Source organism: Populus alba, chromosome 12 (genome assembly GCF_005239225.2).
Source record: "Populus alba chromosome 12, ASM523922v2, whole genome shotgun sequence".
Taxonomy (NCBI): Eukaryota; Viridiplantae; Streptophyta; class Magnoliopsida; order Malpighiales; family Salicaceae; genus Populus; species Populus alba.
This window is the reverse complement of record NC_133295.1, coordinates 13,295,900-13,356,847: the sequence shown is the minus strand read 5'-3', so window position 1 is coordinate 13,356,847 and position 60,948 is coordinate 13,295,900. Positions and strand designations below refer to the sequence as shown.

The 60,948-nt window shown below is 34.6% G+C and overlaps 7 protein-coding genes across 13 annotated transcripts; 5 read left to right on the top strand and 2 right to left on the bottom strand.

Annotated features, from left to right (window-relative positions):
- Positions 1-201: 201 nt before the first annotated feature.
- LOC118031185 (probable aspartyl protease At4g16563) lies at positions 202-2,182 on the top strand. The gene has a single exon (XM_035035528.2). The coding sequence runs from the start codon at positions 395-397 to the stop codon at positions 1,640-1,642; it is 1,248 nt and encodes a 415-aa protein (XP_034891419.2). The 5' UTR covers positions 202-394; the 3' UTR covers positions 1,643-2,182.
- Positions 2,183-2,579: 397 nt separating this feature from the next.
- LOC118031186 (ras-related protein RABF2b) lies at positions 2,580-6,982 on the bottom strand. The gene is made up of 7 exons (XM_073412838.1): positions 6,723-6,982; positions 5,854-5,931; positions 5,587-5,754; positions 4,197-4,245; positions 3,921-3,998; positions 3,183-3,272; positions 2,580-2,918 (listed from the first exon to the last, which is right to left on the bottom strand). The coding sequence occupies exons 1-7, from the start codon at positions 6,759-6,761 to the stop codon at positions 2,818-2,820; spliced, it is 603 nt and encodes a 200-aa protein (XP_073268939.1). The 5' UTR covers positions 6,762-6,982; the 3' UTR covers positions 2,580-2,817.
- Positions 6,983-11,690: 4,708 nt separating this feature from the next.
- On the top strand, positions 11,691-14,144 carry LOC118031187 (small ribosomal subunit protein uS2y). 2 transcript variants are annotated; one of them, XM_035035532.2, is made up of 5 exons: positions 11,691-11,952; positions 12,648-12,910; positions 13,044-13,241; positions 13,461-13,671; positions 13,847-14,144. In XM_035035532.2, exons 1-5 carry the CDS (start codon positions 11,802-11,804, stop codon positions 13,933-13,935), a joined length of 912 nt encoding a protein of 303 aa, XP_034891423.1. In that variant the 5' UTR covers positions 11,691-11,801; the 3' UTR covers positions 13,936-14,144. The 2 variants fall into 2 exon arrangements, with proteins under 2 accessions (XP_034891423.1, XP_034891422.1); XM_035035531.2 differs by having other exon boundaries at positions 11,692-11,952; positions 13,844-14,144.
- A 5,164-nt stretch (positions 14,145-19,308) lies between these two features.
- LOC118031188 (uncharacterized) lies at positions 19,309-21,409 on the top strand. 4 transcript variants are annotated; one of them, XM_073403560.1, is made up of 2 exons: positions 19,309-20,352; positions 20,849-21,409. In XM_073403560.1, exons 1-2 carry the CDS (start codon positions 19,696-19,698, stop codon positions 21,215-21,217), a joined length of 1,026 nt encoding a protein of 341 aa, XP_073259661.1. In that variant the 5' UTR covers positions 19,309-19,695; the 3' UTR covers positions 21,218-21,409. The 4 variants fall into 4 exon arrangements, with proteins under 4 accessions (XP_073259661.1, XP_034891426.1, XP_034891425.1 ...); XM_035035535.2 differs by having other exon boundaries at positions 20,865-21,209; XM_035035534.2 differs by having other exon boundaries at positions 19,312-20,356; positions 20,860-21,209.
- Positions 21,410-28,346: 6,937 nt separating this feature from the next.
- LOC118031193 (protein ROOT HAIR DEFECTIVE 3 homolog 2) lies at positions 28,347-33,270 on the top strand. Of its 3 annotated transcripts, none has more exons than XM_035035542.2 (9): positions 28,347-28,424; positions 28,562-28,627; positions 29,751-29,901; positions 31,373-31,464; positions 31,568-31,836; positions 31,908-32,007; positions 32,107-32,277; positions 32,403-32,510; positions 33,001-33,270. In XM_035035542.2, the coding sequence occupies exons 2-9, from the start codon at positions 28,565-28,567 to the stop codon at positions 33,166-33,168; spliced, it is 1,122 nt and encodes a 373-aa protein (XP_034891433.1). In that variant the 5' UTR covers positions 28,347-28,424; positions 28,562-28,564; the 3' UTR covers positions 33,169-33,270. The 3 variants fall into 3 exon arrangements, with proteins under 3 accessions (XP_034891433.1, XP_034891435.1, XP_034891434.1); XM_035035544.2 differs by having other exon boundaries at positions 28,350-28,424; positions 29,190-29,901; XM_035035543.2 differs by lacking the exon at positions 28,347-28,424 and having other exon boundaries at positions 28,563-28,627; positions 28,849-29,901.
- Positions 33,271-36,456: 3,186 nt separating this feature from the next.
- LOC140954326 (uncharacterized) lies at positions 36,457-40,682 on the bottom strand. Its single transcript, XM_073403525.1, has 7 exons — positions 40,538-40,682; positions 40,302-40,457; positions 39,220-39,312; positions 37,752-37,946; positions 37,270-37,586; positions 36,885-37,017; positions 36,457-36,587 (listed from the first exon to the last, which is right to left on the bottom strand). The coding sequence occupies exons 1-7, from the start codon at positions 40,680-40,682 to the stop codon at positions 36,457-36,459; spliced, it is 1,170 nt and encodes a 389-aa protein (XP_073259626.1).
- An 8,876-nt stretch (positions 40,683-49,558) lies between these two features.
- On the top strand, positions 49,559-55,810 carry LOC118031171 (protein ROOT HAIR DEFECTIVE 3 homolog 2). Its single transcript, XM_073412831.1, has 15 exons — positions 49,559-49,760; positions 49,945-50,011; positions 50,136-50,238; positions 50,714-50,787; positions 51,025-51,088; positions 51,174-51,239; positions 51,645-51,692; positions 51,807-51,869; positions 52,178-52,234; positions 53,297-53,455; positions 53,546-53,614; positions 53,700-53,791; positions 54,630-54,736; positions 55,065-55,177; positions 55,377-55,810. Exons 1-15 carry the CDS (start codon positions 49,613-49,615, stop codon positions 55,608-55,610), a joined length of 1,464 nt encoding a protein of 487 aa, XP_073268932.1. The 5' UTR covers positions 49,559-49,612; the 3' UTR covers positions 55,611-55,810.
- The last annotated feature ends 5,138 nt before the right edge of the window (positions 55,811-60,948 follow it).

The following is a 60,948-nucleotide window of genomic DNA, read 5'->3' as shown; positions in this document are numbered from 1 at the left end:
AATCCTCCCTCTCTCTCAAGTGGCGCGCACACACATCTATACCGAAAACCCTAGCTGGTTTTCTCGTCCATGCAACATCTGTTGGTTTGCTCTAGAGCTGAAGAAAAACCCTTGACCTTGCTTGGGCTTATAAATAGATCACCCCCGTAAACCTATAGCTCCATCTCAAAACACAACCAAAGAGGTAACAATGGCCATTATGCTCAACAACATCACCACCTTTCTTTTCTTTCTCCTAGTCAATAGTCTGCTCTTCTATTCAATTCAGTCCCTAGCAAGACCAAGAAACCCTAATTCACTCATTCTTGGTCTTACCCCAGCTTCTAGGGCTTCCCTTCCAACTCATCCAAAAGCTTCCACTTCTTCAAGAAAGAAACTAACTGATGTTTTGGACATGATGGAGCCATTGAGGGAAGTTAGAGATGGGTATTTGATATCTCTAAGTATAGGCACACCCCCACAAGTCATTCAAGTGTATATGGACACTGGGAGTGACCTTACTTGGGCTCCTTGTGGAAACCTTTCTTTTGATTGCATAGAATGTGATGATTATAGAAACAACAGGATGATGACAAGTTTTTCTCCTTCTCATTCTTCTTCATTACATAGGGACTCCTGTGCTAGTCCCTTCTGCATTGATGTTCATAGTTCTGGCAACCCCTTGGATCCATGCACTATGGCTGGATGCTCATTGAGTACCCTTGTTAAAGCCACATGTTCTTGGCCATGCCCTCCATTTGCTTACACTTACGGTGCAGGAGGGGTTGTCACTGGGATACTAACTAGGGATACGCTTAGGGTTCATGGAAGAAACCTTGGTGTCACTCAAGAAATCCCAAGATTCTGTTTTGGTTGCGCTGGGTCTACGTATAGGGAACCTATTGGGATTGCAGGGTTTGGTAGAGGTGCACTTTCTTTGCCTTCACAGCTAGGTTTTCTTCGAAAGGGCTTCTCACATTGCTTCTTGGCCTTCAAATATGCAAACAACCCTAATATTTCAAGCCCATTAATTATAGGAGATATTGCCCTTACTTCTAAAGATGATATGCAATTCACCCCAATGTTGAAGAGTCCCATGTACCCTAATTACTACTACGTTGGTCTAGAGGCCATAACTGTAGGTAATGTTAGGGCAACTGAAGTGCCATCAAGCTTGAGGGAGTTTGATTCACTTGGTAATGGGGGGATGTTGGTTGACTCAGGAACCACTTACACTCACCTGCCTGAGCCATTCTATTCTCAGGTTCTCTCTGTTCTTCGATCAATAATAAATTACCCTAGAGCCACTGATATGGAGATGAGAACCGGGTTCGATCTCTGTTACAAGGTACCATGTCAAAACAACAGCATTCTCACGGGTGATCTCCTCCCTTCAATAACTTTCCATTTTTTGAACAATGCGAGTCTAGTTTTGTCCCAGGGAAATCACTTCTATGCTATGAGTGCCCCAAGTAACTCTACTGTGGTCAAATGCCTACTGTTTCAATCCATGGATGATGGTGATTATGGACCAGCTGGGGTTTTGGGGAGCTTCCAGCAACAAGACGTGGAGGTTGTCTATGACATGGAGAAAGAGAGAATTGGTTTTCGACCAATGGACTGTGCTTCAGCTGCATCTTTTCAAGGATTTAACAAGACCTAATTAAGCGGCAGTTAATGGTAGTTCTTGCAGTTGCCAATGGTGCATGTAGGTGGTTGATTGATTTTTTAAAGTGTACTTTTGCAACTTCCTTTTGTTTAATGTTGAGTTTGTACTTTGTCAAGTCTTTGAACAGGCTTGATTATTATGCTTTTAAGGCTTTGAACTGATTAAGAAATGAGTTGTTATATTCTCTTTGCCTGGTAGAAGAGGAACAGATTCAAGTGGAGAAGCTTCATGGAGCTGTATTTTTCTTTTATATGATGGGGTCAGATCAGAAAGTGACAAAGCATTTGCAAACAAATTAAGTAATCTTCAAGTAATGTTATAAGTTGACCGATTATCCTTACTGGCCGCTAGTAAGCTACAAGTTCTATGTAGCGCAGCCAATCACACCAGCACAAATCTGAAAAATACCGTATCGCATCTACTTTGAGACTAAAATTTAGGGTGTTTTTGTGAACAGGATTTTATCAAACGTTGATATATGTCATCTCTCCAGAAGCTAGCGGAGAAGCTTCCTTCACGGTCATTTTATCTAGACACCCATTTTTAACACAGGAGAATTGGGCAACAAGTGCACGAATGCCGATTCCTCGTATACTAACCTTGAATCTTTAGGTTTCCCCTTCAGAAACCCAAAGACATTTATCAAGGATGATTGAGATGTTTCAACCATCCGGTTCAACATCCCGGTCCATAGAAATTTCCAACGTTCTCTTGACTGCTTGGGGTCAATTAGAGGCCATTTTATTTTCACCTTGTGTGTGACCTAACAACCAAAGAATGAAGACAAGGCAAATTCAGAATGCTGACGCTGAAATTGGTGTAAAGGTTTTACATTGTGCTTCGCAGCTTAATTAATTACACCATGAGTCATCATCTTACGAGAAAACAAACCTTCTGCAATTTTTTACATAAAAAGAATGGTTCTGTAAAGTTAAAAAATAAATATATATTTATGTGCGGGAGTGCTCCACGCAAATTTTAAAATGTGAAAGAAAAAGGACGCCATTTCATTACACGAGAAGCCACTACAGTTCCATTTCACTGGTTGAAAAGGAAATTCTTAATACACAAACGAACCAGAGAATATCAAACATAGACTTCTAGGGAGAGCACCACAAGAACTACAAAGAAGATACAGATACGCAGCAATACCGCTGTCACTCAGGTATTTAAGAGCAGCAAGATGCACTTGCTGTCCTTTCAGTAGGTCTATCCATAAGAACCATACCAGAAGGGTTTGGTGCTGGCTGTACTAGAGGTAGTCTTTTTGCTGCACATAGAATGACCACAAAACCAAAATAATCACCATCAAATTCTAGAAAAGAGATAGTAAATGTGCATTAACAAAAGAGCAATTAAATAGTCCAACATGATCAAGTTTTTGTTGAGTTTTGAGCAAAATATTCTCATCCTTCATTTGTACCCAAGATTAACTTCATATACACATATTGGAAAAATATTGAACTCACTTTAGAAACAATTTAGGTCTTTGTTTTCTATTTTCGACCAACAAATATTTAAACCTATCCCATACCTATTTCATAGAAAATGTCATTGACATTGGTTGCAGTTTTTGCTGATGTTTCAATAAAGAAAAGGCCATATTCCTGGGCATAAACTTGTGCTTCCTGCAAAGCATTAATGAATGTCCTGGTTAGAGTATCTATAAGATGTTCCTTTAGAACACAGAGAGAAAGCAGCAAAACATTCACGGACAGTCTTAAGTCTAAACATAGAGATCGCCATTAGATCATCAATAATTTGAGGGTTGCAGATCAGTATAAGTCTTTACAAGAAAGAATTATAAGAAATTATTTTAATGGAAAATACACAAATAAGGTAAAGGCTTGCATATGTGCCATTGCATAACATTTCTTCCTGCATGAAAATTATTTCTCCAAATGAAGATTCCTAGCAGATCTCTAAATGAACTTGCCAAGTTATTCAATAAATGCTAAGGTATGATTTCTGTAAAAGGTAAAAATTATGTAACAAATTATTAGAACTCAAAAAGAAAAAAGAAAAAAGAAAAAGGAAAAAGCGAGAACTTCTTGCTGCTAACTTTTCCCATGTAATCTATGCCAAAAAGGATCTTTAAGGACATGTTTACTTTGTCCAAGTCACCTCATATAAACCAATAAAAAATCATTCCAGTTTCTTTTCAATATCCTATATCCTTGACAATAAGCTGCTATACCTTTCATGATTTAAAGGACCTACTGAAGATAAAAAATCAACTAGTACGAAGTCACTATCACATAGAAAGAGCTACTTGCCTCAGCAGTAACCTTCCTTGCATCCAGCAAATCAGCTTTGTTCCCTGCAAGTGCCATAACCATATTTGGGTTGCCTATGTGGAAGCAAACAGAATATAATGATTAAAGCTTCCGGTAACAAAAGAAAGGAAAAGATACAGATAGAATACAGTTCAAGGAAAATAAGGGTAATTTAACAGTAATATCAGCAACAGGACGCAAGAATGCCACATGAAGAAGGCTATCAAGAACAGCCATATACACATTTATACAAGCAAACATGTAAAAACTACCTTGTGCCTGAAGTTCTTGAACCCATTTTTTCGCCCGCTCAAATGAGGCCTACAAGAGAATCAAGATTTGGAATTTTAGTGACTACATGAAATCAACCAACTTAGTAAAACAATTTAAATAAAGTGGTGGCAGTCATCTTTTTCAGCCAATAATCTTGCATGAAGGAACCATTTCTAAGAGCCATTAGATTTGAAAGACAGCTCTGAAAACTTTTTAAACCAGGCAAGCCAAAGCACTTTCATGCAATATTGCCTTCATTTCTTGATGAAGGTGAGTGACTCAGTTTTTTGAGCTATAGAACGAAGCTGATATTGACTCTTTATTTTCTGAAAACAAACACAATTTTGAGAAGGAACAAGACAAAATGGAAGGGTCACATATCCTTGCAAGAGGAGGGAGAAACAAGAGGAAAATGTGGAAGAGAAAGATCTTCCAGCAAGTTGGAGAGCAGGGTAGGCTCTGCCACTCAGGGAAGAGGGACATAAACCACAGGACATGAAAACAGCAAAGAAATAGTTAGACTGTCTGACAAGTAAACACCTAAAACCACCTTTAGTTGTATGCATTAACTGAGATCTGTTATTGTCATATATAATCTTAAAGGAAAAACTGAAGAGAGACTTTTTCTATAACTGGGATTTTTAATGAGAGAGAACCGAATGGGGCAAGAGGGTATGTTAGCATGGTGCAACTACAAAGGAAAATGCATCATCACACATGTCACCTATCTAGTTAAAATTAGTTCACAGTGAATGACGTTAGAACCTGGATATCTTTCATCTATTCCCCAAAAACAGAAAATATGAATTATAGATGAAATTAACTTTTTCAAAAGAGGGAAAAATTTAAAGGTGCCATTAGCAATGACATCTTTATCTAAGGCATGCAAACATACTACAAACTTGTCACTCCAGAGCACGCGCACCCACATCACAAAGAAAATCAGCAGCCTTGATATAATAACAGGAAAGCATACAACTAACTTTAAAAAATGAAACATGGTAGTTTTGATACTATTAAAGGCAGCAGAAGCACACTGAGCAAATCAATTCAACAATGAAGGCTCTTGATGCAAAGATTTGCAAAATGAAAATTTGTCGCCTTGACATGAAATTCTTTCTAAATGAGGAGGACGAAATTCAAATTGCCAAACACTTCCCACTTCTTCCATATCCTTCAAGCAAATAAATATTGGAGCAAGAGGACTGAACTATAAACCCTTAGACCTGCAGACTGACACTACAGACTACTAAAGCCAAAAAGTCAAATGGTTCCTTATATAACACAGTATATAATAAAAACCTAGACATAATAACTATTTTCTTAAAGTAAATGCTGCTCAGAGGGGAATGGCATGCATCAGGTTTGGGAATTAGCAACCTTTCTTACCTGATTAGATATATCATACACAATGATTGCTGCAGCAGCTCCCCTGTAGTACATTGGAGCCAGGCTGTGGTATCTCTCCTGGCCTGCTGTGTCCCAAATCTCAAATTTTACAGTTGCATCATTGACAGCCAATGTTTGCGAGAAAAAGGCAGCACCTATGGTTGATTCCTACAATAACATACCGACAGCAAAAGTCATCCTCCAAAATCAAACAGGACAATTTCTGCTACCAATGTTATAACCCCCTAATGTCCAGTACACACGAACCTGAAACTCAACAAACTGTCCTTTGACAAAACGCAATACGAGACTGGACTTCCCAGCACCAACATCCCCGAGAAGCACCTGCAGCACAAAGCAACCATAAACCAAATATTAAATTTCAAAAAAATCCATGATGTATTTCAAAAAACAGCCAAAAAAACAGTCAAACCAAGGCATGGAGAAACACAGCCACCTTAAATTTAGTTATGCAAAAAGAAATGAAGGACATGCTACAAATTCTCTACAAGCAAAAACAGACACAAATGACAAACAATGCGTCTGGGATTCAAAGATAAATGAACCCCTAACAAGTCTCAATCTCGGACTCATAAAGCAAGGGCTAAAGCATATAATATTTGCACATGAACAATGCTACAAAGGCAATTCATAAAACCACTAACCTAATGTATAAATCTCACTTGATTCCTTGTACAAAAGAAAAAATATCACCAGAATACAAAAGCTGTTCACATGTAGTAGATAACATCAAGACTTAGCTTACTTAAGTCGTACATTTAATTTTATAACCCAAAACAGTGCTAAGCGATCAGAATTAAACAAATTCATATAAGATCCTTAAAATTTATCGGAAACCCACAACAGAACGCACAAAACATTCACAATTACGACGAGCTAACTCAGTTCTCAGTTGCGATCACAAAAACAAAACAAAAAAGTCCAGAAAAAATAACATCAGATTTTGCTGAAATTATAAACATTTCCAAAACTAAACAAAAACCACATCAGGAATTGCATAAAAAATACTAAATAAATACCTACAAATTAATAATGGAACCAAAATTCTTCAAAATTAAATCACACCCAGATAACGATTATCCATATAAAATAAAGAAAGAAGCTTAAAAACTCACCAATTTAGCATTGATATTCTTGTTTCCAGTGGTGGCCATAATTACTGGTAATCGACGTTTGTAAAAATAAAAAATCAGATCAAAAAAATCAAAGATGATTTTCTAGTCTTTGATTTTGATCGCGAGAGAGAGAGAGTATTAGGCGAAGAAAACAAGAGAAAGGAAAGGGTCAAGGTAGAGAAAAAACAAAGCGAAGGCGAAGGGACGAAGGGAGGGAGGTTCCTTCTTGGTAAGTAGAAAGACCCTCGGGTTCACACGTGAAAGCGATGGATATTTGACTTCTATTCTACCCATTTTTTCTTAAATGTTTTCTACCAATAGGATGTTTCGGATTGTACTGATGAGTGATTTTTAAAATAATTTATTGTTTAAAAATATATTAAAATACTTTATATATATATATATATTATATATATATATATATACTACTCTATCAAAATTATAAAAACACTAATAAAATTTAATTTTATATTTTTCTAAATACAAATTATTTTTAAAAAATATATAAAAACAAAACTAAATCACTCTCAAACATCCTTATTAATTAAATAACATTACTTTTAACCTGTAGCAATTATTAAATTAGTAAATTCACTAATTTATCGATTCAAAATTTAAGTTGGGTTTTATATAAAATTGGTTAGGAATTCTATTTCCAATCTCATGAATTAATTTGGTCAAACTTGTTAACTTAGAAGGTTCAATATGCACCCTCATTGAAATTGAAATCTAATATAGTTTGACTTGTTATCTTAACATGTCAATTATCAAAATTCATATGAGACTTAATTTTACCTTTTTTTAAAATAAAAAGTTTTAAAACAATGTTTTTATTTTTTAAAATGATATTATTTTAAATTAACTAAATCCTAACCTAAATCTTAAACAATATCATAGGCCAAGCCAATTCTTATATCTATGGGATTTGGCATTTTTTTTTTTTTTAACATCCCTTATACTTAGGTACAAATTCCATGTAATAAGTATGAAAACAGTGTAAATTTGTTTTTTTTATTATCATGATTTAAGAATCTATTAAAATTTTGACAAAGTCTATTACTATATTAAAAGATCTTAAATTATCAACTAAATTTGTTATATTTCAATAAATAATCAATTTACATTTTAATCATTATTTAATTTTTTTGGACTCATCACATTACAATTCATCTCATCACATTAGTTATATTACGCATTTAACTACCATATGAATTAAACTAAGATTTATCCATAAAATATTCGGAATATTACAATATATAATTTAAACAAAGTATCATTTAAGTACTATGTTTAAAATTAATACGAACATTATTAAAGAAAAATTCTACATTAGGTAATTATGAATTTAAATAATATTTAAGTCCAACATCTCATAAAATTCCTAACATAATAATAATTACATTAAAATAATTAACATACATGTTATCATCCAAAAAATACACAAAATATGTAACATCAGCTATGCTCTTATAAAAAAACAAAACATAAAAGGTTCCATAATCTATTAATCCTGACAAAACTACGAAGATCCAGAAATCATTTTATACCTCCATCAATTAATTAATATAATATAACATTCTTTCAATACAACTCAATGAATTTACTAAGTAACTAAAATATACTATTCCTTTATCTTTGGTTATCAATACCAAAAAGAAAAGGATATATTTTCTAATCAAAATCATCAAAACCCAGTTAATAATTAACCATCCCATGATTGATCCGTTACAAGTTTTACCCTTTTCAAATATCAATTTATTCAAATAATCCACCTTTTTAAATTTTTTCAATTGACCGACTGTTTTCTCTTAGATAGGTGGTATATTTTCTTTTCAATTAACCATAATTTTTTTATCAGATCAACAACCAACCCCTCACCACATCACTACAAGTATTATGCAAGTAGAAATCATTCTAATTTCAAAAATTTCTCAAAAGAATTAAATTTCTACAACATTAAAATTCTCATTTATCATATAGAAATATGATTAATCATCTAAACCAGCACCCATCTCTCAAAATTTTAGGGTAATTGTGTTTTTCTCTCTCAAAATACTTTTTTTTTTACTCCCGATTACCACTTTCTAGTTATTCAAGGCGAAAAAAAGAGGGGGAAATGATTTTTTTTTTTCTCTTGCGGCATATCATTAGATAAATAAAGATAATAATCAAAATAGTTTGACTATTTCATGTAAACTGGTCTAGTTGTTTTTCAAAACAGCTAGAATGATTTTACTATAAGAAAAATATATATTTTTAGCCAGGTTTTTTTTTTTAATAGTAAAAAAACTTTTACAACACCTTGCCTTCAAAGAAAAAAAAAGTACTCCGCCCCGTAACACGGTTATTCAAACTAGTTAACAAGATACGACAATACGTGATCAGTGTGGATGACAAATGACGTGCACATTCTTGTTAGTGTCTGTTTCTCATTTGCCGACCACTTCTTCACAGGCAACAGGGAGGTGTTCACTTGATCGGCGAGCTGGGCATTTATAATAATAGCTGCATTGAGCCCACATTGGTTGACTTTGCTCCAAAAAACAAGAATCTAAAATACGTAAGGTTTTTCAATGTTCAACAATCCATTATTCAGAGCAGGGAACTTCACTATGCTTAAGCTGTTACTCCTTGGCAATATATAATACTATGTCAGGTACATTTGTTACAGAATTTGTTATTTTACTGAAAGTGTCACAGTAAATCAAAACGCAAAAAACCAAGTTAAAATTCACTCCAAAAGGTTTTTGACCAGAAAATGTGTTCACGTTGGATCAAAAGGTTAGCTATTTCGTTGAGAGGCCTCAAGGACGAGAAATTAGCAACAACATAACTGGTTCGATTCCTTCAACAGTTGGAAGACAACATAATCTCCAAAGATTTAATGTTATGAACACTTGGATTTATCCTGCGACAGCTCGTCTGGTATGATCCCGACATCTATGAAAGGATCTCTGCATCTCGAGTACTTAATTTATCTTCCCATCAACTACAAGGAAGAATCCCTAATGGAAGAACTTCACAGAACATGGAAGGACTAAGTAAATATTTTTTTTATTTTTAAAAAAATTATTTTTGATATTAATATATAAAAAAATAAAAAAAAATTAAATTTTTTAAAATATAAAAACAAACAAGCCGAATATCTGGGTTCATACTGCCATTGGGTGCTAAATAACACTACTCGAACAAATTTATTTATTGAAATTTCATCCTTTAGAACATAAATTGACTAAATTATTCTAAAAGCTCATATTGCAAGTTGAATACAAGTCAGTTGTTGATTGGATGAGTCTGCAGAGGGTTTTAATGAAATGCTATTATTTTGAATAAGAAAATCTTGAAAAAAAAAATTAAAAACGTTGGTTTGGATATAAATTAAAAAACAATCTCTTATCGAGTCTTATCCAAGATACTAGTCGACTTATTTGGATCATTCAAGCCACTTTCTGAATGATTTAATAATGCATCACCTGAACAAAAATCTGAATCGGTAAATTATCAAGTCAACTTTTCATGTTTCAAAATATTTTTACATGTGCATACTTAATTGTTTATAGATCATTTTTTTTAAATATAAAAAATTCTAAAATCTCATAGAATTATTTAACATTATTATTAAAACCAACTTGACAATTCAAATTTAAAATCTTTATACATGATTTATTGTCTAGCTCGAGTTTATAACTAAATTATATGAGAGTTGTTTTGATGTAACTTGATTAACTTTATTAGTTCAAATATAACCTGTCATATCAATAAAAAAAGCTTGAAAACAAAATTAAGAAAGAAAGCATGAAATTGACATAATAAAAATACTTCCTGAACCAATACCTTGCCTAGCTTGTTCAAAATACATATTGGGTGACTATTAAAAAAAACTAAGGATGAAATTAAGGCTTCATTTGTTTTATGAAAAGTGGTTTCTTGAAAATTATTTTTCAAATTTTTTCATATTTGTTTATTATTAAAAAAGTGAATTAACAAAAAATAATTTACAGTCAACGAAAAATTTAACTTGACTTTATAGAAAGTATTTTCATTTTATTTTAGATGAAATATACTTTCCAGAAGTTGTAAAAAATTAAAAAATATCTTATTATTTGCTTATTATATCAAATTTGTTCCTCAATCTTTTAATTACTATTTATTTTATTTTGAATTCTTCTTTGATATTTTTTTTCAATTTTATCCCTAATAATTTGATTTTTATATCAAGTTTGGTCCTCGTTCTTCTTTCATCCTTTTCTTAATGGAATTTTTCTAGTTATTAGATTTGATTTTTTATTTTTTTAATTATTATTTATTTTATCTCAAGTAATTTATGAAATTGATTTTTTTTATTTTATCAACTTTTAAAATTTTTATTTGTTTAAATTGATCTCTATTCTTTTGAATGATATTTACTTTATTTGAATAATTTATGTAATTTGTTTTTAATTTTATCATCTTTTAATTTTTTTATCTGTCAAATCTGATCTTCATTCTTGTAATTATTATTTATTTTATTTTAAATAATTTATGAAGTTTTATTTCTTTTATTTTAAATAATTTATAATTTTTTTTTCAATTTCATCCATTTTAAGTTTTTCATCTGTTAAATTTGATCATCATTTTTTTAATAAACTTGATAAAAAATGTTAATAAGTTATTTTTCAACTTATTTTTTAAAATATATCCAAACACCAAAAAATATTTTTTACCTTATTTTTTATAATACTAATAAATATAAACAAATAATTTACTTTTCAAACAATCAGTTTTTATATAAATAGTTTTTTTAATAAAATTAACTTCATGTAGAGTAGCTAAAAAAAAGAAATTGAATGGAAAAAAAAAAAAAAAGCGCACCTCAGTGAAGCAGGTAATCGCTCTGGACCAATCTTCAAAAGGGTAACCCAGTAATTAACCAATAAAAATATTGCATCTAGGGTTTCTTCTTTTACTCTTCTTTATCATCGTCTTCTTTATAAGCTAAGTCTAACACCCTCTCTCTAACAACGACAACGCCTTCATTTTTTCTCTCTTGCTGCACAAAACCCAAGCTTCTGCGGGTTGGTTTCTCCAGAGGACGAAATCATGGCGACGAACACAGCATCACCAGCTCCACCACGGGAGCTGTCGCAGAAAGAAGCCGACATTCAAATGATGTTGGCTGCTGAAGTCCACCTCGGCACCAAGAACTGTAATTTCCAAATGGAACGTTACGTTTTCAAGCGCCGCAACGACGGTTAGTTACTTAGAACGACAAAACACGAAGTTAAACACTGTTTCCTTGTTAGTGAAATGGTTAGTTTTGAGTTTTGTGTGCAGTTAGTGTCTGAAAGAACAAGATTTTTTGGGCTCTCTTTTAGTTTTTTCTAGATGGAATTTCATCAAGTGATGAAGTGGCTCCCTTTTCCATGTTTGGTTTCTGTTTTTTTAAGGTTTTATTTTTTCTGCTTTTGTTTTGTAGTATTTGTTAGAAGAATGCTATTTCTTGTTGGTGTTTTTGGATGAGAAATGTGGGAATATGTTTTTTGAACAATGTATGTAATCTTGCGGAAAATCTTTTCCGGAATCAGATTGTAGAGGAATTTCAGCCATTGAATTTCTTGGACTCGATCCAAACTTCCAGCTAATGAGTGTTTTTGGAAAGTGATTTTGTGCAGTATGTTTGATTAGGTTTACTCATTGAATTTTGGTTAGTTGTTAATCAGGATTACTTAGATTATTGAATTTAGCTTATTGAATATTAATCTTAATTAAGATAATTTAGCTTAAAAAGAGTGTTTTATATTAAGTATTTCTTTTTGCTTTTAAACCATATTTGTGCTTGTAGAAATGCTGTTCTTGGTTGCTTTTGAAATATTATTCTGTTAAATTAGATATGTTAGGATGTGCTTTGATTCTGTGTTTTGAGTTGCTTTGTAATTATTGCTACAGGAATTTACATCATCAACCTTGGTAAGACATGGGATAAACTTCTATTGGCTGCCAGGGTTATTGTTGCCATTGAAAACCCACAAGACATTATTGTTCAGTCAGCTAGGCCCTATGGTCAGAGAGCTGTTTTGAAGTTTGCTCAATGCACTGGTGCTAATGCTATTGCTGGAAGGCATACTCCTGGTACATTTACAAATCAGCTCCAAACTTCCTTCAGTGAGCCTCGTCTTCTTGTCCTTACCGACCCAAGGACTGACCACCAGGTGAATTGTTGCTGGCAATTATTGATGTCTCTCATTGACGAGGGCAGCTTGCTTTAGCATTTTCTGATTTTCTCGTGGTTTGTTTTCCTTGTCTTGCTTCTAACCATGGTTTTATTTTTTTTTAATATTGCAGCCAATCAAAGAAGCAGCCTTGGGAAATATCCCAACTATTGCTTTCTGCGACACTGACTCACCAATGCGGTTTGTGGATATTGGTATTCCAGCCAATAACAAGGGGAAGCACAGCATTGGGTGTCTATTTTGGCTTTTGGCAAGGATGGTTCTCCAAATGCGTGGCACCATTCGTCCAGGGCACAAGTGGGACATGATGGTGAGTTCTGCATGACATTTTCTTGTTTGAAATTCCAATAAGACATAAATTCTCCTCTCCAATATGCACACTCATGTTCTCTTTGCTAAAAAGAGAAACCTTGACTGACTTCTTGTTCTTAATCTTATACATCAGGTCCTTGTCAACATAAATCATCATGCGATTTGATATCTTAGCTTCTAGTTTTTCTAATGTCCATCTATTTTTCCTATTTTGCAGGTTGATTTATTTTTCTACAGGGAGCCTGAGGAAACAAAACCACAGGAGGAGGAAGATGTGGTTGCTCCAGTTGACTATGCACTTACTGGAGCTGACTATATGGGTGGTGCCACTGATGGCTGGTCTAATCCTGTTGCTGATGTTGGATGGACCAATGAAGCGATACCTATTCCTGCTGCACCCGGTACAACAAGCTTGACACCAGACCAAGGTATGAGATGTGTGTTTTGTTGATTAATTTGCTTGTCAGTGATTCAGGTGAAAGCATTTTGTGTTAGTCTGCTGACTGTACCACTTGCTCTCTCACATCCTACGTTTATTATTTCAACATTGTTTTCTTGAGCTGTTCTGTTCCATGCTTGAATTGTTTATTTCCTCTGCAGCAGGTGGATTGGATGATTGGGGTGCTGCTGCTGCTCCTGCTCCTGCTCCCCCACCTCAACCTGTAGTTGATGATGGTGTTAGTTGGTCGTGAGGCCTGCTACAGTTTTTACTTTGACCATGTATTGCATATTTGGCATAATCTTCAGTGAGTCTTAGAAAGAATACCATCACTTGTTGGGAACTGAGCTTGTTTTTTAGTTTTGTTTTTCCATCCTTTCTGGGAATAGCTTAGATCAAGACAACAGTTTAAATACTTTGATGATGTTGGTATCTCAAATGATTGCTACATTTGTTATTTTTGATTGGCACTTGAGCAACTTCCAAATGCTTTTCTTGTTACTGCTTAATCATTATGCCTGCATGCGAACTAGGAGGAAATGCTTAATGAAAATAATTGAAGCTAAGGAAGTTTGCTTATAAACGATACAAGTTTGGAAGAATTTTGTATGCCTTCCAAAAGCAACAACCAAATCTGCCGCTAACGGAGATGGCCTTGTGTTTGAGAGCTAAAAAAAGAATCGTCAAGTTTCTTATGACCCCTTCTGATTTCTTATTCGCACAGCTCTACTGCTTCAGCCTCTGATGCTGCCTCCATTTGAGGAAACTATAAAAGCAAGATTCAAAGTATCAAGGTTCCTGACTTGGTGCATTGAAGTTTCAACCAGTCTGACCACCATCTAGCTGGGATTGAACTCGGATTGGCTGTCTATATCTTGTGAAATAGCGTCATGGTAGAAACCGGTGGTCCGGCTGGAGAAGCCTTGAGCCCTTCGCTACAGAAGATGTAAAGAACAAGAAAAAACTACATGCGATGCCATTGTTAGACCAGTAAGAATGACGAGGTACTTCGAAAGAAAGGATTGAAGCTCAGCAGAAGGTTCAAGAACAGGTAGGTGTCGGTCTCAGGAATCGGATAAAGAAAGAGAGGAAACACAAGCTTCTTCCACAAGAGGGAAGCAGGATGCAAAAGTGACTGAACGATCTGCCCTTTTAGAAGAAAGATAATCTGGATACAGAGTAGGGTTTTCAAGCCAAAAATTTAATGTTGATATACTAATTTCTTGGTCCTTGTGAAAAAGAAAAAGGTCACACTTTCAGTATCTTAAATGTTCTTTCCGTGGAGGGAACTGAAACATCATTAAGACAAGATGACGGATGACTTGCTCGATAATTGGATGAGATCCAGAACCTCGCAGCAGCTACGGGATCAAAGCTGCCGACGTCGAGTAGATCTTTGAGGGGTTACATTTAAATTTTGATTAGAAGCTGAACCTTACCTTTGATACTAATGAAGTTGTAAAAATTCTCAGACTAGTCTTCACTTCTAGCTATACGTGTTGTTGGATTGTGTTTTTAAATATTTTTTATTTAAAAATATGTTTTAATAATGTTTTTTTTAAAAAAATATTTTTGGTATTAACATATTAAAATTATATACAAACAAAAAAAATATTAATTTAAAATAAATAAATTATTTTTATACAAACAAAATATTATAAATTATTATAAATTTTATATACAAACAAAAAAAATATTAATAATGTATTTTTTAATATTTTTAAATTATTTTAATATATTAATATTAAAAATAATTTTTAAAAAACAATAATTATACTTTCAAACACATCTTTAAATAGCAAGTATAATTCATTATAACTTTTTACATGTTTATGAATTCCTCTTATTAGGATTTTTTTTTATGGTCCCAAGTGTGTCTCGAAGCTCCGATGCGGCTCCGTCATCCCTGTTTTTTTTTTTTCTCTATATTTTTTCCTTTATGCTCTATTGTTTTTGTGTGACACATTTTTCTTCCATCTACGCTACTGTTCGATCTTCTATTCTTTTCTCCTGACCGCTAGATTTGCACACAAAAATTAAGTTGACCATTAAAAATATAAATTTTTGTGGGTGAAGTGCACAACTTTCTGGTCGTTAATGGCCGAGATTCCTAGCGGGTAGGATGCCTGGGCCAAATGGCTAGGGAAGGAAGGACATCGTAGCCATTAACGGTCAAACTATTTTTGTTCCATGAGATTGGAAGTTTCTTTCAGCTCAAGAACTTAAGCCTTGAGCTGAAAGGAACTTCCAATCTCATGGAACAAAAATAGTTTTGATATTTGACCTTGTTTTTATAACAAAAGGGGCCTGAAGCCTCCCTATAAAATGCTACAAAATAGAGCTTTCGTTATGAACTAAAAAATCTCCTATTGGATGGGTTTTATTTACTGGTTTGGTCGGACAAACTGAAGAGAGAACTCAGAGAGAGAAATGAGAAAGAGGGGAGAGGAGACGGAGAAAAAGGGTGAAAAAAAAATAAGTTAATGAATATCTTTATTTTTTCTTGCAGATACATCCTTTAATATTTTATTAATTTTAAATTGATAATACATATATTTTTAAATAAATATCTTGATATTTAGTTAATTTTTAATTTCTACAGATATTTTTTTTATTATATCATTAAATAAAAAATAATTTTAAAAATCTGAAGCATAGTGAAATTCATGATCTAGATTGTTGATTTTACAAGTTAAGCTATGAAGCCCAAGTTAATTCAATGTGTTTTTGTTTTAATATTAAAAAAAAAATTTTGAATTTTTTTAAAGCCAAATTATATTTTTACTAGTTAATCGAGTTACATTTAATTTGTCAAATTAATTAGGTCTGCTTGGAGTCAAATCACATGTGGGTTAAGTTTAAACCTAGGCTAGGCAAGGAATCAGGTCGAAAAGTTTCAAAGTTAACTCAATGGGTTGAGTTTAATACCAATGCCAAATATATATATATCTTCCAATTTTTCTTCTTTCAATTGATTTTTTTTTTATGTAATTATCCTCTTTTAAAAAAATATTTGGTTAATTTTGAATTAATATTTATAATTTCTTTTAGTTTTATCTCTATAAAGTTATTATAGTTTCAAATAAATATCCTGATATTTAGTTGATGTTTAATTAATGGATGTTTATTTTTATTATTGTATCATTAAGTAATTTTAAAAAAAAACAAATTATTAAACTTAGCAGAATCCATGATCTAGGTCACATGTTTAACATGTTAAGTTATGAAGCACATGTCAATTTAATGTCTTCGTTTCAATATTAAAAAAAAATATCATTCTAAATTCTTTTTAAAGTCAAATAATGTTTTTTACTTGTAATCTAGATTAGTTTTGGACCCATTAAATCAACTGAGTTATATTAATATAACTCTTATATAATTTAACTTGAAATTCAAGTTAGATAAAAAGTCTTATTAAAAATTTGTTTTTAAAGTTATTCCGTTGTGTTGGGTGTAATAACAATATTAAAGAAAATAATTCACTACAGCCAAGATATTTTTTCTAGATTCAAGGAAATTTTAATCTAAGGCATATCAACAATAATTTAGCATGATTACCTCTCCTTTATTTTTATTTTTTGTTTGATTGTTTTCGATTTTCATTGCCATGCTCGGATTTTGCAATCACTCAACTGATAAAAGGTTACAAACTCTAACTAAAAATGCAAACTATATTCTACGAGCCACCATATACCATAGCTATCCAAAATCTCAAACAGCTATTTCTAAAGAAAAGGCTGGGTTTAATGAAATGACGAGGATACCCTCGGCATCTTGTACCCCCATAATGGAGCAGGCTAGAGTCCAAAAACTTGGAACGGAAAAGACCAGTCAAGGGTTTCAGTTCAGGACCCCATTGAACCGTCCTCTGCGGTCAAAGCCCTGGTCAAAGTTAACCCTGCAATTTTTGTACCCTCTTCTTTCAGGTCCTATATAGCTGGCAAGATGGAAAAAAGAGAAAAATAAATATAATATATATGGCTACTGACATGGCTCCCACCCAGGCTTTTAATGTCCTGCCTCAAAAAACGAAATTGACATCTGTGTAACCTCCTGAAAGGACAAAACTGTCAACTTCTTCGAAAAGATCCAAATCTTGGCACTCTTGGTAAAATCAATGGAGGTTTAGGGTTTGATGTGTATTTGCACACCTTTTCATCATTCTTGAACGGTAACGGGATTGTTGTGAGGCAGGCAAGGCCTCACCAAATCATAATTGTCATGCTATTTTAGTCTCTCAATGTTGATTCTTCTGCTTGATCTTCTTCAATGATTATACTATATGGTGCATATCCTAAACTAATCATAAACATTGTTGCATGATCTAATTCATGCGAGAATTTAAGAATCTTTGCACATAAGTTAGCTACTTCCCCCTCAATTTATTTTCACATGCATGTTATATGTTATGATTCAAATCAAAATTTATTTGAACGTAACAAAAATTGTGCAAGTTAGAGCATGTTTAAAATTAAATAATATAAAATTAGCATGACATGATCCGATCGACTTAACCAATCTATTGATAATATGGTTGAAAAGTAAAAAAGTATTAAGGATAAAATAAAAAAATGATGAAATTAATAATAAAAAAATCTTATAACCCAATTTTTTACTTAATTTGGGTTTAAAATTAAAAGCAAAAAATTATAATTTTACCACATTAACAAAGTTTATAATTATATAATTTATTCCTGAAAAAACCGTTTACTTTTTTCTTAGTATATTTACATGTCATAATGGAAGATTAACTACTTTGTGTCTCTCATTGGGAGCAGTCATAAGTAGCCCAATGTTTTGGATAGAAAAAGTGACCCTACGCAGCAAGATTCATGGCTATAGAAACAAAGAAAAGGAAAGCTAGCTCGTCTAACTAGTTAAAGAAATTGAAAGCAACCTTTGTAGGATCATACACACATACATATAGTTGCATCTTAGGATTCCATAGGGTTCGAACTTTCATAAGCACCCTGAAAGCTATAATCCCATGTGAAATACTGGAAAAAGTTGAAGAACGACATGTCCACAATCATTTGGTCAATTAACCTTTGAACTTTTATACGTTTCTCATGCAAATAAACTTGATGGATATCTTGCAACTCACAATCCAAGTGTTACCCTCCCATTGTTTATCTCATAAAGGTAATGTTATCGGGGGAAATCAAGTCAATTGAAGAAGAATCTCACTTGTCAAAGTATGCTAGAGACCCAAGAATGCTCCTAAAGCTGAGAAAATCCCATGGCATTGATTACTAATCAACTCTTGACGAAGGTGTCACACGGTGAGATGATTAGTAACTAGAGACCGCGTGTGTGGGCAGCGGCTGTCGTTGCTAATGGATTTACGTAAAAAATACTTTAAAAAATAATTCGTTATCACATTACTCAACACCCTAAATTTTTTGGATTTGCAGATATGTCAGGGTTCGCAGATATGTCAGTTTGAATGGAGCTGATTGGTCCTTTCTCCTCCTTTCTTAGTCACCCCTCTGTGTCTCTCTCATGGTTTTCCCTCGATGTGTAGGGTCTCTCTCATGGTTTTCCCTCGATGCGCAGGGAGCAGTGGCCTGCATAAGTAGTTTTAGATTTGAACCTTCATCTATCAAGATTTTTGAAGATTTTAAAGGGAGTGCAATCTAACTAAAGCTAAAAAGGGTTGAGAATTTTGAGGCAAAGACAGTGAAAGCGGGCTGGTTATTAATGTCATGTTATAGAACCACTTATACTTGTTAAGGTAGCCCACATTAATGTGATTATTATTTGCCTAAATTAGCAATCTTAGTAAAGATTTGACTGCTTTGAACACCCGCATCAAATCAAGTCTCTAAAAAGGGAGCAAAGGACAAAGACCAATTGGACCCATTCTCTTTGCTTCTTGGCTCCCTCCTCCTCTTCTCAACACTTCATTCCTTCCTTCTTTAAGCACTTCACTTGTCTCCCTCCTTTTATGTCTTACTAGCTGCAAAGGTTAAGAGCTTTGCATGCATTTAACCTAAGTAGTTGTGTCGTGATCATGATGGCTGATCAAGGTGGGAAGAGTTTGATAAGGGAATATAAGAAAGGTAACTGGACAGTTAGCGAGACTATGGTGTTGATTGAAGCAAAAAGAATGGATGATGAGAGGAGAATGAAAAGAAGTGACAGTGCAGAAGGGAGAAGCAAGCCAACGGAGCTTAGATGGAAATGGGTTGAAGATTATTGCTGGAAACAAGAGTGTTTGAGGAGCCAAAACCAGTGCAATGACAAATGGGATAATTTAATGAGAGATTACAAGAAAGTTAGAGATTATGAGAGGAAAATTGCCGAGACAGGAGAAAGAAATGGAGGGTCTTATTGGAAGCTTGAAAAGAATGAACGAAAAGAGAGAAACTTGCCTAGTAACATGTTGCCTCAGATATATGAGGAATTAGTGGAGGTTGTGGAGAGGAGAGGTGGTCAACAGAGGATGCTTACAGCTGCTGGTGGGTCAGGTTCTAATCCTAACACAAGCTATGTGGTAGAGAGACCAACAACTGATGTTCAGCCTTCAGTACTGCCTCCTCTTTTGCAGCATCAAGTCTCAGCTGCTCCAACTCCAGCATTACCCCTACCTCCTCCCCGCCCACCACCATCACAACAACCACAAGCTCAACCACCTCCTCCAATCCAATTTCATGAGCCATTTCCCACAGTAGGTACACACTCTCTTTCTCTCCCTCTCTTTGAATCTCCATCTATGAAATCCTCCAGCTTGATTCTTTCCTTTTCTTCTTCTTTCTGATATCATGTGTACTTTCATGCACAAAAGAAGGCATCTTGCTCCTGTCATATCGAATTGCATTTTCCTTCATAACAGCTCTCTCTTGGCTAAAACACAGCAAGAGTTTGAGTGATCATTGCAGTTCTAAAACATTGAGATTTTGAGATGTAAATATTTGTCTTCTTATGCATTAATGAACTTGAACACCAAAAAATGTTGGCATATATATACTTTGATTAGCGTAAACTGCCTTTTCTGCAAGAACCCATTACAGTTTTTGGTTTGATTGTGTGGACAGACATGACTGTTGAATGATCTCATCAACATTGATGGGATAGTATTTATTTATAGCATAGCATATATAATTATAACTATACGTATTCAGTTAGTATTGATTGGTTTGGTTCCACATTTTCATGTTTTGGAGATGTGTGATAGCTCAGATTCTGATACAAGTGAGTATTCAAACTCACCAGCAAAGAGAAGGAGAAGAGGCGGTGGAGGTGGGGAAGGAACCAGTGGTGGCACTGCCAGTGCAAGCACCTCACATGAAGTGGGCACTGCCATTTCCAAAAGTGCTTCTATCATTGCAGAAGCAATTCAGGCCTGTGATGAGAGAGAAGAAAGAAGACACAGAGATCTCTTGAGTTTGCATGAGAGAAGACTCAAGATCGAGGAATCCAAGACAGAAATCAACAGGCAAGGCATTAGTGGTTTAGTTGATGCCATTAACAAGCTTGCTAATTCAATCCTCGCTCTGGCTTCTCATAAGAACCAGTCATCAGGTCCAAAATAATAATACTCCTCCTATTATTGTTATGATCACTTTAATCAGTGAGTAAAAACTTTCATCTACTCGCTTTAATCATCATCATTATTATTATTATCATTAATCCCATTTTCATTGTACATAATTCATAATCTTATGTGATCTATGTCATTTTTAGACCCATTTCCATCAATTATCACTCTACTTATCCCCTATAAAGTTTATAACATATTATGTGTTTACACTCAACTAGGGTTGATTTTTATTTTTGTCAAAATTCAAAAATAAGTTAAATTGATGGAGATCATGTAGTCGTCTTTGTGGTATAAACAATCATTTTTAGATCACTAGAGTAAACTCGAACTCGAGATCCCCAATGGATATCAAATGTTTTACAAATTCGTCAAGAAGATAATTATTGCTGTTTTGTTTCACCTTGTTTATAAGTTAAATTGTTGTGCTCAAAGTTGTAAGCATAAATGCTGAAGATTTATTGATTTTGCGTTTGTAATTATATTTGAGTGTGTTTAAAATTATATATGATTTTAAAAATATTAAATTAATATTTTATTTAGCATTTTTTTTAATTATTTTGATGGATAAATGTTGAAAATAATTTAAATAATAAAAAAATTATTTTAATATATTTTCAAACAAAAAATATACTGCGCCATAATAACAATAAGATTTAATTAATTTTTATATTAGAAATATTGTTGAAAAATTAAATATTATTATTATTTTTTATACAATATAGTGGATAGAGTGCATGTCAAAAAATATATAAAAAAATCGATCAAAATAAAAAAAACTTAGAACTAGGTCATTATTTTTTATTTTATTAGCTTTTATTATTCTTGAATAGTGTATATAAGGTAGGTCCAATTGTGCTTCAAATCTATATGATTCATATAAGTATTTCAACATGTCCATCAGTTGCATTAAATCCCTTGTATCATTATTTCTTGAAAAATATATGGATTTTTCGTAAAAGTAGAATCTCTCGTGAAATATTGAGCTCACGCGCCCTAGATAAGTAGAAACGGGTCATGTACAAAGAGGGCCGATGAGTCTTGTGGGGTCCCCAATTGGCTAACCTCTATGATTGGAGCGTGTATACACTCTCTACAAAAGGAAAAGAGGTATAGAACGCATCCATCCATCATTTATTCTGTCCAGTACTTCTCAGACTGGTGGACTAGTCAATGATCTCTGAAGGATACCTTGGCTGAGATTTACGATACTGCCATTGTGTTTTTTGATGCTATTATTGGTGCCTGTCCGTGTTTTCTTCCCGTGGAAGAAGGCTGTGACGGACAAAAGTGGTGTCCTTTTTTTTTTTCTTTTCTTTTCTTTTCTTTTTCTTCTTCTTCTTTATGAGAATTCAGAGGAGGGGAGAAGGAGAGAGAAATGGAGAGGACGGCCCTATTGGCTAGTTTGGTAGCCTTGCTGTATTTTTCTGACAAAAGGGTGTTCTAAAGTTACAACCTTTTTTCCCTCCTCTAGCGAGAGTACATATGATAGAGAACCTGGAAGATATAATGGCCATTTCAGCCTTTTTTTTTTTTTTTTTTTCCCTTCTAAGTTCTACGTGCAAAGAGTCAAATTACTCTTCTTTGTAGGTTGATGTTCATGATTGTTAAAAAATTCAAGATTAAGGACTAAATGTCAGCTGGGTTTTATATTGAATTGGTTTTGACAATGATTTAACAAAATCTATTGGACTCGGTTAGGACGAATGACTTATAAATTTGGTTGATATAGTAGAAAGCTGTCTAGATTTGATTTGTTTAAAACCCTATTTCTTTTTACATTTTAAAAATGTTTTTTAAAAAAATTTTAAATTTAATTTTTTTTACTTTAAATTAATATTTTTTAATATTTTTAGATTATTTTTATATGTTGATGTTAAAAATAATTTTTAAAAAATAAAAAAAATCAGAAATATACTATAAAACATGCTTAATAGGTTTCAGATTTCCCGTTCATCCAATTTTTTTTTAAAAAAAGAATTATACGCCGGTTGTACCGGCATGAAAGATGAAGATGTGACCCCAGTCTTGAAAAAGAGGAGTTGAAATTCCTAGGGTTTTGTTGTCGTCAAGTTTCCTCTGTGTTACTTCCATGATCTATCCTCCTCTCCTCCACCACAGCACATGCTATATCCTGGCTATGGGTTCTGCCTCCAAAAAGATATTCTTCCTTTCTTTTGTTTGATGAAAGTTCCGGGGAAAAAAGTGAGGCTACTTTTATTTTTATATGATAGGCGCATTTGATGCAAGCTTGTTACAAATGAATGTGCTTTTTTTTTTTTTTTTTTTTTTTAAATGTGTACTTAAAAAAAATTAAATTGATTTTTTTTTAGTGTTTCTCAATAATTTTAATATATTGATATCAAAATAAAAAAAAATATAAAATAATATTTTAATATATTTTAGAGTAAAAAATATTTTTAAAAAACATATCCTACCACAATACAAAATACATTATAAATAAACTAAAAGAGCTGAATAATTTACTGTGTATATACTTACATTTCATTATAGATTCATATAATAAAATTATTAAATTTTTTTTGAGAGCAAATTCATTGAACTTGGATTTAGAAATAAAAATATTTTTTTTATGTACCTATTAGTCATTAGAGGAGATTAATCAATATATATATATATATATATATATATATATATATATATATATATATAACACAAAGTAAGAAAAATCTATCTCTTAGTAATTAAAACATAATAAATGCACATTAAGACACAAGTAAGATCCCAGATTTAAGTCCTAGATACTCGTCAAGACACGAACCTTAACATCACGTCACTACCTCTCATTTTCCACTGCAACCCATCACACATAAACTTCACCATTTCATCCACTGAAAACATCCCACGTAACTATACAGAACTCTACCTCCCATCAACTCATGTGTTCCACCCGTAGACAATCATCCCTCTGTCCCCTTCTCTTTCCCACCATAAAAATATTTCCATTTCTGCTCTCCATAACGCTCTCTGCCTGGCTGAAAACGGTGCCGTATTAAAATTAATGAATCTCCAGCTCCTGAACTTGGTTTAATTGACGTAATTAATTAATTTTTTTTATTACAATTTCATTTCCTTCTTTGCTTCGACTTGGTTTCTTGAATTTTTTTTTGAATGTCATGTCATTAACGAAATGGTATGTTAATGACAATCATTAGATTAATTAATGGTCAACTCTTTATTATTATATTTTACAATGTTATTATAAAATATATTTTAGAAACTGTAAACTCTTTTTATCCTTTTCTTTTAATTTGAAATTGTGAATTTTTTTTACCCCATTTGGTTAATTTCTTGCTTTTCTTCTTCTACTTGTTTTTTTTTAATCAATTCATCTTTAATGTTAAAATGATTTTAATTCTGTTATTTTGATGCTTGGTTAATTATCTTGAATATTTAGATGCATTATTTTCTCTATATATGTATTTGGTTTGTAGGGATGACAAGAAATATGGCTTTAATTTGTTATAACTATCAAATCGTTTTTTACAAAGATAGTCGTAAATTCTGATGTGAAATCCAAGCTAAATGGCTAGTTGCTACTAGGTTTGCTTTGCCAACTCTACTTCTGCATGTTTCTTCATGATATAGTCTAAGCTTATGGAGAGGTATTTAAAATAACGGAGAGATATTTAAAATTACAATAAATATTAATTTTTTTTAAAAAAATTATTTTAAAATACATTAAAATATTTTTTTTAGTTTTTATTTATAATTTTAATATATCAAAATAATCTAAAATTACTAAAACATATTAATTTAAAAATATATATTTTTTGAAAAGCATAGTTGAACTGCACTTCTAAACATGTCATTTTCATATGCTTGTTTTATAAAAAATTCAATTAAAATTTTATTTATTTATATATTTATTTGGTGATGAATGAGAAGAGTGTTGGAAACATATTGAATTGACATTCAATACAAATCCCTACAACCTTAATTGACATTAAAGAGGATGATAAGTTATTATAAGTTAAATTTGTAATCAATCAAAATTATATAAATTAACTTATTGATAAGTTTTTTTTTTATTGTTATTTACTTTTCTTATTTAATATAGAAGTTAGGATTCGATATTAACTATATAATTTTTAATAAGGATTTCTTTTAGGGTAAGAATTAGGATTTAAGTCTATGACTAAGTATAAATGATATTGTCTGGCTTATTTTTTTAAATAATTATTTTTTTTTTACATTCAGAATTTATCAAATAAATTTTTTTTCTATAACTAATTGTAATTTTAAAAATTATGAAATTCTAGTTTCTTTCTTTCTCGTCAAAATAAATATATAACAACTTAACGACCATTTATTTAAATGTAAGAGTGTGTGATTAGTAAATTGGTGTGAAGTAATCAATGATCATTTCTCAATTCAGAAACCCAATTATAACATGATTTCAGAATATTTAATTACTAACAATTTGCTTTTGATAATTGAAGATCTTATTTAACAATAAACTTATACAAGACATTGAGTTGTTTAGAGAAGTGAGGAAATTATGGTAAAAAATTCTGAAAAAAAAAGAAGAAGCTACTGAACTCTTACGTACCTGTCAAATCGGAGGCCTGCAAAACTTCATCTTTAACCTACCCTTGGACGGCAGGACCTTTTTTTTTTTTGGCTCACTTCACTTTTCTGCTAAAACTTTCACTCTATAAGAAGCCCTCAATGATTCCTACTGATCTCTCTTCTAACACTTTGGATCGATATGCTATACAAATCCTGTTTAAAAATCCAATTAATGAGTGTAAGGGGGCGAGAAGAACAGGATTGTTGTGGCAAACAACTGATAGATGGAAATGGAGTAATGTTGAAAGTTGAAGGCCCGGGGAACTTCATGAGAGCCACTAAAATGTCAGACTGTGGTGCTTCTGTTGCAATTCATGCTTCTGTTGCAATTCTGGGTCCCCAAAGTAGTGGTACGTCGGTGTTTTCAGGATTAATATGATTATTTTCTTTCGCTTTTTGGAGTTTGACTCAAGGTCGTTTCTATATATACATTTTAACTCTGTTTTCATAGCGTTATATCAGTTTCGTCAAGTTTATTGGATAGACTTACACGCTGTTTGCTAACGTGGTTGCGGATGAAGTTTACCTGTAACCATGTTTATTAGCGTTTGTAAAGCAAGTAAAATTGATTTTACTCTGTAGGACCATTAAATTTTGCTGTACAGCCACATAATTAAAGAAGCAGCATTTCATGGTATTTTTAAGAAAAGTGGAGCATGACTCCTCTGTTTAGTAAATAGTGTTATTGCACTATTTAGTTTTTTTTTTTTTAAGAAAAAACTAGTGAGAAAAGTTTAGCTTTCCAGTGTAGTTAATTGTGAACAATATATATAAATTAGTTTAAGATGAATTAAATTTATTTCTACTGTAATCTCAATTTTATTCCTGATAATATTTTATCTAATTTTATTGCACACTCAAAAAATCATGGAAACTGTGGTTTTTGTCGAATGACTTTTGTACGTAATGAAATTGTAATTTTTTTTAAAAAAATTGTGTTTTACTTGAAAAACTAGTATTTAATATTATTTAATAACACTACATAAATTAGAAAGATATCGCATGATGATGTAATATTTGTGGAATTTAATCGCAATTTCAATAATAAAGATATCACAATCTTTATTATTTAATAATACTATATAAATTAAAAAATTCAGTTTTTTGTTGTTGCGCACTTAAAAAACCATAGAAAATATAGTTCTTGTTGGATAGATTTTATATGTAATGACATTGCACATAGTTTAATGGAATAATAAAAAATATTTGATATCAATATTATTTATTTCATGATGTAATAACAGTAGTTAAATCTACAATATTTAAATTAAAAATCATTAATATTAATATATATATATATTAATTATTTTTATAACCTCAACTAAAAATATTTTTTATAAAATATATTTTTTTAAAATCACAACCATAATATCAAATACACGACGAAATAGCCGCGATAGGTAACACTAACCCATCATCACACAAGAAAATTATTGTCACTTAGATCCGACTGTTGGGTTAAAGTTCAAGATTTCATATAAATAATGGAGTTCTATGTTGTCAGCGTGTTTCATACGTACATGGGGTTGAGGATTTAATTTGATTTTTTTTTCATTCTTGTTTTGTGAACAGGGAAGAGCACTCTATTGAATCGTACATTTCGGGCAAAATTCAAGGAGATGGACGCCTGCAGGGGACGGTTTGTTATTACATTTATGGAGTTCTAATTTTAAAAGGGAGAATAATCATTTATTTGCTTCGTGCTGCTTAAGCAGTGCGTAACGAAAGAAAGAAAAGAAAAGCAGAGAAAATTCTGAACATTAATAATTCTTAAATTTATTTAGAAAAATAACATGTGAAACTGTTCAAATAAGAGGTAAAACCGACCCAATTAATGAAATTTAAATCAAATAAGATTATGAAAATTAATTTGAAAAGGAATCCAAAATAAAATAAAATAAAAAAAGATAAGAAAGGGGGTAATGGTAGATCAATCAAAAGCTGTTTATACTTTGCTTCGTTTGAATAATGACTGCATGCAAATGAAATTTTCAATACCGTGTTTATTGTCAAGTCAAATCAAGTTCTCAATAACGCGTGTTTCATTTTATTTTATTCTTATTTGAATGCATCAAATTTTATTTTATTTTTTTATGCTAAATACATGTTGAGACACACACACACTTATTGCTATTTCATATAATAATAATAATAATAATACAACTTGAAAGGATGATATTCATATAAAAAATAGTAGGTGCGCCGTAAGATTCCTATTGATTCTAATTTCAGGAATTAAAATTTCAGAAAACAGTTATTGCTATTTCTTTATTTATATGCACATTCCAATTTTGTTCTGACTGTTCTGTTACGTGAATAGTTGTTTTTCCTTTTTTTAAAAAATCTATGTTTAAAATAATTAATTTAAAATAAAAAAATTAAAATCTTTTCCAAAATAATTTTAGAACACAAAAATAATTAATCTCCATTCAATATACTTTAGTGGGGGGTTCAAAACTCAAAAGCGAAAAAGCAAGCAACTTCTTCGAGTAGAAGTTGACTCATGAAGACATACTTTAATAGGATCCTATGTCCCTGCCACTTTAATAGGCGTGTAAGATTCCTCCGCAGCCCAGAAACACAAAGACAGGAAGGAAGACACTTCAAGAGTAATATTCACAGCAAACTTACCCCATTTTATCAAAACTGTTTAGCTGCATTCATTTAGCCCAGCGTGTAATATTGAGTATTTCACCCAACATAATTTGATTCTGATATGTGATAATCTATTATTTCTTGTATTCAGGTCATGAAGCGTTTATTCAAGCCCTGCAAAAAAACACTACTGTTTGTTCTTCGTGATCACTCAAAGGTATGGACTTGTTGTGCCCATAAGTTTCTTGAGAGAAGATTGCACTTGAATGCTCCATTCTTTGAATGCATCCTCAACGCTGAATCTCTGTCCCTTTTCTGATTTTCTGTGTAGACTCCACTTGAATATTTAAAGACTGCTCTCTTCGAAGATATTTATCATATGTTGCCTTTTTGTTTAAGTTCCATGAACTTAATATGCTTCTAATTATTAATATAAAGGTGGAGATCACTGCTTTGCCTCACTATAAATTCCAAGAGGAGAAAGAGCAGCTTTTCCACTAAGAAAGCAGTTTGTCAATCCTCAAAACTTTTGTCCTGAGCTCTTCTAGATTGTGCTGCTGCGTGTTTTCTAGAATTGATGACTGGAATGATTTGTAGCTTTGCATATGCTTACCAAATAATTGGAATTCAAAATCATTGGCTTTTGCATGAAGGGACAGAACAGCAGCATATTCCTGTCTTAGAGTTGAATTACAAGATAAAATTGAGAGTTATGTTACTTTGAAAGCCTGGTGCCTATGGTTTCTCTCTCTTACTCTCTATTTCCTTCTTCTCTCTAGGCACTAGTCTCAGCTTTGATATTACCTCCGAATTCTTCTAGACACGCTGGTAACAAATGAATTCCAATTCTGCATATATTTCAAACCCTGAACCTAATTCTCCAACTCAAGCTTACCAAAGATAATAGCCTAGCTTAGCTTACAGAAGTTCTAGCTGAAAAGGAAAGAAAAAAAGAAAGCAAGAAAGCAAACACGCTTTTGAGGTTTTGAAACAGGGGAAGGAAAAATATGGGGGCAAAAGGAAAATGCAATCGAATTCAGCTCCTCCTTTCTTCAGAACCGTTGGCATCACAGCTGTTATGAACATTCTCGCCAGCGAAGTCCGAAGATTTGGTATCAAGCCTCAGCCATAATGAGAAACTTAGGAGGACAAAGAAAAAACAGCTTTGAAGGTTTGGAGCAGCGCCATTAAAGATGACATCATTCCGATGAAGCCAAAGATTCCACACAATGCAGGAGAAAAGAAGCTGTCATGAGAGATTTTTTTTTTTTTGCGCGGGTGTTTTTCTTTTTTTATGTTTCTTATACTGATCAACTCAAATGTGCCAATATATTATGCAGGAGGTACGCGATTCCTATGATACAATGTTGATGCATTTGTGTTCGAACACACTTGAAAGGTTTAAAACTAGCCTGGAACAGTCACAGAATGTTGATGCTATTCATCTCTGTTCCCAATCTTGCATTGTCGAGTTTGATAAAGGATGTGAAGGTATTTAGACTCCAAACACTGAACATATTATTTTTTATTTGCTTTTTAAAAAATCCAATACAGTTATCTTATATGCATAAAACTAAAGGATTCTTTTCGGACTTCATAATATTCTAAAGCAACTCCTCTTTCAATTGTTTTATCATTATATTCCTTTCTTATTTATAACGTTGATGTACACTCTGGATGCTATTGTTATCAAGTATTTTTACCTTCAACACATTTGACTGTCAATATTTCATTTTTCTCGATGGTCTGATTAAATTTCTTAGATACAGGATGCTCGGCATGCTCTTGTATTTCTGTTTGATGAATTGTGAAATTTTATACTTCTCCTGTAATGGAAACTAGGGGCACTCAATGGGCAAGTAATATGACTGCAGAGATAGTTTAAACCACCTGAAGAAAAAACTTCATATCTAACTGATAAGCATGAGTTATCAAACTCCCAAAAGAGCCCAGAATTAGTTTTATTCTCTCATGGACGATATAAAATCTTGTATCCCCTCTATCACTAGAATCAATGAAGGTCAACATTCTCAGGATGTGTTCCTCAACCTCCTCTTCTTAGGTGACCGCTTGCATTTTGTACTTGTGCAAATCTCAAGCTGTTACAATTTTCACTCTAAAAGTGATGTCGGCAGAAGCTAACAGAACACCAACAGCACAGAAAAACGCAGAAATTTTAATAAGCGAAAAGATTGCAGAAGTAAATCCTAAATTCACAATTTTATTCTTTGAAAAGTGGCTGCTTTCTCAATAAATTTACATGTCCTTTATATAGGCTAGGAAAACCTATATCTACCAGGAAACAACCTAATTTCTAAAAACATTAAGGAAATTAAAACAAAATCCGAAATAATAATGATAAATCTAGAAAATCCTAGGAAAAAATCAAAATTATCCCAAATAATAACTTATAGGCTTAATTCTGAAAGATTCAACGGTTCAATAAGCGATGGAGTAGCTTTCTGTAGGAAAACTGTCTATATAATCACTTAGCAAAATTTAAACTCGATTCAATAGTTGAATCTTTTTTTATCTCAATTTTAAAATACTAACCTAGTCTAGCATGACTAGACCTCCTCGTGTCTAAACTTATTTCATTGGTCTATAAAAATATATGTTAGACCAGCTACATAGCGCTTATATTAGATCCCCATTTAATAGTGTCAAGTCCTTACTTGAATGCTCAGAACCTTCGGTTTGTAAAACCCGGCTGCATCAAGAAGATTAATGGTAGTTTAATGGATACTTTCATTGAACAAAGCGATTGGCTGAGATAAACAGAATAAAAAAGTAACTTAGTGGACAAAATGTAACACAGTGACTACAACTTTTTAAGATGTTGCTATTATAGCTCATCCTTACATGATTGAAATTGTGTTCATATGTGCTCTTTTGGCATCTTTCATCTACTAACTCATTTTCCTAGATTTGGCAAGTTACCTTCAATATTGTGCTCTTTCAGATGCTGCCATTCAACAGAGTGAGTGGAATGCTTCAAAATTCCGCGAAAAACTTATTTGTGATATGTTGTCAGAAATGATGGCAAAGTACGAGGTATTTCCTTCACTGATATCACAATCCAGGTAGCGTTCTTGGTTCTATGTATGTCACTCTACTTAATCAAATTATCAAATCTTGTTATGTCACTCCTGCTTAGAAACAAATAACGCATGCGCTTGCCAAAAGAGTAGAATCGTTATTGGAATCTGGTGAAAGAGATACATGGGCATCAATAAGAAATCTTTTTGAGGGCAACACTGAGGCTGCTGTATCAGAGTTTTCAGATGCTGCTATTAGTTTCAATTTGAACAGTTCTGAAATCGACACTAAATCGCAACATTTGAGGGAGCATGCCAGAAATTTATTGAAGATGAAAGCAAGAGAAGCAGCAGATGCAGGGAGAGTTCTGAGGCGCATGAAGTATAGGTACATTACTTCATTGTTGCTGTCTTCTTTTTCAATTTTGTTTTTTATTAAAAATTTGGGGCGTATTCTAGGTTTTCACAGGTCCTCGGTGATTATGAAAACTCAATGTCATGGTATAATTGGACTGAGGAAAAAAACCTTGATGAAGTTGAAAGGAACGCGCTCTCAGAGGTAACATTGCCTAGATTTTGTATAATTAATGGCCGCTGGGATGCTTAAATGGATAAACTTTGAGTTGCCTCTGAATGTCTCCCAATTATTTTGTTATAGTCTTTGAGAATACTATCAATCATGGCGGCCATGCGCTTCAATGAAATGCCTGATCAGATTGAGATGGAACTTTATTCCTCTCTTATGGATAGAACTGTTCCTGATCCATCTTTGCCAAATACGTTCATGGGAGCTAAACTGGACCCCCTTGCCTCAGACACATGGGAAGAGGTAACAGTTGGTGAATGTGTGTTTAAGTTATATTTATGCCTGCTTAATGGTATGCAAATGTAATGCATTTCTTTTTACACGTCTCTGTGCCAAACTGGTTTCACATAATAATCAAATATGAGCAGGTTTCTCCAAAAGCTACCACTCTACTTAAACCAGAGGACTGCAAATCATTGTGGATGAATTTCACAGAAAAGATAAAGCCTATGATGACCGGAGCTAGATCCCGCCAGGTATATTTTAAACACCGTTCGGAAACGCGGTACAAACCTTGTTTCCAAAAAATTCAAATTTTTTTTTCATTAAAATTTAATATTGTTTATATGTTTTGGATCGTTTTGATGTGCTGATATCAAAAATAATTTTTAAAAAATAAAAAAATATTATTGACATGCATTTCAACACGAAAAGTTATTTGAAAAGTAACCGCTATCACACTGCCAAACATACTCTTTGCTATCACATTACATGTTCATTTGGTAATTTGATTGCATTCACAATATCTGTTTGAATGTATTTTTTACTAAAAACAAAAACTTTAAACTCAATTTGTTAGAACATTCTCGGTTTATCATATGCCATCTTCAATTTATATACCAATTGAAGTTCCTATACTTCTAAACTTAAGCACTGAAACCAAGAAAATACTTTAAGCCGATTGAAGTTTTTTATGAATAGAAATTTATGCATCACTCGAAATGTAATACTTGGTGTTTCCTTCAGGATGGTCGCAGGAGAACTCGAAGGTATGCTGCTGCTGCTCTCTTGCTGCTGCTATTCCTGCTGCTGTTGCTGCTGCAGTTGCTGCTGCTGCTGCTGCTGCTATTGCTGCTGCAGTTGCTGCTGCTGCTGCAGCTGGGGCTGTGGTGGCGGGGCCCGCTGCAGTGTTAAATGCAGGGGTTGCGACTTTCATGAGAGTGATGGGGCTGTGACAACAGTAATAATGATAAATCGACACTTGGACAGTTAATATTAATTGTGTGTCCAACGATCCATGCAACATGTTATGGGGAATCTGATGAAAGAAGTTTGTTTGTAATTTGATAAGCCGTACTAGTAGAAATATCATCAGTTTCTAAAAATGGTAATCAACATTAATGGTAAAAATCTCTCATCGTAGAATCGAATTCGGTATTGTAGAGTAATAATCAATGGAGGTAGAAGGAGGATGTCACTACCGTCACCGGAAAGAGGAAACTTTTAATATGATATTTTCGGTAAATAATTAATCTCCAACTTTCTTTGTATCTTGGTAATAAAAGCATAACTCTTATGAACAGAAAAGTCCCTGATCCATCTTTGGAAGGTACGCACATGGTAAGAGGTTATATTCAAGCATGCATATTGGTAATGCAGAATTGCAGATTGCTTTTTTCCATATTTTGAACTTGTGGATAATTTTTTATTCAGACCCAATCCCATAATATGATAATGTCAGCCCATTTGCTAGAACCCATATAAGCCTTATCCAAGGAAAATAAATGGGCCCAGACCAAAACATCTCATAACCCAATGGAAAAAAACGCACAGGCCTGTCAAGGCAGCCCAAGCTTCTTGAAGATACAAAACCAAACAAGAGGTTTCTTTATATCCTTGACCCAAGAACAACTAGCTAAACGGATTTTAATATTGTGAAGATTAATAAACCAAGTCTTGGGCAGAATCTACCCAGAAAGAACCAAAGAGAAAAGACACGGTTGCCAATTTGGAAAAGACACTAAATTTATATATAAATTGACTTAGAAGGACTCTGTCGAACTCCATAGACTTGTAGTGATTTTTTTTAATTCTTATACTCTATTCGAATACACCAATTATTTTCAAATTGAGATTTAAGTATCTTGTTGTAGCCTAACATTCAATTGAGAGTATTTTTCAAAACATTAAGTGAGTTGTTTAATATTTTATACTAATCTGATATGATTTATTTTTGATATGTTATTATTTTTTTAAATTTCATCTAATAACTTAAATTTTCTAATTATAAAGATAGTTGTTTAATTTTATTATGCAAGTATATAAGCTTTGTTAGAGTAATATAAACAATTTATTTGGTTTTGGATGAAGAGTCTGAGATAATTTGGTATCAAACGATTAAATAGTTACGAATCCCAGTCTTATCACTCTCATTGTATTTTACTGAGATAATTCCGTGATAAACCTCATGTACAAAAGTTCAACGGAGCAGCGGAGCTGATAGTTCAAACAGAAATAAGGTGGCGGTGCAATATACGACACTCTCGAATAATTGAAGACGTCACCAAACAAAAGCTATCTTTCACTATATATTCCTTTACCGCGGTAATTTTGATTGGTGACTTCAACGGTCAACGGTTTAAACAATATTGTCATTGTTTTCTACGTGATGGGGCACAGACATTAAAGATAGCTTGACTGTTTATCACATTTTTTTTTTCTCAACCTTTCCTCTAATTAATTGGCTGTGTTGTTTTCTATTGATCTAGAAACTTCAAAGGAAGACTCAATAGATTTTTGTTTTCCATTTATTTCTTCCCTGTTTGGGCTCGTCTGCATCGCATTCAGGATGGACCCGAGATGTAGACGAGCTTGACTTTGTGAGCAGAGACCACAAGGAGGTCTTCCCCTTCATCGGGGGGAACTTTTCATGCAATTTCCTAAGTCTTAATCATTGAAAGAGCAACCAAGAAATGATCCGAAGACTTGGTTTGGGGCATTGATTTCTTTTCTGCCAGCCGGCTGTCACAAGAATTTAACAGTCTTGGGTATTGCTGTTAATAGGATTTATTAGGGCGGGTCCTGCTGTTAACAGATCTGAAGGGTCTGGCTTCGTGGTTAGATTCAACATTATTAGATTTATTTTTTATTTTTTTATTTTTTTTAATTTAATGTTTTTTATATGGTTAAAATAAAATAAATTGATGGTATTTTTTATATTGTATAAAAGTTCACTGATAATAATTTTTTTTATTTGAGGTTAACTTGAATTTTCTTATTAAAATATGTTTTTTTTTTTTGGTTTCAAAAATACTTTATCAAAAATTTAAATTTTATTTTATTTTTTCTTTACTTCAAATTAATATTTTTTTTATAATTTTATATTATTTTGAAGTCAGACTCAAGGACATTGGCTCTAGCTCCGCAACCAGACTTAACTGAGTCTTTTTTTTTTTAAATATTTTCAATTTTATTTTTATCATTTTTTATTTTTTTTTCTCTTATTTAATTCTTTCCATACGTTAAAGAGAAAATAAATTGATGTGACTTTTTTTTATATTGTACAAAAGTTTGATAATAATTTTTTTTTTAATTTTAGGTGGGTTAAATTTTTCTATTAAAACATGTTTGTTTATGCTTTTGAAAAATATATATATATATTTTTGGGTTGACTTTTTTTTTTATATACTTTTGTATTATTTTGACTTGACTTTGTAAGCGGAGGCCACAAAGAGAACTTCCCGCAACCAAGCAATAATTCGAAGACTTTAGTTCGTGGCCATTCATTTCTTTGGATATGATTAGACCTCCAAATTCCCGTGGAAGGATAAATTGTGGAATAATTAAGATAGAGACATTAAAAAGATAAAAATTCCATTGCATACTATTTCAAAATAATTAAGAGTTGAATATAGAGACCAACTTTTTTTTTTTTCTTATGAATTTATCAACCAAATTGATTAGCGTGGAGTCATATTTTTCCCCATGGTGTTATTACGTACAGTTGAGAATAATTAGGAGGTTTAACCTAATGGTTAGCCAACCCTTTCTATATATATGTGTAGGGCAATATACAATAGCAATGGTGGAGGTTACCACACAAGAGTATATCTACAATATTTCCTATATAAGTACATTCTATAAAATGCCCTCTCAAGCTGAGGGTGGAGGATCAACCCGAAGCTTGAAACGAAAAGTAGTAAACGAAGAAGTAGGAAGTGGCTTAGTGAAGACATCTACAAGTTGATCCTAAGAGGAAATAAAACGAATATGAATCTCCTTCTTTGCAACTCTATCTCGGACAAAATGATAATCGACCTCAACATGTTTTGTACGAGCATGAAAAACAGGATTCACAGACAAATAAGTGGCACCAAGGTTGTCACACCAGATGATAGGAGCAGAAGCAGACGGAATCTGGAGATCTGTTAATAAGTACTGAAGCCAGATAACCTCATCAGTGCCATCGGCTAAGGCTTTGTACTAAGCTTCAGTAGAAGAGCGAGCAATTGTGCATTGCTTACCGGATTTCCACGAAATCGGCGTCTGACCAAAGAATACAAGGTAACCACCCGTAGATTTTCTATCCTCAACATTGCCTGCCCAATCTGCTTCTGTAAAACCATGTAAGGAAAAAGAAGAACTATGAGTAATATGTAAGCCATGTGATGTCGTACCCCGAAGATAACGCAAGATGCGTTTCACGGCAGACCAATGAGAATCTGTAGGAGCATGCATAAACTGACAGACTCTGTTAACAACAAAGCAAATATCTGAGCTCGTAAAAGTGAGATACTAAAGAGCACCCACAATTTGACGAAAGCGAGTAGCATTAGAAAACAATGGATCAAGCAGAATGGTAGCTTTGGATGTAGAGATAGGAGTATCAACAGGTTTGCAAGATAACATACCAGCCCGAGTGAGCATGTCAAGTGTATATTTATGCTGGCGAAGCAAAAGACCCATACTAGTGGACTGAACCTCAATACCCAAAAAATAATGAATAGAACCTAAGTCGCGAAGCTTAAATTCTGAGCTCAGTAGCTGAATGAGGCGTTGGAATAGAAGAGAGTTACTATCCATAAGTATAATATCATCAACATAGACCAAAAGATAACAAATATAAACAATGAGGTATCCACCTTAGAGGCACGAAATCCAATAGATAACAGGAAATTATTCAGACGAGTGTACCAAGCCCGCGGAGCCTGTTTTAAACCATATAGAGATTTATGCAATCGACACACATGAGAGGGGAGCTGAATCAACAAAACCTAGAGGTTGTTTCATGTAGACCTCCTCGTCAAGAACACCATTGAGGAACGCATTATGGATGTCAAGCTGATGAATTTTCCAACCACACGAAATGGCAATGGAGAAGACTAATTTGACGGTTGCCTGTTTGATGACAGGAGTAAAGGTTTTAGAGTAATCAATACCTTCTTGCTGAGTAATCAACCTCTCGATGCTACCATCAGATCTGCGTTTAATCTTGTACACCCACCGACTACCAACAACATTCATGGAGGGGTGAAACGGCACTAAGGTCCAAGTTTTGTTTGCGCGTAAGGTTTGAATCTCCTCACGCGCTCTATGCCACACCTCATATTTGCCTCATATCTGTTAGCATCATTAAAAACAAGTGGCTAATGGGAGGGAGGAGAAGGAGACAACAGAGGTTGTAGTAGTGGCGGTGGACAGCGCTATCTTGGGCTGTCTTGGACGAAGGACCATAGGATGTTAACGAGCAGCTAGGCATGGAGAAGTGTGACTTGTACCTGGAAGGTGCTGAAGAGGATATGAGGAGAGGTCTACACAGAGCTGCAGAACAGCTGGAGAAGCAGTGGAGGGACTGGTCGGCACTGCAAACACTGGTGAGGCTGCGGCAGAACTAGGATGAGCTGTTGTAGAACCAGGCTGCTCTGCTGCAGTAGACCTGAGAACATGCGCATCCGGTGATGGAGAACCTATTCCTGCATAATGATCATTGGAAATACAAGCATATGGTGACAGTATGGCGGTGTGGGATGGTGATGAAGGGGTGACAGAAGCTATGGGCAAAGGGGCAGTCTGTTGGGGTGCGACAGAGGGTAAAATTAGGTTGTGGTTGGGGCCGGTTTGGTAAGTAGTAGGCTGAAAATATGGAGGAGGGTTCAATGATGGAAGATAGGTAGGTTGGGTGGGAGGTACTGGTGAGGATGTTACTTGTTCATACTTCACAAAAGGAAAGATATTTTCATGAAAATGAACATGACGGGAGACACAAATACGATGAGATTGTAAATCAAGACAACGATAACCAAGATGGGATGAGCTATAGCCTAAAAACACACAAGGAGAAGAGCAGAAATCTAATTTATGAGCATGATATGGATGCAAAAAGGGGAAACAAAGACACCCAAAAGTACGTAGGAAGTTATAATCAGGAGTGCGACGAAACAAACACTCAAACGAAGATGTATTTTGGAGAAAAAGAGTAGGCATGCGATTAATAAGATATACCGATGATTCAAAAGCATAGTTCCAAAATCGCAATGGGGCATTACATTGGCCTAAAAGGGTTAGGCCAGTTTCGACAATATGAGTGTGTTTGGTATTGCGGTAGCTGTTGTGGTTGTGGTTGTGGTTTGAAAAAAGTTGTTTTATAAAAAGTACTTTTAGTTGAGGTTGGTTTGAAAAAATAGGTGTTTGGTTAAAACTGTGGTTGAAATTGAGGTTGAAGAAAAAGTAGTTTAATGTGTTTGGTTAAGAATGCTTTTGAAATTGAAGTTATAAAATAATTTTAAAAAAATATATATTAATATTGATGATTTTAAATTTAAATATTGTAGAATTAATTACTCCTATTACATCATAAAATAAATAATACTTTATATAAAAATATTATTTATTATTCCATTAAACTATTTATAATTCTATTACGTACAAAATTCATCCGATAAGGACTATAGGTTCCATGGTTTTTTGAGCGTGCAATAAAATCAGGTAAAATATCATCAGAAACAAAATTAGAATTGCGATCAAATTCCATAAATGCTACGTCATCATGCGATGTTCTTTTAATTTATGTAGTGTTATTAAATAATATTAAACATTAGTTTTTGAAGTAACACATAATTTTTAAAAAATTAAATTTTTTTTTACCGGGTCGGACGCGGTATAATGAATTCTGCTCATGTGAATAGTGAAAAAAAATTGACCTGGCACTGTTCAAATGAACAGTGCCAGGTGAATGCTTCTTTTCACCTTCTCGCATTGCAGGTGAATTAAATTCACCTTGGAGCTGTTCACTCTTTGAGTGAACAGTGTTAAGGTGAATGGCATCACCTGGCATGGGCACTGTTATAAACAGTGCCCAGGTAAATAAAGAGAAGCAGCTCCCAGCTGCTTTTGTAAAACCTCGGTTTGGTGGAAAAAATTATGGAGCCCACCAATTAAAAAACTGCTTTTCTTGTATAACCAAACATTTAGTCTACGCGGTTAGCTTTAAAAGCAGAAGCTACCGCGTAAACAAACACCCATTATATCGATGACGATGTTCAACAGTGCCGTTTTGTTCATGAGTATGAGGGAAAATTAACCGATGATGAATACCAATAGTCTGAAAATATTTATTTAATTTACGATATTCACCACCCCAATCAGTTTAGACAGATTTAATTTTAAGTGAAAACTGACGCTCAACAAGTGTTTGAAAACGGTGAAAAGTGGAAAAGACATCAGATTTCACAACAAGCGGATAATACCATATATGTTTGGTATGCACATCGACAAAAATAACAAAATAGTGGAAGCCATCAGAAGAAAACATAAGAGCAGGACCCTAAATATTACTAAAAATTAAATCAAGTGAGGCAGAATTTTTGTGACTCGTAGGTCGCAATGACAAACGAGACGACTTGCCTAAAGGGCAAGCTTGACACTAGGTAAGAGAACATCTAGAAGTACATACGATTTTATTGCCAGAAACTAACAAATTGAAAATGCAAGGGGTTGGATGACCCAAATGATGATGCCACAGGTCGGCAGTCGCAGAGATGCAAGGAGACCAAAAAGCTTAAGGAACTAACGTGGCAAAAGACTCGGAGAGGACATAAAGACCATCATGACTCTGACTGAAAAGGAGAACTTCCTTGGTGACGAGATCCTTCACATAAAACGTAGAAGCGTGAAATTCAAAATAAACATGATTATCACGGTATAATTTTTTTAACAAATAACAACGGTTTGGTAATGTGAGGCACATGGAGAACATTAAAATAATATAAACAAGCATTTTGGAGAATGTAATGTAATATGTTAAATATGGGATATGTCAAGGCTCTTACCGTCACGAACATGCAAATAATCATTACCAAGATAGGTTGCAGAATCGGTCAGAGCTTCAAGATCATGTGTGACGTGTTGATTTGCGCTGGTGTCAGGGAACCAAGTTGTAGCAGAGACATTCCAAACAACAAGGTGAGCAGAGGGCTGCTGCAAAACTGGGAACAATGGAGAGCGATGTGACTGAAACTAGAGCATAATTGGCAGCGTACATGTTGTTGTCCAGACCACTACCTACCTGGTCTACTGCCAGTGGTATGCCCGCCTATCTGCAACAGATTGGCCCTTATTCTGGGGAGCGTAACAGTTGTTGTTGGGACGTCAATTACCTTTAGAGCGACCCCTGTTACAGCTGAAGTTGGGGCTGTGATGAGACATAGCATGGTGAACAGAAAACTATGGTGTTGACAGCAGTGGTGGCTGTTGCGGTAGAGAAGAAGAAGACAACAGAGAGGGAGCGGCGACCATGGAATGGAAGGAGTTCTTGTGTAGAAATTCATGGGTAAGAAGGTGGTTGTGAAGATCAGCATATGACAGCGGTTCTAACTTGGTTATGAGACTCATGACCAAGTCTTTGAACTCGCCACAAAGGCCACGAAGCACATAGAGATTGAAGTTTTCAAGAGACATTGGGCGACCAACAGTGGCCAATTCATCAAATAACGATTTTGCTTACTGCATGTATATACTAACCGATGAGTCACCTTGCTGAAGGTCTTGAAAGGAGCCATGAAGTTGCATGATGTGAGAATTAGAGAGACGGGCAACCGCTTTCTCAAGAGTGCGCCAAACACAATGCGAGGTAGAACAATCTACCAGGAGATGTAACACATCCGCAGAGAGAGAGAGGAGAGTAAAGCACTCAAAATAAGTTGATCATGTTGCTTCCAACGAAGAAAAGAAGGGCTGATGGGAGAGGCAGAACCAGTAGAACTGTCAAAATATGAGATGGAGGACACGACACTGAGCCATCAACAAAGTGAAAAACACCTTGACCAAGGAGATATGACTTCATCTGCATTCGCCAATAGAGATAATTGGTGTTCGTAAGTTTCAACGAAACAACTTAGTGGGTGTTTGACTTGTGAAGAAGAATCAGAGACATGCTCTGCAAGTGGAGGCCAGCCGACAACAACTTGGGGATGACTTGCCGGCTGTGCTGCACCACTGATAGAGAGAGAGAAGTCGGCGGCAGCAGTAGAATCTATGGAGGAAAAATAGAGAGAGGGCCATTTGCAAAGGGAGGTAGGGCACTACAAGATTTCACAGTTTTACCGACGGAAATATTCCATCGGTGTGTGATTAGGAGTTCGTCGGTAAATTATTTACCGACGGAATACATCCATCGGCTTTCCTTTTGTCTGTGATTCCACATTCAGTTGCTATATTGGTTGGAAACACAAAAAACCATTTGCCGATGGTTTTACAGATGGAATTTGCATGCCAACAAAAAAATTTTTCCCGCTTGAAATATACCGATGAATTTTATTCCGTCGGTGATATCGTGATTTACCGACGGCCACTTACCGTCGGTAAATTTATCGGTGAGTGTTTGAAATACCGACCGAATATATCCGTCTGTAAATTCATCGGTAATTGTGGTAGTTACTGTCAAATGCCGATGAATTAATTCTGTCGGTAAATCGGTCGGTGATTGTGGCAGCTACTGTCAAATGCCGACGGATTCATTCCGTTGGTAAAACCCTTTGTAATAGTATTTTCTAAATTTGTTTTTTAAAAATTATTTAGAATACATAATATAAAATTATATAAATTAATGGTAATAAAAACAAATTATGCAAATAAAATTTATATTAAACATCAAAAACAAAAAAATCAAAGTTAAATAATATTCATTACAAAATAAATGTGTTTCAAAAAAATATTAAATGAAATTTTAAAGGTAAATAATGTTTATTACAAATTAATATAAAGATGGAGCTGGAGGAGGAGGCTGGTAGTTATACGGCCAAAAAGGATTAGGCGCACATGTTCCACTCTGTGATGTCATGTTCATGATTATTTTGTGAAGCTGTTCATAAGCCGCTTTTTGTTGTGCAGACTCCGCTCTTTGTTGTGCATGAGACGCTTTGAGTTATGCATACTCCAATGATAGGTGGTCGTATTTTTCGGTGAGCTAAGCCGTGTGTTGCTGCAAGGTCACAAACTCCTTAGATTGGGAGCTCGATATTGATTGGGAGCTCTCAATGGTTAAAGCACTACAGGCCAATCGCAAGTTGTCGGCCATAGTGTTGGAGAGCTTGTAAACCCGATTTTTATCGGGTCCACCTGACGATCTAACCTCCATCCACAAATCCGGATCGAATTCCAGATGGGTCAAAGGATCGTCCCCGTATTTCTCCCTCAACCGATTATTATAGGTCTCCTGAAAATAAAATAAAATAAAAAGTAATCATCATATTCATTTCAATAAACAAAATAACTTACAAAATAAAATGGTTGAACAAACATACCACGAAATGTTGAGCACGACTGTCAACGAACTGTTGTGCCCCCTTTTAGCGGTCTTGACTCCGCACGTGCATCTCCACAAACAGCTCCATCGGGCTCGGCTCACGTCCAAGAGACATAGCCTATAATGAAAAAAATTTATTAACAACAAATTAATTGAACAATATATTTCATTTAAATTGCCTATTTACCTTCATGCAAAAACTTAACTGATAAACTATCCATCACACAAAACAATAACAACAGTGCTTAAACAATAAATATTTCGTGTTACAAAATATATCATCCATAATCTAAATTACATGAAAAAAAGGGTTTTACATAGGGCTTCATTTTGATAGTTAGTCAGAATTTTCTTCTTCTTCGTCATCAATTGAATAGTCATCACCTTTATCGCAATCTTCAATATGGATATGATCTGCTTCATCGACATTTGCTTGTTCGCTAGAGCTCAAAACAACATTCAACTCCTCTACGTCAACATCAACAAGACTATCATCTAAAACATGAAAATTTGAATTTTCTTCCAATTCAATCGAAGGAGCAACTCCATATGGTTCAACCAACTCACTAACTTGAAAGACTTCATCTCACACACTTGTGTCTTCGTTCTCATCCTGAACAACCTTGACACGACCTCGGGGTTTTGTTTTTAAAATGGACAACCAATCCACTCTTGATCGATCCTTTCTAAATGAAGGGGTGTATGTGTAATAAACTTGTTGGCATTGCTTTGCGAAAACAAAGACATCGTTTATGTTGCGGAGTCTGGCTTTTGAGTTGATTTTGACCAGACCATAGTGCAGATCAACTCTGATTCCTCTGTCAGTCGTGTCATACCAATAACATTTGAATAAAAACACTCTATTATGCTCGCTATGATATTGTAGTTTGACGATCTCTTCTAATCTACCATAGTAGTCAACTTCTAACTCACTACTAGTGGATCCCTTAACACAAACACCGCTGTTGTATGTCTTTCTTTCTTGCCCATATTTTTAAGTATGGAAAACATATCCATTGACAAAATACCCGTTATAGCACTTAACTTCTCTTTCAGGCCCCAGGCTTAGTGAAGACAATGACTTAGGCACACTCCTTCCCATTTGATAAACCTTGTATGTAATGTACATCAATAAACAATAAATGAACGAGAATCTTGAAATGACATGCATACGTATAGTAATTTTACAAGTAAGAATGAGTTTGTGATAGTGCTTACATGTGTTCTGAACCACGTGGCAAATTGTTCATCTTGTAATTGAAAGATCTGGGATTCGGTCAGCTGTGAGTTATTGGAGAGCAAATATTTTCAATGTTGCCTGCAAGTGATAATGAGTGTATGATATTACAATATATAATTAACAGTATATTACTAACAAATTTTAATTAGTATTACACATATATAAACTTACTGAATAAAAGATCTTAGCTCATCACAGTTAAATAGAACATAGTTGTGTGCTTGTTTGAACTCTATTTCTGAAAAATATCTTTCTCTTACGTCATTTTTAGGTGTGGGTCGTCCAGTATTGGAGAATATTGACAAGTTCCTATTGGAAGGCACTTCACTGCCATCATCATGCCGTGGAACGCGATTAATTCTCGTTCTTAGATGAGGTTCGAAATTGTACGAGATAAATGTTGAGATCTCCTCAACAATATAGGCCTCACATATCGAAGCCTCAACATGCGCCTTGTTCTTAACCTTTTTCTTGAGATTAAACAAGTATCTACATTGAATTAATCAAGTATTTTCAATTAATAAAAACATACAAAATACTTTTATATATGAATTACATTACAACTGTAATATCTAACCGTTCGAATGGGTACATCCATCTATACTGGACCGGTCCTCCAGCTTTTGCCTTGAACGGTAGATGTATAGGGAGATGCTCTATTGAGTCAAAAAATGATGGAGGGAATATCATCTAAAGTTTGCATAGTGTCTCGACGATATTCGTTTGAAGCCTCTTAATGTGCTCAACATTCAACTTGTTGGAGCATATATCTCTGAAGAAATGACTGATCTCCGTTAGTGCATCCCATATTCCCTTTGGAAACAAATCACGAAAAGCTAATGGGATGAGTGTTTGCATAAACACGTGGCAGTCATGACTCTTCATTCCATATAATCTGCAGTCCTCTATATTAACCAGCCTTGATATGTTTGATGAATATCCATCCGGAAAACGCAGACTCTTAAGCCATTTATAGACTAGCAATTGTGCGTTTTTCTCTAACACGAAGCTTGCCCTTGGTTTTGCGACCCGTGACTTATCATAAACCAACTCCATATTTTTACGGTTACAGTATAAAGTTATATCCAATCTAGCCTTGACGTTGTCCTTTGTCTTCCCCTTCACATCCATGACGGTGTTAAAAATGTTCTCAAACATGTTCTTTTTGATGTGCATGACGTCAAGGTTATGGCGGAGCAGATTGGTCTTCCAATAAGGAAGTTCCCAAAAGATACTTCGCTTTACTCAATTATGGGTCAAACCAAAACCAGGAAACTTTTACTTACCTGATTGAAGGCCAAACACAATGTCACCGTACTCTGATACAACATCATGCAATTCTTCACCAGAAAGACGCGGGGATGTAACATCTTTTTCAACTCTGCCAACAAAAAAATATTTTCTGTTCTTTCTGTACCTGTGATTAAATAGCAAGAAGCGACGATGGCTGTCAAAAAAAGAAGCTTTACCTCCGTTTGTTAGCATGAATGCCTTGTTGTTTTCCATGCAATATAGACATGCGAGTTTCCCATGCGTGCTCCAACCAAAAAGCATTCCATAAGCTGGAAAATCATTGATAGTCCACATCAAAGCTGCCCTCATAAGGAAATTTTGTTTCCTCGATATATCATAAGTCAAAGCCTACGAGGACCACAACTACGTCAACTCATCAATCAACGGTCGAAGACAAACATCTATATTCCACCCCGAGTTGCTTGGACCAGGTATGACAGTAGATAAAAACATGAACTCCAGCCTCATACACATTCACCGTCAGAAGGATGCACCATCACACCATTAATCACATCATGTGCTTGGTGCCATGTCATGTGCTCAGCAGTCTTTGGTGACATGAATAACCTCTGCAGTCTAGGTGTGATAAGAAAGTATCTAAGTTTTTTATATGCCACTAGAGTCTGTCCCCTGCCAGTTCTGTGTTTGTAATGGGAATGCCTGCATGTCATGCACTCGGTCATCTCAGCATTTTTAAGGTAGTATAAGATGCAGAAGTCAGGGCACATGTCAATTTTCTGGTATCCTAAACCGAGGGGTTTCATCATGGACTTCGCAGCATAGAAGTTCTCTTTCAGCCTATTCCCTTCAGGTAATATGCTTCTCACCCATTCAATAATTTTGTCATACCCGACCTCACTCAACACATGATTTAACTTGATGGTGAACACCTGTGCCACAACCGATAATTTACTGTGGTTTGTGCAGCCATCCCATAATGGTTCGTCAGAATCTTTCAACAAATCAAAAAACGTAGCTACACTGCATTAGATTCTTCTTCTATGATTGGACATTGACTGACATTACCTTGATTTATTCTCATTGCATCCATAACCATATTTCTGTACGGATTAATGTTGTCATTTGTCGCTTCATGAACGTTGCTAGCACTAGAAGTTGAACCAACCACCGTTTCTCCCATTCTCCTCTTACTAACAAATACTTCTCCATGTGCATACCAACACTGGTAATTCTCCATAAACCCTTTGTGTAGAAGATGCATCATTACAACATCTGGATGCATATACTTTTTATTTTGACACTTCTTACATGGACACCTAATACTGCCTCTAGTAAAATTTCTGGGAATAGATGTTGGAAAATTAATAAAACCCTGAACCCCGTTACAATAATCAATCCTCCGCAATCCTTGAGGTGAATCTCGATACATCTATGAAAGATCATCCATGACTTATTTCGAACCTCTATAAAATTATGATGGCATCATGTATTAATTAACTAAGTTAGGTAAATAAACTTGCAAAAATATTAGTTTACCTCGAGATTGTCCAACAAACCAATCACAACTTCTCATAAATATTAAATATTCATTATCATTTATCAATGTTCATACAAATTAATATATATAAATTTATGAAAATTACCACTCCGCAATACCATTGATAAAACTTAAAACAGACCCATTAAGAAAGCTATTAATTATTTCAAAACAACACATGTAATTCGGTAATTCCATAAAGTTTTAACAATTTACAAACAAATACAATCTTACAAAATCTAAAACAAACCATAATAGGTATGAAATTATACATTCATATACTACAAATTTGTTTGAGAAATAACAATAAAACATGTACATCTACTAACAAAATACATACACTAAAAAAAACAATAAAATTGACATTTAAATGTTAAAATTTAAAAAGATAGAATTACTTATAAAAATTGATAAAATCCATCGGTAAATCAGAACACGGATGTTGTTGTTGCTACCCAATTTTTGATCGATATTTTTGATAAATTTTCAGAAAAATCAAAAATAGCAAAAAAGCAAAGAAAAACCCAAAAAATGTATTTTTGATGTATTTGCATCGTTTTTAGCATTTTCAACGCCGTCTCAAAAGAATTTAAATTTTTAAAGGAATTTTGGAACGCGTTCAACTTTTAACGCGTAAATTTTATGATAATTGATTTTTCTTGTTGAGTTGACAATGATATTGCTCGCTTTCGAAAAAAAAAAAAAAAAAAGAGAAAATCAAAATTTACAAATAAAGAACAGAAAGAAAAAGAAAAGTAGAGGGACCAGTTTGAAAACCTAGTAAAACTTTCCCTATTAGTACTAAGCTACAGTAATAAACAAGGGGGGGAAAAATTTTACACGGAGAGAAAAGAAATTTGTTCAGGGGGAGAAGAAAAAAATTTGACCCGGGGGGGAGGAAAAAACCTAAAAAAGAAAACCATATTCTCTGCAGCCGCCGGCCGCCCCCCCCAAGCTGTTGATTTTCTTCTACCTGAGGCCGGCCATTTCAGAGCCATCATCCTTTCCCCTCTCTCGGCCATTTCTCCCCATCAGCCGGTTCTCCTTCAAAGGGCCCCTCAGCCCCAAAACAAACCAAAAAAAACCTCACCCTCTCACACCCAGCCGCCAGCCACCCCTCCTTTCCCTTGGCCAAAAGAGAACCAGAGAACAAAAGTCCCCCTCTTCCTCTGCTTTTCTCCCCTGAGGCCGGCCATTTCAGAGCCACTCTCCGTCATCCCTCTCTCAGCTATTTCCACCTCCACCAAATAGACTCAGCCAGAGAACCCCTTGGCCATCGACCATTTTCCTCTCTCCCGGTCACTCCTTTTCCCCAGCCGCTCACCACAGACCCAAGGCCACACCCACATCAACCTCCAACAGCGGCAGCCAAGACCTGCCCTTTGCACAGAAGCCCCCCCATTTCCTTCTCACGGTCTCCAGCTCTACCTTACAGAGACCGGCCGCTGCTCCCTGCATCTCTTGACTGAACACAGCGGCAGCCCCCGTAGTATACTTCAGCTGCGTCGTCTTCATCTCCTCACTCGACCTCAACAGCACAGGTCTCCACCAACAGAACCCATCACAGCGCGCCGATCTCCCGGGCATGGCAGTGGTGGGCGACACCGCCAGTGTAGAAAGGAAGGAGGAGAGGAGAAGTCGCCGATCTAGCCATCCATGCATCTCAAGTTGTATTTTCCATGAAAATGTAAGAACAAGTTTCTACATTTATTTTGGGATTTAATAACTGATTTATCAAAGCCTTTAGAATTTGATTAATATCTTAAATTTTCAAATCACATCAAACCACGAAGCAGTTTACTTCAGGTAGGGTGCTAATATCTTTCCTAGCCACAACAAGTTTCTTACCTTCGAATCTCTGATCACGACCAGTAAACCCGGGTTTCCTAGTAACTCTCAATAAATACTAGGTGGCGACTCCCAAGACCTCAAATCAAGCAAGACAATGAAAAATCGTCAAAAGTTGAATTGCCGCGTGGATTTTGATGTGCGACAGCTGTGACCACAAAAGTTCAAGAAATATAACTTGTTGTGATAAGATGATGGAGATTTTTGTTTGGGGGCTGGTTGTTTGCAGATGGGGAGAGTTGAGATTAGGAAGAAAAATGAGAAATAGGGGAGGAGAGGGTTGGCAAGCAAGGAATTATATTAACTTTTTCTTACGGTTTTACCGACGGAATAATATGTTGGTGAAACTGTCGGCTATTTTGACGGAAAAATCGACACGTCATCATACGGATCTGTCATATCTAATCCCTCGATGATTTCGTCGGTATTTTTAACGGTGAACCGGTCACGTCATCATACGGATCTTCGACATAAATATTCCATTGGTAAATCCGTTGTTATTAAGCGAATTTCTGGTAGTGGGGAGAAAAGACTTCTGACGGCAGAAATCTCTGATACCAAGTTAAGAATAATTATGAGGCTTAATCTAATGGTTAACCAACCCTTTCTATATATATGTGTAGGGCAATATACAATAACAATGGTGGAGATTACCACACAAAAATATGTGTACAATATTTTCTATATACAATATTTCCAATATAAATACATTCTATAGAATAGGTACCAATTATCGAGTGTCTATAATTAATTAATTCAAGTTAAAAATAAATTAGCTTAAATTCTTGAATGTAATTATCATGGACCCTACCGTCCCAGTTTTTCCACGTGGTTTTGTGCGCTTACAAAATCGAAAGATGAGTCTATAAAATCCACTACATCCCTTCACTTCTCGTACGTAAAATTCTTGTTCCTTAAACACGCGTCTAGAGCTGTTGGACTGAGTTATACAATAATAATGGCGGAAGATTGTTGCGGCTTCCAACTCATTAGCGGTGACGGTGTCTTAAACGTGAAAGGACTCGAAAACTTCACGAGGACCACTAACCTCGCACAGCGTCGTCCCTCCTATGCTGTTGTTGCAGTTATTGGACCCCAAAGTAGCGGTATACTTGCAACGTTTTTTCTCTTATGTACAATTAATAACAAGAGTCACAATTTTTTTTTCTTTTGTATCAATATTGGTTAGATATTTGCTGTAGTGATCTGTACCGTAAATGTGTGTTCATCGCACACTTAGCATGCAGAGAAAGCATATAAATTGTTTAATTTGCCTTCTTTGGTGAACAGGGAAGAGCACGCTGTTGAATAAGCTCTTCCGGACAGATTTCTGGATGATGGATGCACATGAAGGAAGGTTCGGTGTTTTTAATTTGTTTTAGAAAGGAGGATTCGTCTATTAACTTACTGTATACCTCTATATATTAATTCTGGTTTTGCGCCATGGTATGAAAGATAATTTAGCTTATATATATTTTCAGGCGTCAAACAACCCAAGGCATTTGGATGGGGAAGGGTATTGGTATCGAGCCTTTCACAATTGCCATGGATGTGGAGGGATCGGACAGCGGCGAAAGAGCCCAAGTATAAATTAATTAATATTATTATTATGCTTGAAATACACAGGACTGGTGTAGGAGGGTGTCATTAATATTATTTCGGAGAAAGAATTTAATTTTTGTTGACATATAAGCTTGTTTGATAATATTCTTGACAGTTGAGCTAAAAAATAAAATTAATAATTATTTGTCTAGTTATCAGTTGTGGGAGTTTCACACAGTCTACTAGGTTTAGCATAACAGATATGACTCTGTGGTTTTAATTATTAATAGCTGCATATGGTCATTGTGAATCATATGCCTTTATTAAGTTATTTTAAGTAGAGTTTTAATTGTAACGATTAAAATGAAAATGAAAATTCAATAATATTATTCTCTTAATTACTTGTGTTTCTATCACCAATACTGTTATTAGAGATTTAATAACAAGTGTCAAATTAATTTCATATATTATAGTTTGCAGTACTGCAATTTAAAGATTAATTTAATGATGTTCTCAGGACGGCACAACTACATTTGAGAAGCGAAGTGCTCTATTTGCTTTGGCAATTGCGGACATTGTAATAATAAACATGTGAGTTTATTTCCAATATTTTTAATTTCTAATATTTGAATATCTTCCCCTTTATTTTTGCATCTAAAATAAAGCACACATATACCAGCAAGATACTGGTAATTAAAATGGCTATTATAAGTTCCTCACTTTTGTTTAAGCTCTCCTTTGCTAAACAACCAGCCACAACACATGCTGGAAAGTCAACGAATTCACAATTAGCAGTTTCATCAACTCGTGTTGAATTATTGTATACAGGTGGTGCCAAGACATTGGTCGAGAACATGCTGCCAGCAGACCCCTTTTGAAAACAGTTTTTGAGGTACCCTAATCATTTGCCTTTGAGCCTATTATAATATTGAATCCGAAGGATCAATGGTATCCCAATTACTACCGTTTACATGCAGGCCATGACGCGTTTATTTGGCGCCCGCAAAACAACCCTGCTGTTTGTTCTACGTGACCAAACACCGGTAGTATTTAATTTGAGCTCTATCCCTATAATAGATTGTAAACATAATTTACATCGCTTATATTTTCCAACACAAACCGATTTAGTCTAGCTAACGATTTAATATATAATAAATTTAATTAGAGAAACAATATTGATTGTAGTTTTTTAGTTACTTATCATTTAATGTCATAAAGGAAGATTCTCAATATAAGTTTCATTGTCTTCTTTTTAATTATATATGGCTATTGCTTCAATGACCATGTTTTTAATAAAATCATGGTTATTTAAGCAATATACATCTAATAAACCAATCCCTGAATAAAATAAAATAAAAATTCATAATCCGCATGAATTGTGATAAACCTGTCCTTTATATATTAACATATACGGATGAATCTGTCTCTTCTTCTGAGTGTTAATGTAGACTCCACTTGAACGTCTGCAACATATTCTGAGGCAAGATATTGATCAGGTGCGATATTGTTCATGTACTCTCCCTTAATCATTGTGAGATATTTGTTGTTATTGAGTTTGCAAGACAATTCCTCTTAATTATGAATATTCTTTACTCTACTAAATTATACAGATATGGGCTGCAACCGCTAAACCCGAGGCTCATAGATGGACTCGTCTGGGTGATTTTTTTAATGTGCGTTGATTTCATCTTCCTTGTCTATGATATATAAATGCATGAAGCAAAGGTGGATGTCGAATTGATTAAATACGAAGCTTAATAATTTTATAATGAGTTAATATAAAATTAGTAATTTTAAACATCAACTAATAATTTATGCTCTTAAAATAATATATTTCATTGGCATGATGTTATTTTTTAAACTTTATTTGATAAATTCTTTTTATTATTGATGTAGTCCTTTGACAAATGTTAATTAAAGCTTTGTCTTTCTGTTTGTATTATTAATATATCTTTTTCATTTATACTTTTATGAAATTAAGGTGGAGATCATTGCTTTGCCTAACTATGTATTCGAGAAGGAGAAGTTTAATGAGCAGGTAAATTAATTACTGGTTTCAACTGATGGATTGCGTTGGAGCATGTTTTTCCACTATTAAAGAACATAAATTAATGGTTTGTAGGTTTGCATCTGACTTACCAAATAAATTATATACAGATAAGGTATAAGTTAAGATCCATATATCCTTGGTCGACAAGCTAGAGAGAAAACTATTAGATTCACATTACTAGTGATCAGGAATACCTTGGTGTCATTAAACCAAATCGTCTATGTTAATTAAGTACGAGCCTTAATCATATTCTATGATAAAGTATAATAATAAGAAGAAGACGAGGAGGAGGTTGTGCTATTCTCATTTTATAGATTTTCAATCCAAAATATATTCTATGATATTAAATTATAGCAATAAATTTATAACCAGAAACATAACTAATAGAAGTCTTCTTTTGTAATTAAGATATTTAAATTTTATCATTTTTTTAATAATCGACTAATCAACAAATTTAACTATTTGAAACATTTTCGTCATACTACTTTTCATAATATATTGTTAAGGATTTATTTTTATGATTTTAAATATCATCTACCAATAATATATTTATTTCATAAATAGTTTGAATCTTATCACTCTGTTTTTATTAAAATTAGCTTGAAGTATTAATGATGCACAGCAGGTGAAAAATAATTTATAGATTAATTATATTGTTTAAATAATTAGGAATTAGCAACCTCAAATAATAATAACAAATTCTACCAACAAGTTAATGTTTATATTATATCCTTTGACAATAAGCAAGTTTGGTCCCTTATAAGATCTCCTTTTAAACTATATAGCCGTGTTGCTCTGCTTGTCGGAGCTCTGTACTCCTAGTCTTCTTCTGTCGCCTTTCTTTATCTAAAACAAAAAAAGTCAAGTGAAAGCTATATATATTAATTAAAACTTTAAAAGGTTTAATTTTCAAATTCTAGATGTCAAAGATGGAGTCTAAGCTTGATTTATGTTAAAAAATCGATGAATGGTTTTATATAACTCTTTAAAAGATTGAGTGGTTTCTTGATTCAAACCCTGAAATGATGTTTTTCGTGATGTATTTTACAGGTTGCTCTGCTGAGGCAGTGGTTCATCCAATCCATCTCTCCGGGAGATCTTGCTGGTGATAGGAAGGATGTCCGACCTGCTTCAGGGTTTCCCCTTCTTGCAGAACAGATATGGAAAACCATAAAGGAAAACAAGGATCTGGATCTTCCTGCTTTGGAGGTTTATTTAAATGCTGACTTCTTTTGCAAAAAATATTCATGTTTAATTAGATTTTCTTGTGTGAATATGTTTCTTCATTTTGTTAACCAGGTGATGGTTGCCACATTTCGGTGTGACCAGATTGCCAAGGAGAAGCTCAGTTGCTTGAAATCGGATGAGGTATTTCTTTTTTCTTTCAAATGCTACTGCACAACCTTGTTGTAAAATTTATATCACTCAATAATATCAAATTGATTTTATACAGACTTGGTTGGCAATAAGTGAAGCTCTTAAATCCGGCCCAGAACCAGAGTTTGGGGAAAAGCTCAGCTCTGTTTTGGAAATCTATCTTTCTCAGTAGGTTACATCTTTCTCAGTAGGTTACATCTTGTTCTCGTTTACAAAGAATAAAAATGTTTTGATGCAAGATGCAGTGGAAACAGTCCTAAAGCTCAAACTAATTCACAAGTACAGAAATATAAAAAGAAGCATAACCAATATCACATATAAAATCTATATGATTCAGTAATTTAGGTTTATAATCAGAGAAATTCATTAAGAAAAAATAAAATTTTACAGGGTCTCATACAAAATTGCTTACTCATCTAAAATCATAAAATTCCAAAATAATTCAAAACTCATTTTTCCTCTTCTCTTTAACTACTAAAGTGTATAGAATAGAAACTTCACAAATACGACACACCTAAAATATAACAATTTTAGTCTTTTATTTTCTCTTTTAAATATATAATTTAAGACAAACCCAACATACTAAAGCATATGAAATTACATGGGTTTAACTCTATGTTTCCTCTATCTCTATAGCTTTCTTCCACACGACATGATGCAGTATACTAGTTGTTGGACTTGATTAGGAATCTATCGGCTAAATTGTATCCAAGCCCTGTAAAATGTTCATCAAAATTTCAATATTATTTTTTAATATAGATATTAAACTCATGAAAAATTTTATTTATTTAAATCTCTATTATCAATTATGAAAAAAATCAAGAATTTTGAATAATTAAAGATTATATTTTATTTTTATATTTATTTGATTATATATGTGTGTGTGTGTTTAATTGGTTAATTGTAATGACACATTCTATTAATATAGTTTGTTATTTTTAACGGATGTGATTTAGGGGAGTCTCTAATATTATTTATGGACTATATAATATTGCTTTCTGAATAGATATGACATGGAGGCGATGGGTTATGAAGAAAGAATTAGAGAAGACAGACGGCAACGGTTGGAAACAGAAGCACTAGAAGTAACGTTAAACGGAGAATATCACTATTGTAAATGCACATATTATCTGTTGTTATTATTATTATTATGCTCTCCATTTATATTGACTTCTGCTCTAGGTGTTCCTGGTACATATTAATCACCCTAGTTAAAGATTGCTGAGAGTATCTGAATCTGATTCAATGTAATCTGTGTGATTAAGTAAATTAGCCAGGATTATATTCTCAGACAACGGAAATCAACTAGGATTATAATCAATTAGGTGAAATCCAATAAATTTTTGTTTATATTATTCTCTTAGAACTTGGGATAGGATTATATACATGTGTGTTACTACTAATTTAGTTTGCTGTATATTAATACCCTGCCCTCTATCAGATGCAACTATAAAAAAAAAGGTTGATGGCTGGGTTGCTGAGGAAGTCAATGTCAGGGAAGGACTTCAACGTAAAATTGAAAATCTCAAATCCCATAAGAAAGCCGAATATAAGGTAATTTCCTTACAATCATCCAAAAACATATATTCAAGAATATATGTTGCCTACTAATTAAATTCTTGCATACTGAGATACATTTAGAAAATTATGAGATTCTTAATTTCATACTAAATATATTCAAATAACACATTATATTTTTTTTTTGAAATATTCTACTGAATAGTCACGTAATACTTGGTGTTTTCTTATGAAGGCTGAAAAGAAGAAAATCAAGAAAGAAAAAATTAAGAAAGGAGTAACTATGGGTGTGGGGGTCGTGGCGGGGGCTACGGTGGGGATGGCATTGATGGGGGTTAGTGATCCAATCACGGCAGCTGCAACAGGGTTGGGGGTATCGACTGCAATAATACAGCTAATTGATGTTGTGAGAGATGTTCGTCATGGAAGGAATGTTGCGAGAGAGAGTTGTCATGAGCACCAGTCTTAATTGGTGAAAGGGTTTATTTTTAGTATTTGAATAAGTCCATGAGTCCCTAGTCTTCAGGAAGATATACATGGTCAAGATTAAATTAAGGATTTTAGTTGCTTATTTTTTGTTATTTCATGTGCCACGTTACTGTGAACGTGAGCTATTTTTCAGTCTTATTGTTATTCCTGTAAGGCTATTTATTAGCCATTTCCATTCAGTAAAAGCAATTCATTCAATTCAAATATTGTGCACTTTTGTTGTTATTCTTTATAATTGGTATCAGAGCCATTACATCTGGTCTGTGACGAAGAAATAGATACAAAAGGGAGACATATTTTTGATTGACTTCAAACTTAGAGTGAGTGAGTGCTTGAGTGCTTTTAAACACAGAGTGAGTGAGTTTGAGTGTCTTAAACACAGAGTGACAAAGTGAGTTTGAGTGTTTTTTAAACATAGAGTGAGAAAGAGAGTTCTTGAGGGTCAAATTCAACAATGGCAGCAGAGTCCAGCAATTTTGCATCACCTTGCATCCCGAAATTTGATGGAGACTACGAGCATTGGAACATGCTAATGGAGAATCTCTTGCATTCCAAAGAGTATTGGAACGTTATTGAGACAGGATATGTTGAGCCTGCATCAGGGAAAATTCTGAATAATGCACAAAAAAAGACATTTGAGGAGACAAAGCTGAAAGATTTAAAGGTTAAAAATTACCTTTTTCAGTCCATTGACAAATCCATTCTGAAGACTATTACTCAAAAAGACACAGCAAAACAGTTGTGGGATTCCATGAAGATCAAATACCAAGGAAATACAAGGGTTCGACGTGCTAAACTTCAAATCTTTCGCAGGAATTTTGAAGTGCTGGAAATGAAACAAGGAGAAACTGTCACAAGTTATTTTGGAAGAGTTATGCTGGTGGCAAATGACATGCGAAATCTAGGAGAAAGCATACCTGATGAGAAGATTGTAGAGAAGATTTTACGCACACTTATTGAGAAGTACAATTATATAGTGTGCTCCATTGAGGAGTCTAAAGATATTAATCATCTTTCAGTTGATGAGCTGCAGAGTTCATTACTTGTTCATGAACAGAAATTCAAAAGGCATGACACATATGATCATGCCCTGAGAATCTATGATGACAGATTCAGTGACAGAGGTCGTGGCAGAAGCAATTACAGAGGTGAGGCCGTGGGGGCAGAACACAAACATTCAATAAAGACATGGTGGAATGTTTCAGGTGTCACAAACTTGGACACTTCCAATACGAGTGTCCAACCATGAACAAGGCAACTAATTATGTGGAGCTAGATGATAAAGATGAGATGCTGCTAATGTCCACTATGGAGCTAAATGAAAAAGATGAGATGCTGCTAATGTCCTATGTTACATTAGCTAAGACAACAAGGAATGATGCATGGTTCCTGGATTCAGGATGTTCTAATCATATGTGTGGTTATAGAGGTATGTTCTCCTACTTGGATGAAAATTTTCAGCATTCAGTCAAACTTGGAAACAATAGCAGAATGGCAGTAGTTGGCAAAGGCAGAGTAAAATTACTGATCAATGGTATTAAGCATGTTGTTAATGATGTCTATTATGTACCGGAGCTTTAAAATAATTTACTGAGCATAGGTCAACTACAAGAAAGGGGCTTAACAATTTTAATTAAGAGTGGAGTTTGTAAGATTTACCATCCTGAGAAGGGTTTGATCATTCAAACCAAGATGAGTGCAAATCGGATGTTCATCCTACTTGCACAGACTCAAGCTCCCGTACATGCACAGACTCAGAATCAAGAGAATTGTCTTCTCACCAGTTCTCAAAATCCCTCAGTGCTATGGCACAGACGGTTCGGTCACTTAAGCTACAAAGGCTTAAGAACCTTACAATGGAGACACATGGTACATGGACTGCCCACCTTCTCGGCTCCCACCATCACCTGCACAGATTGCCTCAATGGCAAGCAACACAGAGAGGTCATGCCTAAACACAGCAATTGGAGAGCAAAATAGAAATTGGAATTAATACATGCAGACATTTGCGGTCCTATTTCCCCCGAATCCAACAGTGGAAAAAGGTACATATTATGTTTCATTGATGATTTCAGCCGAAACTCATGGGCATTTCTTTTAGCTATAAAGTCCGAAGCTTTCATTTATTTTAAGAAATTCAAAGCTATGATGGAAAAAGAAACCCTATTGCATGTAAAGTGTCTAAGGACTGACAGGGGAGGAGAATTTACCTCAAGTGAATTCAACGAATTCTGCAGCCAACAAGGTATCAAACGGCAACTCACCACGGCGTACACTCCACAGCAAAATGGAGTTGCAGAGAGAAAAAATCAAACCGTGATGAATATGGTCCGATCAATCCTCTCTGGTAAAGGGATTCCAAAACCCTTCTGGCCAGAGGCAGTGAACTGGGCCTTCTATGTGCTCAATTGGTGCCCAACTTATGCTTTGACAGACATCACTCCTCATGAGGCATGGAGCGGAACTAAACCATCAGTAAACCATTTCAGGGTCTTTGGGTGCTTAGCCCATGTTCACGTTCCAGATGTGAAATGGAGTAAGCTTGATAACAAAAGCTTTGTGTGTGTACTGTTGGGTATGAGTGAGGAGTCAAAAGGGTACAAGTTGTTTCATCCTTTAAACAAAAAAATCGTGGTTAGCAAAGATGTGATCTTTGAGGAGGACAAACAGTGGGACTGGGATGTTGCTTATGAAGAACAAATCTTGACAGATTTGGTTTGGGGTGACAGAGAAGGAACACGTGAAGATGGTGATGATGGTGATGACAATCACGGGGATGAGAGTGGTGAACGTGAGGCTGAAATCAATGGGGAAGAAAGGGAAGAAAACGAAGAACACAGACACATTGTCTGTGAAGATGATGAAAATGCCGAGAGAGAAGAAGAAGAAGCTGAGTTAAATGATCTTACGGTGTGTATGCTGCCAGTTGGAAGAATAGGTGAGCAGGTCAATCCTACGACACGGACACGGCCAAGTGAAAGAAGAGAGATGACAGATGGCGAAATAGATGCTAATCCAACGATGAGAATTCAGTCTGACAGGGAGAGTGATCAGCTGACGTGTGGCGTACATCCAACGGTGCAAATGATGCAAGATAGCGAGTGGGCTACTGACAGGTGACATCAATCCAACGGCACAAAACATAGCAGACGGAGAGAATGAGCTGCTGACAAGTGGAGACAATCCAACGGCTGACAAGCAATCTGACGGGGAGAGTGGCCTGCTGACAAGTGGAAGAAGAGAAAGGGGTCCTCCGGTGTGGATGCAAGATTATGTTACAGGGGAGGATTTATCTGAATATGAGTCCAATATGGCATTAATTATGTCTTCTGATCCTATTTATTTTGAAGATGCTGTGAAAATTAAACACTGGAGACTTGCTATGGACAGTGAAATTAATGCCATAGAGAAGAACAATACCTGGACGCTCAACAAGTTGCTGGAGGGAGCAAAAAAAATTGGAGTCAAATGGGTCTACAAAACAAAGTACAACGAACATGGGGATGTTGATAAATACAAGGCAATGCTAGTTGCCAAAGGGTACTCACAACAACACGGAATTGACTATACAGAAGTCTTTGCACCAGTGGCAAGGATGGATACAGTAAGGATGATTATTGCTCTCGCCGCTCAAAAAAACTGGATTGTTTATCAGTTGGATGTCAAATCAGCTTTTCTGCATGGGGAATTGCATGAAGATGTTTATGTTGATCAACCAAAAGGGTATGAAAAGAAGGGCAGCGAACATCTAGTTTACAAGCTGCATAAAGCGTTGTACGGGTTAAAACAAGCTCCAAGAGAGGTTCAGTCGAATCGAGGGTCATTTTGTCAATGAAGGCTTTCTACGGTGTGAAAGTGAGCAAACTTTATTCACAAAGAGAAGCAGGGAAGGAAAGATTATCATTGTAAGTGTTTACATTGATGATCTAATATTTACTGGCGATGATACACATATGTTGTCTGAATTCAAAAACTCCATGATGAGGGAGTTTGACATGTCATATTTGGGGAAGATGCGGTATTTCTTGGGAATCGAAGTATTACAGCATTCAGGTGGCACCTACATAAGTCAGAAGAAATATGCACTAGAGGTGTTGAAGAGGTTTGGTATGATGGAATGCAATGCGGTGAAAAATCCAATAGTTCCTGGATGTAGAGTCAACAAAGATGAAGGCAAAGCTAAAGTAGATGAAACATATTATAAGCAGTTAGTGGGCAGCCTAATATATCTTACAGCAACAAGACCAAACATGATGTTTGTTACTTGTCTCATCAGCAGATACATGGCCAAACCTACGGAACTTCATCTACAAGTAGCAAAAAGGGCACTTAAATATCTGAGAGGGACAATAAATTTTGGAATTTATTACAAGAAAGGGGGAAGTGATGAACTACTCTCATTTACGGATAGTGATTATGCTGGAGATATGGAGGATAGAAAGAGTACAAGTGGATATGTTTTTTTGTTAAGCTCAGGAGCAGTCTCATGGAGTTCGAAGAAGCAACCAATAGTGACTCTTTCTACAACTAAAGTAGAATTTGTAGTAGCCGCAATGTGTGTATGTCAAGCTCTTTGGATAAAAAGAGTCTTGAAGGAATTGGGACACTCAAATAATGAGTGCACACAAGTGAAATGTGATAACAGCTCAACTATTAAATTGTCCAAAAATCCAGTGATGCATGGACGCAGTAAGCATATCGATGTGAGATATCACTTTCTGAGAAATCTTACTAAAAAAGGTACAATTGCATTAGTTCATTGCGGAAGTCAGGATCAGGTGGCAGATTTAATGACCAAGCCTTTAAAGCTTGATGCATTTCTGAAACTAAGAACACTGCTGGGAGTCCAAGAAATTACTGATGTAAACTAATTGCATACTGCAGTAAGTTTAAGGGAAGGAATGAAAGGGTTTATTTTTAGTATATGAATAAGTCCATGAGTCCCTAGTCTTCAGGAAGATATACATGGTCAAGATTAAATTAAGGATTTTAGTGGTTGATAGAGAGTTGGACGGATGAATGATCGTTTGAGGGGAGGCTCGGTGGTCCTTTGTTCGAGGGGAGGATTGTTGGGTATACGACCAAAGTCCCACATTGGCTAGAAATGGAGAGGATCATGGGTATATAAGGATGAACAAATATCTCCATTGGCATGAGGCCTTTTGGGGTATAGCCCAAGAGCAAATCCATGAGGGCTTAGGCCCAAAGTGGACAATATCATACCAATGTGGAGATAATTGGTGTTGATAGTCTCTATAAGTGGTATCAAAGCCATGCCCCAGAGTTAGCCATGATGGTTGAATCCTCAGAATGTCGAA

What these genes read in the sequence shown, in the direction of transcription:
- LOC118031185 (XM_035035528.2), top strand. Translation starts at nt 395, where the DNA reads ATGATGGAGCCATTGAGGGAAGTTAGAGATGGGTATTTGATATCTCTA.
- LOC118031186 (XM_073412838.1), bottom strand. Translation starts at nt 6,761, where the DNA reads ATGGCCACCACTGGAAACAAGAATATCAATGCTAAATTG. An exon ending in AGAATATCAATGCTAAATTG is followed by an intron (nt 5,932 to 6,722) that starts GTGAGTTTTTAA and finishes TTTGTGCTGCAG; the next exon opens with GTGCTTCTCGGGGATGTTGG. An exon ending in TGACATTTTCTATGAAATAG is followed by an intron (nt 2,919 to 3,182) that starts GTATGGGATAGG and finishes TTCTATGTGCAG; the next exon opens with CAAAAAGACTACCTCTAGTA.
- LOC118031187 (XM_035035531.2), top strand. Translation starts at nt 11,802, where the DNA reads ATGGCGACGAACACAGCATCACCAGCTCCACCACGGGAGCTGTCGCAG. An exon ending in TTTCAAGCGCCGCAACGACG is followed by an intron (nt 11,953 to 12,647) that starts GTTAGTTACTTA and finishes TTATTGCTACAG; the next exon opens with GAATTTACATCATCAACCTT. An exon ending in AAGCTTGACACCAGACCAAG is followed by an intron (nt 13,672 to 13,843) that starts GTATGAGATGTG and finishes TTTCCTCTGCAG; the next exon opens with CAGGTGGATTGGATGATTGG.
- LOC118031188 (XM_073403560.1), top strand. Translation starts at nt 19,696, where the DNA reads ATGATGGCTGATCAAGGTGGGAAGAGTTTGATAAGGGAATATAAGAAA. An exon ending in TTCATGAGCCATTTCCCACA is followed by an intron (nt 20,353 to 20,848) that starts GTAGGTACACAC and finishes CATGTTTTGGAG; the next exon opens with ATGTGTGATAGCTCAGATTC.
- LOC118031193 (XM_035035542.2), top strand. Translation starts at nt 28,565, where the DNA reads ATGAAGCGTTTATTCAAGCCCTGCAAAAAAACACTACTGTTTGTTCTT. An exon ending in TTCTTCGTGATCACTCAAAG is followed by an intron (nt 28,628 to 29,750) that starts GTATGGACTTGT and finishes TATATTATGCAG; the next exon opens with GAGGTACGCGATTCCTATGA. An exon ending in CCTCAGACACATGGGAAGAG is followed by an intron (nt 32,278 to 32,402) that starts GTAACAGTTGGT and finishes AAATATGAGCAG; the next exon opens with GTTTCTCCAAAAGCTACCAC.
- LOC140954326 (XM_073403525.1), bottom strand. Translation starts at nt 40,682, where the DNA reads ATGCTATGTCTCATCACAGCCCCAACTTCAGCTGTAACAGGGGTCGCT. An exon ending in TACCACTGGCAGTAGACCAG is followed by an intron (nt 40,458 to 40,537) that starts GTAGGTAGTGGT and finishes CATTGTTCCCAG; the next exon opens with TTTTGCAGCAGCCCTCTGCT. An exon ending in TCCTCTTCAGCACCTTCCAG is followed by an intron (nt 37,587 to 37,751) that starts GTACAAGTCACA and finishes AACAGATATGAG; the next exon opens with GCAAATATGAGGTGTGGCAT.
- LOC118031171 (XM_073412831.1), top strand. Translation starts at nt 49,613, where the DNA reads ATGGCGGAAGATTGTTGCGGCTTCCAACTCATTAGCGGTGACGGTGTC. An exon ending in TGAGGCAAGATATTGATCAG is followed by an intron (nt 51,693 to 51,806) that starts GTGCGATATTGT and finishes TAAATTATACAG; the next exon opens with ATATGGGCTGCAACCGCTAA. An exon ending in AAACGGAGAATATCACTATT is followed by an intron (nt 54,737 to 55,064) that starts GTAAATGCACAT and finishes GCCCTCTATCAG; the next exon opens with ATGCAACTATAAAAAAAAAG.